The following is a 72,089-nucleotide window of genomic DNA, read 5'->3' on the forward strand; positions in this document are numbered from 1 at the left end:
ACCCTCTGAACCCCAACTTCAGCAATTTTGTTTTTTTTCAAAAACTTTATTTTTTTCTCCTTTTACCAAGAACTTTTGATTTTTGATTTTTTTTCTATATTTTTTCAAAAAATCAAAAAATTGGCCTGCATGTCGTAAAAAGGCAAAAAAAAATTGATTTTTTTCTCATACTGCGTGTCAGGGTCGTACAGCCTGGTATTGAAGAAAAATTACCCCCATATGCTCTAGAGTCAAAACTAGGCAAGTTTTATATGACTATAGGGTTTTTGGGCCTTCTTAGCACGATGGTGAGGTTTGTTTAGGCTCAAAGTGCTCAGAAAAAAAAAAAAAAAAAAAAAGCCTATCCCTAATTGCATAAAAAAAACTTCTTGAAACCCCAGATCTACTTCCAATGCAAAAATTCTCAAAACAAGAACAGATAGCTGCAAATCTGAAGCTCTGATACCATGTGAGAGTTGAGAAATACAACACCACAAGAGCCTAAAGATCTCTGCAAGTTGAATAACCTGTTACACGGAGAAGCAAAGAAGCAAATAATAATAAAAACAATACACAGAAAATATGCTCAAAAGATAAGAGCTCAATATTCACAAAATGTGTAATGTGATTAATAATACAAGGAAAAGAAAATTAACCTCTAATAGGTCAAGAAACCCTAAAAGGGAAAACCTAGGCTTGCACATAATAATTAATAATAGGGAACTTAAAGAATTAAACAAATGTTGTTTAATTAATCAAGTAAAGATCCGATTACACTAACAGTTTGGACATAAGGTAAATGAATGCAGAAGTAGAATGATGTGGAATGGATATATGTGAATACAAATTATGGTAGAAATGTTCAATATTTCAGCGGATCTATCTATGCATGCAACAAATATGGACATAAGGCTATTGAGCATAGATCTAATGTTAGAAAGAATGGAAATGGTCCACAAAAAGTCCTATTTGTTACAATTGCAAAAAATTATAGGATGCATTGCCAGGTATTGCAGAGGAAAGAATGAGAAGACCTTTTCTCTAGAAACAAAGATTGATGTATATGATATAAAGGAGAAGAAGCAGAAGATGGGTGAATAAATATAATCAGAATATAGAAAGCAAGGCAAAGGATGATTTTGTACCTATTGGTGGTGAAAATGCTTCCACCAAAAACTAGATAAAGTGCACTATCAAAGGGGGAGATTTGATTGAAAATCTTAGGACCCCCGTTATGGTTTGCATGTTGGATTGTTTTCAGCATGGGAGACATTATGAAGGACTTTTTGGATCTTTCAAGTCTTTTTGGTTATTTGCGGAGGTATTTGTGTTCCCTATCAATATAAAGTAGAAACCTTTTGGTATCTAATAGTCAACTAAATTCAATGCAAAACCCTAAGTAGTTGAAGGTAGCGGATAAATTATTTTTTTAATTTATTTTGATCACATGTGATCTTGTGAATTCAAGAGCTATAGTGTGCAAAAGAAGATCTCTTATGCAAACCCTAGCGACAATGTGTCCAAACGTATCCTACAATCTCGTGTTATCAGTTTTTCTTGTTGGTTCAAATGGCTACACCCATTGTTGTCGACCTATCCTTGAATCCATGACTCTCGTTCAAGCCTACCCATTTGTAGTGACAGAGAAATACAAGGAAGGGGTATTTTTGAAGGTACTATTAGATATTGTGTACATGGATGATGTTAGGGCTTACATTAATGCACCCCTAATAGAGGTTAGTCATGTGGAATTCAATGATCTATAGATGTAATTGGTAGAAGATGACCTGATGAATTTCAAGCAAAGGTACAAGTGTATTTCGAAGATGGGACTAAATATATGGAAGGAGTTTCTTTATTTCAGCTATGAGGATGCATGGATTCAAATCATCCTAAGTCAGTTCCATGGAGATACTATGTTTCTAAACCACCTGCATAAAATCACAAACGATGCAATTATGGTTCTGATAGGATTGTGTGCCTGAAGCAGTCACCGACTAGGAGGGACCTCAAAGAGATCAATCTGAACCAGTCAGCAAGAGTAAACACAGCATAAACATAGGGACATGATGGAGGCAATGCAGAATAGATTGAATTATATCATAAAAACCGTTTACAACCAACCGGTAACAACCGGGTTACAGAAACCGGCTCACAGGCCTGCTAAAACATGCTCAAAATACAGAATACGCCACAATCGAGACCTAAAATCTTAAGATCTATCTTCTATGCTCAATCTAACTTCTTGATTATATTCTAATGCTCTATTACAATGATTTATACAATTCAAGGGGATCTGATCGACCCAAAAAGGGATCAAAACCCGAAGAACAAGACCTAACATGCAAAACCAACAAGGTCGGCCTCTGCCAAAGAAATTCCTCCATAAAATCCAAAGGATGAAGTGTAGATCATGGGAAAAGGTCAGCCACATGCCAAGGAACATCGGAATCAATGCTTAGGGCTTCATAAGCTACAAAAGGGATCTGGTAGATCACCAATGCAAATAGGTCCAGGCAACCCGTAACAGAAAATTGTCTCAGAAACCGATAGCGATAATTTGTCAGAAAATGATCCAAATGCTCCATGGTTTGGAAATAAGGAAGATGATCAGGTCTTCAAGCATAATCCAACTCCACAAGTTCTGGTGATCCAAATCCGAGACACGGAAAGAAATGTTGAAACTGCAAATAGAAAGAAAAACAGAAAGGAAATATTTTTGGTTGATGCAAGATTGCTATGAACTGGGGATTCTCCTGCATCAGAATACCACTTGAAGTAGTCACCGGCTAGGAGGGACCTCAAAGAGATCAATTCGGACTGGTCAGCAAGAGTAAACACAACAAAAACATGGGGACATGATGGAGGCAATGTAGAACAGATTGAATTATATCATGAAAACTATTTACAACCAATCGATAACAACTAGGTTACAGAAATCGGCTCACAAACCTGCTAAAACATGCTCAAAATATAGAATAGGTCACAACCGGGACCTCAAATCTTAAGATCTATCTTCTATGCTCAATCTAACTTCTTTATTACATTCTAATGCTCTATTTGAAGAAGTCGCCGGTGAGGAGGGACCTCAAGGAGATCATTCTAGATCGGTCAACAAGAGTAAACACAATGGAAATAGGCAAATATGATGGAGGCAATGCAGAACATATAGTTTTATTGCATGAAATTTGATTACATCCAACCGGTAACTTCCAGGTTACAACATACCAGTGCACAGGCCTAGTAGAATAAGTCACAACTGGGACCTTGAACCAAAAGATCTATCTTCTAGGCACAGCCTATCTATCTGATACTCGGATTGATTCTAATTGATTGCATTCTAAAGAATGATTACAAATATATATATATATATATATATATATATATATATATATATATATATATATATATATATATATATATATATATATATATATATATATATATATATCGATCCAAAGGATTCAGTCGGCCCAAAAGGGATCAAAACCCGAAGAACAAGACCTAACGTGCCAAATGAAAGGTCGGCCTCTGCCAAGAGATTCCTCCAGAAAATCCAAAGGATGAAACGTAAAAGGTCAGCCACACACCAAGAAACATCGAGGTCAACGCTCAAGGCTCTACAAGCTTCAGAATGGGGTCCGGTAGATCACCAGAATAGGTCTCAGGAAACCGGTAACATAGAAACAACCGGTAACAAGAAATTATCATGGAAACTGGTAGAGATATCTTGTCAGAAAGTGATCCAAATGAGATGCAGTTTGAAAGAAAGAAAGATGATCAAGTCTTCAAGTAGAATCCAACTCCACAGGATCCGGTGAGCCAAAACCGAGACACACAGAAAGAAAACTGAAACTGCAAACAAAATAGAAAGGAAAAAAATTTTGGTTGATCCAAGATTGTTGTGAACCGTGGATGCTCCTGCATCACTATTATAATGATTTATACGATCCAAGGGGATCCTTTCAACCCAAAAAGGGATCAAATCCCAAATAACAAGACCTAACGTGTAAAACCAACAAGGTTGGTCTCTACTAAAGAAATTCTTCTAGAAAATCAAAAGGATGAAGTGTAGGTCATGGTAAAAGGTCAGCCACATGCCAAGGAACATCGGAATCAATGCTCAAGGCTCTGCAAGCTATGGAAGGGATCTGGTAGATCATCAATGCAAATAGGTCCAGGCAACCGATAATAGAAAATTGTCTTAGAAACCAATAGCGATAACTTGCCAGAAAATGATTCAAATGCTACACAGTTTGGAAATAAGGAAGATGATCAAGTCTTCAACCAAAATCCAACTCCATAGGTTTTGGTGAGCTAAATCCGAGACACACATAAAGAAATACTGAAACTGCAAACAGAAAGCAAAACAAAAAGGAAATATTTTTGGTTGATGCAAGATTGCTATGAATCGGGGATGCTCCTGCATCAGACATCCGGGGTTGTTGAAAAAAAGTGAGTCTCTCACTTTGCTGGGGTCAGAGGAAAACCGAGGTGGTCTACCTCTTCCTAAGAAATCCAAGATGAATCTTCAACTGATCTGTCCTTTCACTTCACAAGATACTCCTTATATTGACTGCTTCAGGTACTACGCCCAATCCTACCGTCCAAAATGTATTCAATCTGATTTGGTTCCTTCTGGGGCAACTATTTCTCCAAGTCTGCAATATTGTTCTCACTGAATTCTAACTCATGATACTGATGAAGATTTGCAATATTAAACACAGGTGAAATACTCAGACTATTCGGTAACTCCACTTCATATGCATTCCCAGAACTGAACTTTATCAAAATCCTGCAAGGTCCAAACTTTCTCATCTTCAATTTGTTATAAGTTCCAATCGGGAATCTTTCTTTTCTCAGATACACCATCACTTCATCACCAACTTCAAATTCCTTATGTCTCCTCTTCTCATATGTTGTCTCCTTATACTTGTTTTTCATGTCCTCCAGATGTTGCTTAACTTGAATATGTAAGTACTTCATGTGATCTGCCAATTCTTCTACTTCCAAACATCTTTGGTCTTCATTGGTAATATCTCTTAATTTTGATATACATCTAGGATGTACTCTCATAACAATCTCAAAAGGTGTTCTTTCGGTACTCCTGTTTACTAAATTATTGTAGGCAAACTTTGCTTGTGCAAGAATCAAATCCCAACTTCCAGTTTTATCTCCAAATAAACACCTCAACAAATTTCCCAAGCTTTGGTTAACTACTTATGTTTGTCCATCAGTCTATGGATGAAAAGTGGAACTGAACTTCAAATCTGTCTTCATCTTCTTCCAAAGTGTTCTCCAAAAATAGCCAACAAACTTAGTGTCTCTGTCTAAAACTATGCTCTTAGGTAATCCATGCAATCTCACTATATCCTTGAAAAATAGGTCTGCTACATGTAATGCATCTAGTGTCTTCTTATAAGGTATGAAATTATCCATCTTTGAGAATCTATCCACTACCAAAAATATAGAATCATTCCCTCTCGGTGTTTTAGGAAACCCAAATATGAAATCCATGCTTATACCCTCCCAAGGCCTTACTGGTACTGTCAAAGGTTTATGCAATCCCACATTCTGACTACTACCCTTTGCAACTTGACAAACCCTACAACTTTGCACATATTTCCTAACATCCTTATGAATCTAGGGCCAAAAGTAATGCTCACTCACCAATACTATTGTTTTGTCAATACCAAAATGTCCGGCTAATCCTTCATTGTGTTTCTCCTTTAACATATTCTCCCTCATACAACTCTTAAGTATGCACAACCTTATTCCTCTAAATAACATCCCATCTTGAATGAAGTAATCCAACCACTTGCTTCTATCTACTGTAACCAGTTCTCTACATGCTCTCCAAGGTTCTGCAAAATCTGGGTCATCATCATACAAGGTCTTCAATCCCTCAAATCCTAATACTGTCACTCTCATCTTTGTGAGAAAATTCCTTCTCCTACTCAATGCATCAGCAACTTTGTTAGATTTCCCACTTCTATGCTTCAACACAAAGGTGTAACTCTGAAAAAATTCTACCCATCTCATTTGCCTCTTATTCAACTTACTCAGACTGTTCAAAAACTGCAAAGCTTGATGATCCATATACAACACAAATTCTTTAGGCAATAGGTAATGTCTCCACTTCTTCAAGGCTTGAACTATGGCATAAAATTCTTGATCATACACTGAATATCTCCTCTAGGAATCATTCAATTTCTTACTGAAATAAGCTACTGCTCTCCCTTCCTAACTCAAGACTGCTCCTATTGTTGTTCCACTTGCATCACAATCCACTTGAAATACTTTATTGAAATCTAGTAAAGCCAACACAGGTTGCTCAGTCACTTTCTGTTTCAATAGTTCAAAACTTTTGTTTTCTCTGGTGATCCACTTTAATTCCTTCTGATCTCCCCTCACGGTCTCAGTCATAGGGTTACAAACTGAACTGAAATTTCTGATGAACTTCCGGTAGAAACTAGCCAATCCATGAAATGATCTTACCTCTCCAATGCTTTCCGTTGTAGGCCACTCAATAATTGCTTTTACTTTCTCAGGGTCAATCTTCAAACCATCCTCAAATATCATAAATCCCAAATAGACTAATTCATCTTTCATGAAAGTACACTTCTTAAGATTTATCAATAACTTTTCTTCTCTCAAAATCTACAAAACTTGTCTCAAATGCAACAAATGCAACTCCTTTGTCTTACTAAAAATCAGAATGTCATCCAAATATACAATAACAAACTTACCCAAGAATTTATTCAATACCTCATTCATCAACCTCATAAAAGTACTCAATGCATTAGTTAACCCAAAAGGCATCACCAACCATTCATATAGTCCTTCATTTGTCTTGAATGTTGTCTTCCACTCATCTCCTTCGCTGATCATTATCTGATGATGTCCACTCTTCAAGTATATCTTTGTAAATTATTTGGCTCCACTCAAATAGTCCATTATGTCATCCATCCTAGGAAAAGGAAACCGGTATTTCACTGTGATCTTGTTTATTACTCTGAAATTGGTACATTCTCCACTTTCCATTCTTCTTAGGTGCTAATATTGTTGGTACTGCACAAGGGCTCATACTTTCTCTGATCAAACCTTTCTTCAACAACTCCTACACTTGTCTATTCATCTCTTCATTCTCTGTCAGTGTCATCTGATGTGCAGCTTTGTTAGGCAAACTAGCTCCGGGAACCAGGTCCATGCAATGACTGATACTTCCCACAAGTGGCAATCCATCAGGCACATTATCTAAAATGATGTCTCCATATTCTGTCAGCAAATCTTTAATCTCTTCCAGTTGTTCTTCTTCATGCTATGGATTGTCAGTCATCTTAGGAACTAAGGCAAAACACACATTCTCATGTCTCAATCTGTCCACGAATTTCCTTCCATCCACCAAACAGATTCTAGCATTCGTACAAAGTCTTCAAAGGTTCCTCCAAGGGAAACAAGGTTTGCTTCATCCCATTGGCCACAATAGTGTATGTATTCTTCCTCCCATCATGTATTGCCTGTCTATCAAACTGCCAAGGTCTACCCAACAAAAGATGACAAATATCCATAGGCATAATATCACACAAGACTTGATCATGATAATTCCCAATTTTCAATTTCACCAAATATTTCTCACTTACTAACAACTTATTTTCATCCTGAATCCATGCTATCTGATAAGGCTTAGGGTGTTTCAATCTTTCCAAATTCAAATTATTCACCATCTCTTCTAAAACAAGATTATCTGAACTACCACTACCAATAACAACTTTATAGCTTTTACTGGATACCGTACATCTGGTCTTGAATAAATTCTTTCTCTGCAAGGGCTCTTCATCTCTCCCAGTATTACACAAAGCTCTCCTCATCATCAATAGTTCTCCATCTTTCGGTTTATTATTTGATCCGATGGGGTTTTCTTCCACCACTGCTTTTCTTCCGATATTCTCTATCTTCTTACACTCGAAAGCATGGTTTCCTTCTCCTCCACACTTATAGCAAGTTCCTCTAAATACCCTCTTATCTTGTCTTCCAAAAGTTTCATTCTTGTAGTCATCTAGTTCTCACCTCTGGTAGAAATTTCTATCATTTTTTCGGTATGAATTGTCTTCTTTTCTCACTTCTTTTTCCTTTTTCCTGATCTATACAGGTTCCTCTACCTCTGGTATATCCTCTTCCTCCTTGAAATCTTCCTCCGAAAAACCCTCCACCTCTACCTCTCTACCTCTACTCATGTCTTTTGTCTAGCTTCTCATCTGCCTTCAGGGCATATTGGTAAGCTTCTTCAACACTCTATAATTTGATCAAACTGATTTCATCTTGTATAGACATCCACAATCCATTCAAATATCTTGCAACTTGTTCAACTTCATCATCAACATGTCTGAATCTGATATTCAACTTGTAAAATGCTTCAATGTATTCCTTCACACTAGATTCCTTTTGTCTCAAATTTTGTAGCTTCCGGAACAGATTTACTTGATAATCAATTGGCATAAATTTTGATTTCAATTAGTAATCATCAAATCCCATGTCTTGATCTTGTCTTTACCTCTTCTCTGTCTATCAACCTGCAAATGTTCCCACCAAGGAGATGCATGACCTTTCAACTGGGTACAAGAATATTTCACCTTCATTTCTTTTGTAGTGTTTTCAAAATCAAAATATTTGTCTGTCTCCGAGATCCAATCCATCAACTCATTTGAATCCAACTTTCCATCATATTCCAGTGAGGTAAAATGAGGTTTAGTATTCACCCTAATCAAAACCCTCAAAAACCTTTCTTCATCTGGATCAACCGCCGGTGGGTTTACTTGTTCTGTCGGGGCTTCTTCTCCTTGATCTTCACTTACATCTTCAATGTGTCGACCTCTTCTTTGTGTTGTCTCCACGGTTTCCAACCAGGCTGCTATCCCTTGCAACATTTCCATAATAGTAGGGTCTATATTACCACGCACTCCACCATTCCTAGTTCCTCTTCATGACATCTTTACACCAGTCCTCCGTAGTTGCAGGTCGGATCCACAGTTCGCCACACTACAACAAAATTCTCAGGACAACACAATCTCCAGAACGAAAGCTCACTTTGATACCAGTTGAAGCAGTCACCAGCTAGGAGGGACCTCAAAGAGATCAATTTGGACCGGTCAACACGAGTAAACACAACGCAAACATAGGGACATGATGGAGGCAATGCAGAATAGATTGAATTATATCATGAAAACTGTTTACAACCAACCGGGTTACAGAAACCGACTCACAGGCCTACTAAAACATGCTCAAAATATAGAATAGATCACAACTGGGACCTCAAATCTTAAGATCTATCTTCTATGCTTAGTCTAACTTCTTGATTACATTCTAATACTCTATTACAATGATTTATACGATCCAATGGGAACCGGTCGGCCCAAAAAGGGATCAAAACCCGAAGAACAAGACCTAACGTGCAAAACCAACAAGGTCAGCCTCCGCCAAAGAAATTCCTCTGGAAAATCCAAAGGATGAAATGTAGATCATGGGAAAAGGTCGGCCACATGCCAAGGAACATCGGAATCAAATCTTAGGGCTTTGGAAGCTACGGAAGGGATCCAATAGATCACCAATGCAAATAGGTCTAGGCAACCAGCAACAAAAAATTGTCTCAGAAAATGGTAGCGATAACTTGCCGTAAAATGATCCAAATGCTCCACAGTTTGGAAATACGGAAGATGATCAGGTCTTCAAGCAAAATCTAACTCCACGGGTTCTGGTGAGCCAAATCTAGGACACACAGAAAGAAAACTTGAAACTACAAACAGAAAGCAAAACAGAAAGGAAATATTTTTGGTTGATGCAAGATTGCTAGGAACCAGGGATGCTCCTACATCAATACCTCTAGTACTCTTCCTATCCTGAAAATGGTGAAGAATTATACGATTACTCAACTAAGCAGTGTGAAGTCTAATAGGAGGGCAATGATTGTTGAGGACATCATTGATCTGGGTGTCCGCTATGTGACCAAAGGTTTGTCATACAAGATATACTATCATGAGGGCTCCGCCACTACCACCATAATATACTCTTCTTTTCAAATGGTGGTTGAAGGAAAGAAGTTGGATCTTTGTGAGATTTTAAGAACAAATCTTGGATAATCTTGAGAGGATGAAGAACACCAATTATCCATTCAGGTATGGGTCACTAATAATCGATTTAGCATGTATATTCATGAATGAGATTTTGGGAGTTAGGACTAAAGTCTAGAACAGGTTCACCCTTATAGTAGTGCAGATAAAATAACTTATTCGAAGTTTCAATAAGGACATGGAGGCATAAAACACCCAATATTCTATGTGATTCAATAATTTTGAGGGAAAGATGAGAGAGAGAGAGAGAGAGAGAGAATCCCTAGTGGATTGGTCTAGAAGTACAAAAATGAAATCACTTTTCTAGTCAGCAAGGACCAATGTTACATAGAGGTTGTAGAGCCAATGCCTACTTAGTTGTTAGAGTTGATATATAAGATATCTAAAGAGTATATTGAGAAGAATATCAAGATATTGTTGCATTTTCCAGTAGACCTATAGATAGAAAGGTTTGGAACTATTTTTGAGATCTTAAATAGGATGATCTAGAAGAAGTCTGAGAAAAGTCACGCTTAGAGAATGAAGAATTTTTATAAGAAGATTAACTTGTCCTTGGTGTTTGAGGCTTTCAATAAACAAGCTCAGAGGAGAATAAGGTTTGCATAAGTCTCCTCTCCGATGAATATTGGTTTCTTTGAAACCCTTGTAAGAGCTACATAGCCCTCTGGTTGATACTAATTATCAACCTCTTGATCTCAATAGTTTGATTAATGTTATCTGTCAGCATGATTCTTTGGAGATGACTATAAGATTGTATAAGGATGCCCCTCTGACAGGAAGGTGACAATAGAGAAGGCCATCATCTGGTACTTAATCACTTTCAACACAAATGTTAATGATTTTGCTGATAAAATACCTGTGGAGTTGTTGGATGTCTTGACCAAAAGAAGAAAGGATGTAGTAATGAAAGAGTCTAACATCTAGACACGTGTATTAGATATGGTATACAATCCCTTATCTCAAGATGACAAGTAAAATATTATCCAAACTCTCAACAAAAGGTTCAGAATAAAAGAGAGAGTCGACATCATCATGGGTGAGGATCTAGATGACTATTAGAGACTAATTAGATAGATAGAAGAGGTAGCAGCAAATGTTGCAAAAGGACTAAATAATATTGTTTCTTCTCTTGTAGAGAAGACAAATATCGATATTAGTCTGGTGGAGATTTGAATGGGTGCTCTCTATGTTGGTAATATTGAATATGGTTCAAACAAGAAGACAAATGATCAGAGAGGTGGTGATACATGTCTAAAAACTAGTCTTGACAATCAAATGGAGATAGACAAGGGTGTGGAGATGTCTGCAGAGAAGATTCTAGAAAAGGAGAAGAATCTGAATAAGGCACAAGTAAAGGAGAAGGAGACAGAGGAAGAAAAGAATGCAATGCCTGGTGGAGAATCTTCTAGACCTTTCAGATATTTTGTATCAAAACTGTTGAAACTATAGTTGCAGTTTGAACTAGTTATAGCTACAGAGGTGCTTTAGGTACCAATGTATCAAGGTCATATTAAACTTAACCACTTGTCTCCCTTGCATATGCTTCATTTGGGTGATATACTTCAGCATTCTATTCGCAAGAAGTTGATTAAGTGGCATATACAAAGCATAGAGCTCATTGATGATGTGGTGAAATTTCTTCATGAAAGACTTCTAGAAGTGGCTTTGGATGAGACACTAAATAGTCCAGAGCAACTGCAAATACTACTTGAAGGTCTAAAGGATCATGCTTCCAAATTGGAAGCCACCTTTTGAAATATTTAATGAAGAAGTTGGAAGAAAAGAGATTAGAAGAGTTAGTAAATAGATCTGTAGGAACACATATCTGGTTGGAAGAAGGAATAAAATATTTTGAGAAAAGTGTAGATGATGCAGTGGCAGTATTCCAATTTAGTCACTTGTGGCTTATATCTACTAGGGATATTAAGGTTTAGATAGATATTATAGAATCATAGATTGTACAGCTATCCAAAATAATAGACTTAAAGAATGATGTGAATGGAAATGGGAGGATTCAAATTAAAAACTTGTACTTGCAGTTGAATCTTTTGACTAATCAAAAGAAGAAAATCAAGAAGCAGTTTGATCATCTAGGAGACGTTGTAGACTTGCAACTCATCAACATGGTGAGACTCCTGAAAGACTCTTAGAAGTTATATTAAGCAATGAAGGTTCCAGATAATAGCAAGGAGGTCTAGAGGATCTTCTTTTGCTGATAGAAAGTCAATGCAACTTGTTGGCCTCTACCAGAGATGATTGGAAGACAACTTAGACTCAACTCAAGTTAATTCACAAGGGCATCATGCTCCCAGCTATGCAAGCTACTTATTTTTTACTGGTAAGACAAAAACATTTTGTTCCTATACACACATATGTGGGTACGTATAATATGGTTGGAGTGCAGTTTTGGTTTTTAGTTTGTTCATACCTTAAGGGTGAGTTGATGTAGATAGGGAGATAATTTTTGTAGAGATGGATAAGTGTTGTAGATTGAGTTTGTATAGTGATGTGGAGACGCCCTTTGTCTTTGACTTTAAAGGGATAGAGATATACTAATGTTTTGGTGGTTGCACAAGTGTTGTCATCAACGACAAAGGGGGAGATTGTTGTAAATATGATTTTGTGTTGTCATTGATGTCAAACTTGTTAACGTTGATGTCACCCAAGGTCCAGAATTATTTGATCAATGGTATTGTATCAGGAGTTTTCTCATGTATTCACAATGACGTATGGAGATTGATGATGATGACTTTAGATGGTATATCTAGTTGACTTATGGTTATTTAGGAGGCAACAGATTTTGGCTAAGTATGACTATTTTGATGAATAGTCTATCAGATAGGATTCGGTATTTTGGATCACATTATGTCACATTGATTCATCTTTTCTTGTGGTTGTGGTATGATATTGGTGGATGCAAAATAATGTTACATATAAGTTTCCATGTTCTTATTTGTTCTGCAGTTGATCAGGTGTTGTCCATGCGGTGACAGTGTACCTATTTGCACGAATGCTTTGCATTCCTTTGTCGTCTAATGTTTTAGTTGTGGTTCTATGATATAGTATTATTCATGTCAAGTGATGCTATGATGTGCATCTACGATTCTTGTGGAGCTTTGCATCACATTTTGAGTATGCTTGACTAGGTTGAATTATTAGTTCTATCTTTCAAAGCTGACTTGAGTTCTTTTGGTTTGTTTGGTAGCGTGTGAAGTTGAAGGTGATAATTTGGGATTAATAGGAAGACATGGCAACATGGTGTAATGCTTCACATGTCGTGTTTCCCTTCTGCATTGCTTTGGAGAAAGCATTTGGGGCTGGTTGTTTATACTCTACACATTACATCTAATTAAGTCGACCTAATTGATGTATCTTTTTTGTACGGATATATATATAAAGGATGAGATCTTTTGGAGGATTGTATGTGTGAAATATGAAGAGTTATATGGTGTTTCAAGCAAGTGGGAAGGTGCACAGTTGCAGATGAGTTGTAAAGAAGTCAATTTTAGATGTTTAGAACAATGAATTGTAATCAGCATTTCAGAGAATGTGCTTCTATTCAGTTCAGCAATAATTATCCTTCATAATCAGACCTATTGTATCTTGCCTTGAAGAAGTGATCTTTAGTGTTTCACAATTCCATTGTATCTTGCCCTAAGGTTGTCAACCTTAGCTTGCAAGTCCAAATCAAAAGCAATGAGCTTCCTTAGCCTAGAGCCTAAAATTTTGTAATCGGTTTTCATGTAGTGAGATAGTTCTCATTATGGTTTTCCCCACATTGTATTTTCCATGTAAAGTCTTGGTGTTATTGTGTGATTGATCTTTTATTTTTTAGTTTTTTACTCCTGCACATGTGATAATTTAAATGAATGGTTAAGTTTTAATATATGCTAATCACCCCCCCCCCCCTCAGCATCCAAAAGTGTTCAACATTTCTACTACCTTTAGAAACAATCATTGGTTTATTTTGAGGCTAAGGGATATCAAAATGAAGATGCTAACAACTTTAGGTTTTTCAAGTTCATTTTGTAACTAGTTACATGCATCATGTCGATCAATATTTGGCAAAAGGTTGGCTTAGGAGTCATAGAGGATGACTCAATGGAGATGAAGTCATCAATGGCTTCATCTAACATATCAAAGTCGTCACTACTAAATAGCTCATGGAAGCCATGGAAATCTTGTAAAAAGATATCCAACATGGTTGAATAACTCTCCAAGAAAGGGTGGTTTTTATTTTTATTTTTTAATCTAGGAAAAGAAAAACTTACTCTAACTATTGCAATGAAATGATGTAATCTAATGAAATAAAGCATGTAAAATGTATATATAATTTAAACACACATAATGAAAGACATAACAATGCATGAAAAACATTTTTTTTTTCTTTTTTACTTTTTTGAAATGAAAAAGAAATGAACATATGAATAAAAAATTATGCAAGCATGTCAGGTTCACCAAAATGTTTAATGGTGAAAAGGGATAGACTAAACTAGCTATCAATTCAACTAGGGCCAAGCCCTCTTTTGTTAAAAATTGGAATACAAACCTCTATAGTGGTAGATGCCTGACTAACTCTTATCCAAAGAGAGTCAAGTAATCCCTATAGGCTCTATTGCTTTGTTGCTTTGAAAGATTGTTTATTTGATTCAAAAATATAACTAAATAGGTCATAAGAATGCATAAATGAACACTTGAACTAATGAAACTATTTAATATAGATATTGAAACTATAAAATAGATACATAAATGAAACAGGAACTGAAAACCCCACCTATGCCTAAAAACAAAATTGATACTTGGTGGACATTGTGGCCAGGCACCCTTGTCCCAACTGGTGAACTTATGAACATTGAGGTTGGATCTGGAACTTTCAGACTCCACTTCCTTCCAGACAAATTTAACCTTGAACTAGAAGGATTGCAGTGCTAGGTACCCTACCCCTAGAGGACATAGGCGCTAGGTGCCCTAGTCTTGAATTTTTCTAAGGAAATTTCTAAATGTTCTCTATTTCTAGGTCTTGAACACTTTTTGTCTTCAGACTTTGTTAGAGACCTGTAGGAACCTAAAACAAATAGAAGATGGTGTTTTGGCTATATAAGGATTTGCCTTAGTCAAGCCCCTGTTTTGGTGATTTCTACCTCCACAAATGGCCAAGTTGAATATGAATACAACAATGTGCTCTTTGAACCTTAAGTGTGTCTAAGATTGTAATGAGCCTAGATGCATAAACAAAAATAAGAGTCCTACTCAAGTGTATTAGAGTAAACCCTAAATGAAATGATCAAATGTGAAACATGAATGAAGTCAAGAATGTATGAAACACATAACATAAAAATAAAACTCAAAGTTGAAGCTTAATTGCAAAAATGTTAGAATGACATGAAACCATACCCAACCCCTTAGGGAGTAGTACAACTCAATCATCACTTAGTGCTCTATGTCATCCTCTAACATCAATTGAAGCTTCCATCAAGATGAATAAATATTTTTGATTAAGTTAAAAACAAGTTTTTAAGGGACCCGAAACCCTGTACAAAGCAGGTTTAATAGGGAGGACATGAAACCCATAACTAAAAAATATCCAAGATTATCCACAAAGTGAAGCAGAACAAAGACGAGACGGAACAAAACCAAGAAAGGGGATCTAAGCAAACAGACTCATCCAGAAAGAAAATTTGTCTAACAAATAAAAACATATGCATGGAAAGTCTACAGGAAGTTCGAAACACAGGTACCCCCAACCTAGAGCAACCAACCAACATTAGGATTTCCCTTTGGATTCCTTCTTTTGGGATCTAAGGGTCATATCAAAAGAAGGCGAAGACCTTTTAGAATGTTTTCTTTTAACCGAAATCCAGCCTTCTTCAACCTTAGAAGCTTCAGCTTGCCAACCCAGTGAATCCAACTCAGGAAACCCAGCATCCAAGGAGAGACCAGCAGACCTCGAAAAACCAGCGGAGCCAAGGCTAGGCACATCTCGAGAAGATGAGACAAACAGTGAGACAGCTCCAACAGAAGTGTTAGAAGTAGAAGCAGACAAAGGGGCAGCACCATCAAACGTACCCACAAGAATCTTATCACATCCAGCAACAGGGGCAGATCCAACAGACAAATTAGAACCACCAGTTGGCTCAGAAGGAATCGAAGCAGGAACACCATTTGAAACATTAGCTGAAGGGACAGCCCTATCAACAGGGACCATTGGGGAAGATCCAACACAATCTACCATAGGCACTTTAGAGCCATTAATGGGAAGAGCCTGCCCAACCGTTTGAGAAGACCTCTTGAATACTATTTAATGTTGAGAAGAGGCACCTTTCCACCATGAAGAGGGCTTCTTCACTTTAACTTTCTGTAAATCCCATTTAGCTGTGATATGCCCAGTCTTGAAGAATGAATAAATGTTGATGTTGATGAATAAATGAGAAGAGGCACCTTTCCACCATGAAGATGAATAAATGTTGATGAAGACTTGATATTGCTAATTATTCCTTGAATTTGTAGATTTGGAACTTCTCATTAGCCAAAGATGTCACATCATAAGGATACCATAAAGTTAAATTCTTAATCTAATTGATATTACAAATGAGGAAGGTAACTTTCTTATATATATTTTTTAAAAATTTAAATTGATAAAAGGTTGACTTAAAATAATCATTTTTTTGCATTGGGGATAAATCTGGAAATTCGAAGACCAACACTTTATCCTCCCAAAATCTTAGCCAATAAGTGTCAGACCATGGAGCCCCATAGTCCTGACAAAATAGGCTTGAATTTTTAGGGTCTTGATATTGGATCTATAATTTATATGAAAATGATGATATTTAAGTGGTGGAAAAGTATTTTCAAATTTTAAATGGGATAGGGCTCGTAGAAATAAAATAAAGGGTAGACTTCAATTTAAGGGCCCAAATAAGAGTGTGATGAGATTTAAAATAAGAAATGACTCATATTCTTGAGTTAAACATAAATTTAATGCTAGGAAAGGTCCTATAATGCATAGAGGGGTAGGAAACACTAAAATGAGCACTAGGAGAGTGTGAAATTGGACTCCATGATTAAAGGAGTACAATTTATGACAATACAGTTATCATTTTTTTTTTCCAGATCGTTTACAAATATTTTGCTCATACAAGCATCAACTTGAGACCATTACATGACACTAATATTTGCTCATATTGAGCAACCACAACCATGACACTAATACTAGTTCATTTCGAGCAACCACACTAGAATCAACCTATGGAAGACCAAGAGTCACAAATTAGAATCCACTTATTAGAAACCACCATTAGCTCATTTCGAGAAACCACACTAGAATCAATCTATGGAAGACCAAGAGTCACAAATTAGAATCCACTTATTAGAAACCACCTAGAAGCCAACTATGGAAGACTAAGAGTCACAACTTAGAATTCCATATTAGATGTCCCTTTGGAATTTGAACTTTGATCTCCACAATGAGAACTCAATGCTTTAATTAATAGAACACAGCCCCTTAGACACAATACAGTTATCATTTTATAAAAAAAGCAAATTATTTTTATTGTGTTTTCAATTAGCTAGCTTCATGATGTGTATATTTCATATATGTGATAGTGGCCTAGCCTCAATTGTATCAATATATCCCTCTCCTAAAGATGTACACTAGAAAAGAGTTGTAAGCACAAGAAGTATTTACAAAGTGATCTAAGTTGTTGGACATTAGGTAAGATGTTTCATAAATAAGACATTAAATTACTGTGAAGATGGTGATTAATGTGGTTAATTATTCTCGTGGTGATGGCTCATACTACAATACAATTACAAAAAATCATGGGTTTGATGTTCCTGAGCTATTTTTCATCTTCATGTCAATTCAAAGACTACAAGCTTTATAATTGGTATAAGGCATAGAAGGTCAAGTTGTGGTTGAAATAGATTGGTGACACAGGGTAATCAATACCAAATGTACAAAAGGTTGATTGACATTGTGGCAAAATATTGTTGGAAGTTTTTGCAAACATTGTGGTCCAAATCATCTTTTGGTATCCTTAGAATAAAGTGTGCTTTGTGAGGTCTAATTCTCCAAATAATTTTAAAATTAATTATATTTTGTATGGCGCATGCATATCGTCATGAGACAACCTCTTTTAGTTTAAATTATTTATATATGTCGACACCTTTTTTTTTTAATGAATTATTTATGGATTCAATTGTGTGAACGTTTTTTCATCAAAAACGCTCAAACAATTGAATCCAGAAACAGATCATTCAATCATATGGATTGTGGAAATCTACTAGCATTAACCTTTTTTTTTTTAAAGGAATAATTCATGATTTTCATTATTTCTTAACAAAAAAATATATTTTATTCAAGATGCTTATAAGAAGCAACCATTATTTGAGATATATTCTTGGCTTAAGAACTTGGATAAATTTCTTAATGAATATTAATATTGCCTCTAAATACAAGAACTTGAAGAATGATTCATTAGATTCATTATTTATGCATATCATTATCCTTTTACAAATGTTTGAATTTTTTATATGTCAGATGAGAATGTCCATACACATTGAAATGCATTCTCATGTTATATTTACACACATCTAACTAGAGGAAAAATGTAATGACAAATTACCATTTCACGTTTAATTTTGTGGCCATCTTTATTTGAATGTCTTAAAAGCAATAACATATCAAGTGGCATACTCTTGTGCTTGATTTTGGCTCTATTTCTATCCACGTCCATTTCACCCATTTGCACCATTTTCCATGTATTCACCATTTATTGATATTGTGCTATCATTCAAAGTTATTTCTATAAAGTTACTTTCTACCTCAAAATTAGCATTTTACCTTGTTATTCATTTCTGAGTGGATTGGGATCGATCTAATTCAATCCCACAATTTATGGAAATGACAAAGATTCAAATTATTGACTTAAAAAAAAAAGACTTTTCAACCCACTTCTACTAACCCTTTTAAGTCAACTTAATACATATTTTAGTAAAATGTTATCATTTGTATTTAATGACATGAGCTTTATTTTGTAGAGGCAAAAAAGAGAACGTCAAGAAGAATTATCTTAATAGATTTTGATTTCTAGAAGAACAAAGAATTAGATTCACAAAATCATCATGTTTGTCATATGCATATCTATGTCTTGTCTAACATGAGTTATCATCATTAATCTAACCATCCAATGGAATTCAACCTAAAAGAAACCCTTCACCTGTCAAGGCAATAGACTCCTATCACAACAAATTCAACAACTAGAAAAATGAGGTGGATAGTGTTTTAAAGGCTACTAGTCTCCATTGCTTAAGATCAATCCCTTAGCACTTAGCTCTAAACCACACAGATTTTTTTAGGTAGCACAAGTTTTGAGACAATCATCAAACCAATCGGATTTCTTCATAGCCAGTTCTAGAGCTAGTATGCCTAGCCCTCGCATTTTATTTTTATCCATTTATCGTGATAGATTGCAACTATCTATGACAGTTCTTCTACATTAATCATGTGTTAATTGATGGCATGTTAATGGGCTTGATCAAGTTAATCCAGATAATAACAGATCATTGGAGGCCACTTGGAAAAAACCAAGGGAAGGTTGGTGTAAAATCAATTTTGATGGTGCCTCTAAGGGCAATCCTGGTCCTTCAGGTATTGGTTGTGGCACAGGATTGGGCAGGCAATATTATTGCCATGGGTGCAAAAAAATTAGAGGATGGTACACATAATGTGGCAAAGGCAATGGTGACCCTTCAAGCGGTTGGGTATGTTGAAAATTCATTTGGAGGGTGATTCATTAATCATCATTAATGCAATCATTTCAGGGGAAGTGCAAGCTTGGCACCTACAGAATTACATCCTTGCGATTCGTAATGAATTGGCAACTTTGCAAAGCTACCAAATTAGTCATGTCTGGCATACGGGAAATCAAGTAGTGGATGTTCTATCTAAATGGGTGTTATTGTTTAATGATATTGGGGAGATGAGAGTCGAGGACTACTATACTCTCACCTTGGATGACTAACAATGTTGGCACGTAGGCAAATGAATGAAGCATTAATGAGATGGCAAGGGAGGATGTTTGATGGGACAGGGGTTTTGAGGCAGCAATAAAAGGGGGTGGTGAGTGTCTTTTTTCCGCAAATTGAAGCTGAGGTGATCGGGTAGAGACGAGGCAATGGAGGCCAATTTCCCTTTGGTGACCTCTCGGCAACAAACGACCTTCTTCGGATTGGTCTTCGCAAAGCGTCTGAAAGGGCTCTTCAAATTTGGGGATGATGAGTTTGTACAGGTGATGGAGATGTTGTTGGGAGAGGTCTTTCTTCAGGCAAAGCATCGCTACAAATCCAACATGGACATTGTGACCATGGTCGTTGCATGGGGATTGGACCTAGCTGAGGCCACAGACACCATCAAATGGGTGATGCGAGCAATTTTGGAAGATGAATGGATGATTGGGTTGGACTCTATCCTGGAGTGGGCAGTCTCGAGGGTAGGGCTTGATGTGAGAGAATTGAGGACCCAAATGCAATGGAGGTGTATGAATTGGTCCCCTTTATTTGATGGCCTATAGAGTGCAATCGGGATGAGAGGCGTGCAGAGGCACTTATCGAGTAGGAGTCGTTGAAGGCCTACATCAAGTAGAGAGAGGCCATGGTGGGTGGTGTGTTGGTGGTAGCTAACGAGAAGGCTAAAGGAAAAGGAATACGAGGCCCGAAGCAAGGGAAGGTGGCGAAGACGAAGAGGCAAAGCATAGAGGTGGTGGTCGCGAGCATGGAGTAATTCACTATTTTTTTTGTCTTCTATTCTTGTTTAATGTTGATAACTCTGCAATGTATGTATCAAGGGCATGGTGGGTGATTTTTTGAGTCTGATGTAATGTGGGTTTTGTTTTTTTGTTCACTAGAGTGATAGGGTGATGATGTTGGGTAGTTACTAGGGTTTGTATGGAAAGTCGGATCTTGTAATTGCTAATTGTATGCAATGTTTTTTGCATGCCATGGTATAGGTGGTCAAAGGTTTAATGGTAGTTGAAGGTTGTGGGGGAGAGAGTGGGGGGCGTTATTGGTTTTTTGATAAGTGACCAGCCAATTTTGGTCAATGGTTTTAAACATTGTAATCTCAATATTAATAAAATATACTATAAAAAAAATCATGTGTTAATTGATTGTATTTAGAAAAGGTACTTGTTTTTCAAAAGAACAATGTCGTATAATCTCTATTCTCTTCAATGAACAAATCCATTAAGTAAGAATTAATTTTGTTTTGCCCTAATTGGTTGCCTAACTACTCAGTACCAGTAGAAGTCATCTTCGGGGCTCCCTTACTTCTTATTTTCAGTTTCTTTTTTTCAACTCCTTGAGTTAAAAAAAAAAAAAGCTTTTCAATACAATATTCATTAAAATGGCCTCACAAGCAACATCCTGACCTTACATTGCTTTGTCCTGTAATTCTCCATTAATTTATTCATCATACAAAAAACAATCTCAACTCCATGAGTTACTTCTGCCCATCCTTTTCATTAGAATATCTGTTAAAATGGCCTCATCACTAAGGTGTTCCAGTGCTTAGTTCAGTCATTCCATCAATTTATTCATCATAAAATAAAAAAATCTTTTGTTTGTCATAGCATATTTTACCTCAAAACTGTAAAGAAAACTTGATTCGATTCATCTATATTAAGTGTCACAATTTCTTGACAAGTGGTCTTAAAATCGATTATATATCAGTACATGCTTATAAATTTGCTATGTATCAATCCCATCATTGAATGTTATTAAGTAAAATTGCATTGAAATTAGCATTGAAACATTATCGTTCGATCCCCATTTGAAGATCAGCACTCGTTTTAACTTTTGTACTGATCTAGGCTATAATATTAATATTACAAATAGTAATTGGTAAAAAAACTTGATTATATTAACAAATGATCATACGATCATTAAATAGAATACAAAGGATCGATGTTTCTAAAAGAAACAATCGATAATGAATGAAAATATAGAAACTTCTAATATGTACAAAATAACATCATATTGACCATTAAACAATAATAAAGAATATTATTCTAATACCCTTCCTTAATGGTCAATCTATCAACAACACCAAGCTACCCCCTGAATTTAGCAAACTTATCTGGATTGAGAGACTTGGTGAGAATGTCTGCAGTCTAATCCGCAGTTGGAACATACTGCAACTGAACTGAACCATCTTCAACAAGCTTCCGAATAAAATGACAATGAGTTTCCACATGCTTGGTTCTTTCATGGAAGACAGGATTCTTGACAAGCTTGAGAACTCCCTGATTATCACAAAACAAGGGAGTTGGACCTGCTTGAGATATTTGCATATCAACAAGCATCCAATGAAGCCAAACTGCCTCACAAGCTACCTTAACCGCTCCTCGATACTCTGCTTCTGTCGAGGAGAGAGGCACTACCTGCTGCTTTTTACTAGTCCGTGTGACTGCACCGGATCCCAAATTAAACACATACCCAGATGTTGATTTCCTGTCATCAACCGAACCTGCCCAATCTGAATCTGTGAAACCACTGAGTCTAGGATCGTGACGCCTAGTGTAAAGAAGTCCATAATCAGGGGTGCCCTTCACATAACGCAACGCACGCTTTGTTGCTACCCAATGATCATCCTTGGGGGTTGTCATGAAACGTGAAATGTAGCTCACTGCAAAACTGAGATCAAGTCTAGTGGAAGTGAGATAGATGATACTACCCACTAGTTGCCTGAATGTTGTTTCATCTATAAGAGGAGAATCAAACTTGGCTGACAACTTCAGTCCTCTCTCCATAGGGATTGTGACGCCTAGTGTAAAGAAGTCCATAATCAGAGGTGCCCTTCACATAACGCAACACACGCTTTGTTGCTACCCAATGATCATCCTTGGGGGTTGTCATGAAGCGTGAAATGTAGCTCACTGCAAAACTAAGATCAAGTCTAGTGGAAGTGAGATAGATGATACTACCCACTAGTTGCCTGAATGTTGTTTCATCTATAGGAGGGGAATCAAACTTGGCTGACAACTTCAGTCCTCTCTCCATAGGCGTGGAAGTAGGTTTACAATCTTGCATTCGAAACCTGTCAAGCAAGTTCCTAACATACTTAAATTGAGAAATAAAAATGCTACCATCAGTCTGCCAAACTTCAACACCTAAACAATAATGAAGAAGCCCCAAATTTTTCATGTCAAAAGCCTTGCACAGGTCTTGTTTGATTTCTACAATCAAATGTGTTGAACTGTCAGTAATGGTCAAGTCATCAACATAGACAACAAGAAAGAGAATGTCATCACCAGAGTGTTTGATATACAAATTTGAGTCAAAAGGACTACGCTAAAAGCCATGAGCAACCAAGTACTAATCAATCTTGATGTACCCCACTCGAGGAGCCTGTTTGAGTCCATAGAGTGTTTTCATGAGTCTACATACTTGATGTTCTTTGTTGGCAACCTTGAAACCAGGAGGTTGCGTCATGTAGAATTCTTCCTGCAACTCACCATTGAGGAAGGCACTCTTAACATCCATCTGACGGACTTTTCATCCAAACTGAGCTGCAATAGCGAGAAGAAGACGAATTGTACTCATCTTGGCAATAGGAGCAAAATTCTCTTCATAATCAATGGATGAGAGAAAACCCAGGTGTTGTTCTTTAGAAGGCTCTGGTATTCTACGTACATTGCCTATTCCCACTCTAGAATCCCTTTTGCTTATGCATATGTTTGAGGCTCATAAATACTATGAATGTTAGTCATGAGAGCAAAATTGATGGTAGACTGTTGTTTGCTCTTGTTTTTGGAAGATCTACCCTCAATGAGCTCAACAGGGCGAAGATCACTAATGGTCTTAGCCCACCATTTAGGCCAGAGAGTAGAAGAACCAACATCATATGGAGGAGGAATAACTAGAACTGGAGGTGAAATTGTAGGTGGAACAGGATCTGAAACAGGTGGAAGATTTGCATCATCTGGATGAAATTCAAGTAGTGCATCATCAAATTCAGAATCTGCATCATCCCTCCCATCAAGTTAACCAAATGGAAGAAGAACACCCAAATCAGAAGCCTTCAAAGGCTAATCCTTAGAATTCTGCTCAAATGAGGAAAGTTGAAATGGTCCTTGTTCTTCATCAAAGACAACATCACGACTGAACATAAGATGATCAATGTCTACATCAATCAGTCGGTAAGCCTTATGGTTGTCACTGTATCTTGTAAACATAAGCTTCTGACTCTTGGAATCCAACTTCGAGCGTTTGGCATTTGGAATCCAAACATATGCTAAAGAGACAAACTTTCAGATGACTGATCCTGGGTTTGCAACTAGTCCAGGCTTCCTGGGGAGTCTTCCCCTTAACAGCATGTGTGGGAGACCAATTAAGGAGATAGATTGCAGTGTATACTACTTCTGCCCAATACTTCTTAGGAACATTTATGTGTTCCAACATAGACCTAGCCATTTCTGTAATAGTGTGGTTGCGATGTTCTACAATGTCGTTTTGTTGGGGGGTGTATGGTGTGGTTAACTGACATTTTATGTCATGTGTATCACAGAAAGTGGAGAAAGCATTATCAGACCTAAGAGTAATAATAAAACAACCAGACTCTTTTTCTACTAAGGCCTTAAATTTCTGAAATACAGGAAACACACATGATTTGTCTAAGAAAGTACACCCACATTTTACGACTGAAATCATCAACAAAAAGCAAGAAATACCTGCACCCAGTAACAAAAGGAGTATTCATTGGACCACATACATCAGCGTGGACCAATTGTAGTACCTTAGAGGCTCACCATGAGTCACCAACTCACCATCCTTGAACATTGTCCTGTGTTGCTTCTCAGCCTGACAAGCTTCACAAACTCGTTGATTCTGAGTTTGAATTTTAGGTAGACCATTTACTAAATCTTCACGAACAAGTTGAGCAAGGTAGTGAACGTTCAAGTGACCATATCGTTGGTGCCATAGACTGGTGATAGAGGAGGATTTAGCTGCAAAAGCATGCTCAAGAGAATCACCTGTATCCACAAGTCTGTAAAGATCATGATCACCGACGCCAACGGCTACAGTAGTGTATGTCACACGATCAACAATCGAACACTCATGTGCACTGAAGATTACATCAAGCTGAGGAGAATGTCGCATGATCTGACTCACTGAGAGTAGGTTTAGTTCCATGCCAGGAACGTAGCATACATTGAGGAATATAAGATTCCTCCCACCAGACTATATCTGAACGTTGCCCTTGTCGACAACAATATACTCTTCACCTCCTCCAAATATGACTGAATCAGTATAGGGAGAGAATTTTGTAAACTAATCACGCTTGTGAGTGAAATGTTGAGAAGCACCAGAATCTATATACCAGGCAGAAGACTTCACATGGTCTGCAGGTCTTTTAGCCATGAAGGCATAAAAGGCAGACTCTTTCTGCTCTGTGTGCTCAACGGCATTGGCTTTAAGCTCAGACCCTCCCTGCTTCCGTTGTTCGGAAGCTATCCGATTGCGACAATCCTTGATCATATGGTCATATTTATGACAGTAGTTGCATTGAACCTTCTTCAAACCATCCTAAGATTGGTTGGAGCCCTTCTGCTGAGATGACTAAGATTTTCCTTTATCCTTGTGAAAAGATTTGGCTACAAAGGCTTTCTCTGAAGAGAACGAAGTAACACCACTACCAAACTGTTGTTTCCGACCATCCTGCTGGAGAAATTTGGTGCATAACTCTGGAAATTTCAAATCAACATTCGTTGAGGTAATGAGAGTTTCTATAACGTGCTTATAGAATTTAGGCAAACTCTTCAAGGTGATGACTACCATATCCTCTTCCTCCATTTTCTAACCAATAGCTTTGAGTTGATTTTGAATGTCCTTAATCTTCATGAGATGCTCCTGTAAGCACATATGTTCATCCATCATGATAGAGAACAACTGGTTCTTTAAGAAAAAGGCTCAACTTTTGTTGGATGTCTCATGCAATTCCTTCAGATGCTTCCAAATTTTTGTTGCTGACTTGCCAAAGGAAATCTGAGGCAACTGATCATCTGTAACAGAGAACTTGAGGGGCATGACGACTCCCCGATTCTACTCATCAAACTTGTCTTGGTCCTGTCTGACTATAGTAGGACGTGACACTTTTCTCAAAACAAGATCATCAAGGCGACGATATTCAAAAATAATCATCATGCACTGCTTCCAAGTGTTATAATTCTTGCCATTAAATCTCTGACTACCTTCCAACATTAAGTTGGTTAACGACGCCATTGTGCACGCTTCCCAATGCACGGAAAAAGAAAAATTTGAAAAGCATGACATTGAGGCAAAATCAGGTAGACTTCAAAAAAGACGAAATATAGCTGGCATGAAATTCAAGGTACGGATTTTGAAAGACAAAAATCTGACAGAGACCCAGAAAAGTGAATAAAAAACCCAAAAGGAATCTGGTGTTTGATTTTTCGAAAGCAACAATAAACCTATCTAGGGTTTTCGTCAAAACCCTAGCTGCAGGCCTGAAAAAAACAAAGCCTCTTTAAAAACCCAGAATAACAAAAATCGCGGCAGGAGCAGAGTGAACAAAATGTCGCAGAAACTAGGGTCACAAATTCCCATCAACAGCAAAACATAGAAGAAAATACGAAAATCGTGTTTCAATTAAACCACGCAAAGAAGGATCAAATCGTGGAAAAAAAAAAACCGCCGAACAAACGCGGAGAGACGGGGACACGACTTTAGAGGCGCGCAGGCACACAGAGAAATCGCGAAATATTTTTGTGAAATGCAGACAAAAGACGCTCAGAAAACTCGGGTTTTGTCGCAAGAATCGCACAAAAAACCAAAGAAATCCGACGCGAATCGGGCACAAAATTGTAGCGATTAAATACGCACGTCGGAAAAACACGAGCTCAGGCCAAAGTGATGTCGCAAAAATCGTGAAATGCAAAAGAATAGCCGTCGACGCGAGCAGAAAAAACACCAAAAAGCAACAAGTTGCGATTTTAAAAATCGCGAAGAGGGGTCACTAAAGGTCACATGCACAGAGGAAAATTTCCACCTGGATAAAAACGTTTTTTCCAGAAATCTAAAAAATTTCTTTTGAAATTTTATAGGAAACCACTCGCCCAGAAAAAATTTTAAAGTTCTTGCTCTAATACCATATTACAAACAGTAATTGGTACAAACAATCGATAATGAATGAAAAAATAGAAACTTCTAATATGTACAAAAATACATCATATTGACCATTAAACAAAAATAAAGAATATTATTCTAATAATTAAGGCCTCTCAAAATCTGTGGATCAAGCTCATAACAATGAGCAGCAATACAAGCGAAAATTACAACAAACAAAAAAGCTTTGCTACATGGTTCTGGAACTGACTGCATAGCATGTTCAATTTCTGACATCTCAGGTCTCTCTACTGCAGTCACTGTCGCAGTATAGGGTAACAAGCCAATGCTTACATCCAGCGACCAAACCACCACTCTCAAAGCAAAAATCAGATGTTCATTAAAAAATTACTGGATAAATAACATCATATGTATACATATCAAGCACTACAAAACACATTTTCATTCATTAATCTTAAATGCTCAAGAGATCATTCATATTAACACCTCAATTCAGTGTTGCAATAGAAAATACTACCCTCTGTGGAATTTATTTACTTCCTCTTGGTTTTAGGCCCAATGTGATATTTGTGTTTATTGCTCAAAATTGATTGTTTGACTAAAAAAATTTATGGCAACCAAAAAAATCTCAAAAACAAATCAAGGATTTAAAGCTAGTATCATTTGAGGAAGGGGAGTGTTAGAACAGGAGGCAAATAAAAATAGTATCCAATCGGGGAAAACACATGGAATCTCTTTTCCTTCCAAATGTACTCAATCTCTCAAATCCAAGGAGTCAAATTAACATAAAAGTATAATTGTACTTGAAAATTATCTCAAGAATATTAAATATGTTTGAATAACTCGGCTTGAGAATACTCTTGCAACTATGATATAGTGGCAAAAGCCTTTTGAGCAATACAGAATGCATGAGTTCTCACAATAATCTGGGTTTACAATAATATGCACACAGCATGAAGAAGTGTTGCATTTATCGTCAAAAACATTATCCACAAGTACAAAAAGTAAACATCTCCAATAAATGTGCTCAATGGCCTTCCTCAACTTAACAAGGTAAATGGGATTAAAAGGTATGAATCTTGCATCACCAAAAACCTAACCACATATAATATACAATCCAAGTGACTGTTCTTTACAATTAGGAAAGAAGGCTATTTCCTCCATAACACCTCACACAAATCCTAGACACTGCTGATTTAAGTAAGGTCATCCTCTTCAACTTCCTTAGCTTTCACTGCATTCTTTGCCCGAAGCAAAAGAGTTGTTTTCCATTGGTCCTGTTCCATAAAATAAACATTAAAATTAGTTCATATAACATGTGATAATTATTGTCAATTCATTTCCTAAGTTGCCGAATCGGGTATGGGAATGGGAATGGGTACATGGGTACGAAACTCTGGTACGCAAGAAATTGTTTTGGGGGTTGGGTGCGTTTTTGTTACGTTTATTGTATGTATGTATATATATGTAGCTAAAAGATAGAATTAAGTTTAAAATGTCATATAATACATATGCTAAACATAACCATTACAAATTTAAATTTTGAAACATAACATACTAATTTAAATTCAGTTCTCAATATCAAAAAGATCAAACTAGAATCTCATGATAGATAAGTTCTGAGTTCACTAATCAGCACTGTAGGTCTTAAGAATATCAAAAAGATCAAACTAGAATCACTAAACATTTCAGAAACATTTTGGCATCTAAAAACGCGAACCGTGGATGTACCCACAGGAGATTCGTTACAGAATCCGATTCCAGTACGTTTCAAACCCGGAATTGCCTGGAAAACCCCACGATTCAGCAACTTAGTTCATTTCAATTGCTTTAGTTCCATGAAAGCTACTGAAACTTATTACGTACAATTCCTTAATCTTTTTATCCACAAAGGGCTTGTAACTTGAGTGATCGGTATCAGTCTAATAAAAAACCAAGTCAATCGTAAATTGAATTAAGTACAATAATTTACGGTGGTTATCAAAGACCTGTCCAATTTAAAGAATATAAATTGTAGCTTAGATGGAGATGTTACTGACCAGTCCCTGTAATTTATATTTGACAATCCCTTTAACTAGCTATTATTAACCATACTTTCCAACCAACCAAGATTCAAAAGTGACTATTCTTTATCTACTTTGTTATTTATTATGTTCAAATAATAAAAGATGCACATTTTTTATTAAGAGTAACAAAAATGCTATTGGATGCAAAGTTTGGGATCTTATTAATGTTGATTTTAAGTAATCAGATTAGCAATATAGAATGGAAAATCAGAATGCAAAGTAAATCATACACATAACACACTTGTACCCTGGGAAAACCTCCCTCTTGGAGGAAAAACCCAGCAACCAAAGATCTAGATTAGACAATAACCAATTGAGTTTACAATGAGCTTCAACACATGAAGCTGTCAGCAAATATGCACAGAACCCTAGGGCAGATAGCAATCATAAACCTATCTGCAATACAACTGTTGCTGTGACAAGGAGGATGGCAGATTGAGGTTGTTGTCTACAAGATTGATCTGCTGTCACAAGGATGATGTTTCGCTGACCCTCAGATGATGTTCGCTGCCCCCTTTAGACCAGTTCGCAGTCCTTCAAGGGAGTTCGCTGTGCCTTGATAAGGTTCGCTGTCCTCTAAATGTAATTCGCTAACCTCTGAGTATAATTCGCTGATCACAGAGAAGATAGGGATTGTATTTCCTGAATGTGTGTCAATGACATTAGCATTATATATATATATATATGAGACTCTAGCCATCAATTTGCTTTAGGTCGGCTAGGAGTCTAATTACAATGCAAGACATAAAGTGGCGCCAAAATCAAATAACCCCACACATTAGGATAGGGCAGGGTTAATCCACACATTACATGAACCGCCTCACATAGGGTACGTTAAACACAAGATGTTTAAGCCTTCTAAAGGCCGGCAGGGCTATACACACGCCAGGTGTGCTAGGTCGGCCCTAGAAAGGGCTCTGACCTAGCTACTTATAACAACAATTACTCCCTACGTGTAACTAGAAGTAATAATTATCAATTTATGACAGTGAAGTAGAAAAGTGACAAATTCCTAACTTATCATTTTCAGCATCTTTAAAATTATAAAAGTATCGTACAATTATTATCTTATATATAAGAATATATATACATGTATATATACAAGAATGTATTCTTGTATCTAAGAATATATATATAGATATATAAAAGAATACCTAAGATATTGTTATACATATAATGAATTACATTTAGAAATATAATATTCTTAATATTTATTATAAGTATTATTAATATATAACTACTAGTTTAATTGATATTCTTGTATATATAATATTTAAAAAGATGCATATTTTTAATTGAGTGGCAAAAACTTATGTCAAAAGCTATTAGTACATATTGGATGAAAAGCTTGGGATCTTATGCTGCTTACACATAGCTTGAAGAAGTAATAATTATCGATTTATAACAACGTACTAGAAAATGAAAGTGTGTCAACATATTATTTTCAACTCCTTTAAAATAAATATAACATAATCTTTACATATTTGTTTTCCATTAAATAAACACTTTTGACTGGAGCTATGAACCAGAAGACAGTTTTGAAAGGACCCCAAAACCTTGTCCATCAAGAAAGGCAACAACAACATGAAACTAGAACCAACAATGGAACAGGCCATAAAACCAAAATAGCTCTTGAGAAACAAACAGAAAAACTACAGCAGAGGTACAACCATAACAACAATCAAGGAGCTTTGAATCCAAACCTCACCAAAGAGCTCTGAAGTGGAGTTAATGCCTGAACCAATTGGGTCATCCTGCCTTTTCTCAAAAAAAAAAAACCAATCACAACCAAAGGACACATGATCACAGCTTCTGGTTTTCTTTATTCCTTATCACAGCTTCTGGTTTTGTTTATTCATTAAAGGGGGGCCCCTTCACATCCACAACAAGACCCACAACAGCAATGCCCAACTCCTTTCAATCAGGCACAACCAAAGGGCACACAATCTTGTTATCCTTAAAGGAAGACCCCTCAGTTTTTCCTGCAGGGCTCACAACTGGTAAGCCTAAATCCTTTCCTTCATGTCTCATCATGGAGTGCACTTCTTCCCCATGATCAGGGGAAGGAATGGTCCTCCTTTTACTAGACACGGAATTTCTCTTTGATATCTTAGCACAAATGGGAGAAGTGCCCAGCTGTATGCCAATGAAAGCAAACCTGCAAGGAGTCAAATTGGATTGTCCGCTCCCATGCACCAAACTTGAATAGTATTTGGCAGCGCCTTATCAATATCAGCTTATACACAAAATCTAGCAAAAAATACATTTCATAGATTTGGTGACATTGTCAATAGCTAAAACCAAAACAGGAGCATTAGCAATACCTCATATGATCTCTTTGTCCCAGTATTCTGAAGGAAGCCCTAGTAACCTAACCCAAATAGAAACCCTGTTAAAGTTTTCCTCAATAGCATCAAAACAAATAGACTATCTTTTCAAAGAAGGATCAGATTTACCAAGGAATCAGAAATCTCCTTGCAAGATTCTATTGCTTTCCTCAAGGGCTTGCAAGTAGAATAAGCAAATTTCATTTGTCATGGCAGCCACCCAAACCTGAGCAGACATGCACCATCTTTTTATAGCCCAGCTACAGACAACATCAATATTAAAGCAAAAGCCCAAGTACCTCCTAATGAGGACATTCCCCATGCAAGCAAAAGCTCTATCAACAACAGCAACAGGCATCCTTAGCATATTTCATGAACCATCCAAGGCAAAGGACGCTTCTGCCTAGTGTTGATGGTGTTTTTACGCACTATGCAGCACAGAATAAAATACTAAGTATTCTATCCTCTATTGAATAAAGACTCCCAAATGCTAAACTGCGTGATCAAGTGGGACGACTCCAAGGTTCTCGAATGTCACGTCTTGACATGCTCTTGGATAGACTCGGTTGTATATGATGTGATATTGCTGGGATCACAAGGTGGACTTATGTTGAATGATTGAATCTGCTTGAACTGTTTGAATGCTTTGAATGTTGCTGGAACGTAGGATTTCACTTGATTTTTAAGAAAAGGAAAAAGGATAAGGGTTGAGAGAGCTATTCTACTCTAAGAATGTAAGAGCAAAGGACAATCTTTGATGAAATTCAAGTAAGTCTTGCTTCAACATGCAACGAAAATCTCCACAAGGCTAGTGCAATCTCCTAAGGATTGTTTTATGATTTTCAAATCATCACTACAAGCATAGACACCATCAAGTTGATGCAAATCAATGAAGGAATGATAATTGAAGTTAAGCTTTAGCTAAATGATTCCAGTTGACCACGCAAGGCACTTTACCATCGGCAAGATGTTAGTAATATGGATATACGAATTTCACCATTGATCATACAAAGTTCTTTCATTCATCTAATTATCAATATCTAACATGAAGATCCAACAAGAAACCATGCAATTGTAGAAGAAACAACACATCCCACCATAACTTCAATGAAAGGGAAGTTTATATACAACTTCGGCAACAATTTCTGCCTTCTCTTCCTATGCTACTCTAGTTGCTAATTGTTCTTGAACTACTGCTATTTTCTGTCTATTCGCTCTTAACTTTACAAATGAAGAAGTGGAGCCTTTTATAGTGCTCTCATTACAATTCAATGGCTCAAATCAATTTGAGATCAATGGCCAAGATCAAAAGATAGAAACCCTAATTAGGGTTTGTTACACCCATTGCAAAACATTTAATGGTTGACCAATGATACAATTACATTTGATGGGACACATGTCCTTTGAAAATTCAACCAATAGATAATAGCGGTAAGTACATCGAACTTTGTGCCCATGTGGTAGTTATCTTTTTTGTAGATGAGTTAGGTTCATTGAATCTAGACGTCTTATCTTAAAATGATATGATTGGATAAATGACGACTGGGTGCCACCTCATCTTGCGCTTTGTAACTCATCACAAGTTGTAGTTGTAGATGAATGAGGCATATCTCTTGATACTCAACATTTCCAAGCTCCTAATGTGATGATGACTTTGCTCAAGTTGATCTTCTAACTTTGATTAACTCTTTTGAAACTCTCTTGTCTTGATCACTTGCATTCTTGAGCTTCCATCTGGCTATATTGACAATGATTCTTGGATTTCAGAAGGAAATTCAAGATTATGAAAATTTCCACCTTGAACGCTTGATGTTGAAAGTTGCTCCTGCCATGCTCTACCTCATGGAGATAATCAATAGAGGCCGGATCAGTCACCAAGGTCAGTCTGATTTTGTATAAAAATGATCAAATGAAGCTTATTTCAGGACCTATAGACAATTTTAGAACAGAGAGAGACAAAATTTACCTTCTTCTATGAATACGCTTTTGATCAGTCACTGAGTTTTGTCAATTCTTGCTGATGTGGAATCAATGATTCTTTTCCAGAATTTAGCAACTCAAGGGGGTCATTTGATGTTTGATAATCTTCAGATCCAACGCCTTGCTCTTCTTCACCTCAATTCAATCCAAAATCACTTTCAGTCGATAGGTGAATTCGATGTAGTTTATAATATTGATGATTGCGTTGATGTCTGATCAGAATTTGGAATTGCTATGTCAAGAACAAGTTCGCTGTAGATGTTGATCAATTCGATGTGTATAGTTATCGACTTTGACTCTTTGAACAACTTCGCTCTATTCCACTCTAAGTCACCTTCGATTGGGAGAGGAATTCGCTGTGTCTCCAATCTGAATCGCTTCTGGTCTGAGATAAATTGGCTGTGATTTGTAAATGCAATAATGAGATTGGAATCGTTAAGCCGGGAGACAATTTCACTGTGTCATATAATCAGTTTGAATGACTTCATCCGTGCCTTGTAACTTGGAAATCGCTGTATCTAAAATGGGAACCGCCTTCATGCTTTCATCAAAACCACATCGCTATCTCTAACCAATTCGCTGATAAGGTTGAATTGCTGATTAAAATGCAGTCTCTTCGCCATGGACAAGGGATGAATTCGCTGTCTTGCAACTCGAATTTGCCATCTCCAGATGAAGTCACTGTGTATATGCAATCAAAATTGCGACTCACTGCTGCATCTTAATATAATCGTCCTATACCCTAAGTCGCTGCCCATGGATATGAAGGTGTCAATATATGAGAATGAATTTGCTGTCTTCAAATGAGATCGCTGTGTGCATAATCAGAATTGCTTTCATTCACAAATTCATCATTGAATGTCGCCTTATTACATGAAACGCTGTTTGAATGATGATTGCATATTGATCGTATCTGAAAGATGAATACACTGGCTGTGGTAGAGGTATTCGCTAGTAATAAAGTGATTTGACCGACAAAATATAGGCAGGTTCGATGACACTAATCAAATTTGCTACTTTTAAGGTGACCTTCCATTGATGCCAAATGTCAATCGCTATGTCAAAAGCACAATTGCTCAATTCTCTTTGTCACATTCACTGTTGATTGTACCTATTCAAAATCAGAATCGCTGTAGAACGCAATATTGACTCAATGTGTTGATCAAATGTAATGATCAACACATAATTATAGCTGTTTCAAAAAAATTGATACTCCATCACAGGTAGTTGGGGATTTTTATTTAATGTGCTTTGGTTGGGATGATAAATGCCTCAGCCACCTTCATTCGATATTTCATGGATATTCATTTCAAATCTTAAATGAAAGTTTTGATGTTCCAAGTCATGGCACTTTGGGGAGGTAAACTTGCTCCTTATATTAAATATGTCACAATCAATTCTCAAAGGCAAAATATCATTTATTAAATGCGTTGCATTTATTATTAGCAGAAGTCCTCAAACTTTGCACTTCAAATCCTTGAACTTAATTGCCTTATAATCATCTTGCAAGCGCTTCACATTTAATGCATTATAATGATTATTTGAATTCTTCATTGAACTTGCAACTCGCATTGATCATATCACAAAACTTCATCATGCAAGCTTAGTGTCATTGAATGCATCGCATGCATTGTGGTTCTTCATTCATAACATCTTGCATCGTAAAATATCGCCATCTTTCATTCTATAATCGATCTTGACTTGATCAAATTTCTCTCTTTCCTTCCTATTTCATCGCAGTGATTGACAAGGGGTGCCGATATCATTGGAAGGAGGTGCTGATGAGAATGGACGAGGATGCTGATGATTGTGGAAGGGGGGTGCGAGAATAATGAAAAGGGGGTGCGAGAATAATGGAAGGAGGGTGTGAAAGCAATGTAAGGGTAGGTTATTCCCATGCCTTAGCCAAATTTTTGATCCTTTAATCTTGTACTTCTTTCAAATAAAAGCAAATAGCTACACGACTCTACAACTATCCTAAAAGGCAGAAAAAAATGGGGGTCCCCATTTGCAATGGGGCAATGTGTGAAAAAATCACAACACCTAGCAAAGAACAAAAGCACATGCATGGCAAAACCACTAGTCACCAATTGAACTAAAGAAATCTCTACCTAGGCATCAATCACAGGCCTAACATCACACTCCATGGCCAAACCATGGCAAGAATCAAAATGCAGGTTCAGATTAGAAGCTTGCAAGGAAAGGACTAGAGGAAGACCCAAAGCCCCTTTGAACACCAGTACCAAGGGCATGCACTACCTCAATAGAGGTGAAACCCTCACCATCATCTCTCTATGTGATCCCCACAGTGATTATAGATCAGAATCATCAGATACTTTAGCCCCCATCGCAACCCATGTAGGGATACCACCACCATTAATCACATCCTCATCCTTTATCTCAACTAAAAGAATAGCAAGGGAAATCATCAGGGAAAGAAAACCCCTACAAAGGCCCAAATCACAGTAACCACTGAAAGCAACATTGAGATTTGCCATCGAGGAGGCAGGCCATTGACCTTCAACCAGACCTCAATAAGAAAATCCAACAAAAATTCATCCTCCAAGTTCCAATAGCCAGCCCAACCATCCTCATCTCCGTTGCCTAGTTTCAGGACTCGGCAAGTTTTTCCAGAGACTCGTGAGTCCTGAGGCTCATCGAGTCAACTCGCCAAGGACTCGCGAGCCACTCCCAAAGAGTCTCTGCCAAAACTTGTCAAGTCCTGGCATGAGACTTGCACTCACGAGTTCGAAATGCCGGACTCTCGCATCGGGTTGGGACATCCAACAACTTTAAAAATTGGGTTTTTCAATTTTTTTTCACTTCTTTTTGCAGTTTCTTGTCCAAAACAGGTCTGCTTAACGAAATAAGGTTGGAAGAAGCAGAGAAGAGGAGCATATGAAATCGAAATAGACACAAGTGATTTTTATCCTCTTATTTTTTGTTTTCTTCAATTGAAAATCAGAAAAATCTTGAAAAACAAGGGGAAATGCTGGCAAAAAAATTTCATTTCCCTTCATAACCTATTTCCTAGTATTTTTAGCTTGTTTTTAATTTTATTTTTTTTCAAATGATTCATTATCATTTCGTAACCACTTACATATATAATAACTAATTTTTCTATATTCGATTTAATTTTTAAATTTATTTATTCAAGGTCTACAAGGGTCTGGAGGGGAGACTCTTTCCTTCATCTCAAACAGTTGATAGGAGAGAAAAACATCCAGGTAAAAAATTTAGTTCAATACTACAAGAAAAAATTAGAAACTTGATTCTTATATTTTTTACTTCTCTTATATTTCTAAATTATTTTTTGTAGATTTATGGTGGGAGAATTATGGTGTTGGCATGCCTAATCTTCAAAAGATGTCATTCATATTTTGTCCCAGCCATGTGGTGCTTCTGGGTGTGACACAATTGGTGCTTATTTGAGAGCATTCACACAATAAGAGAAATAGATTGACCTAGCAATGCCTAAACGATCTTGTCTTCATTCGGTACAACCCTTGCCTTCAAACTAGAAAGGTGGAGGACATTTTACATGAATCAATTGACTTGGATAACATTGATCCACATGGTGAATGGACTGTCAACGAATTTGTTGATGATGATGTCCTCCATACTAAAGAAGATCTTGCAGAATTGGAAAGAGGAGCAACAAAAGAAGCAGAAGTAGTAGAATTGGATGCAATGGAGGACAAAGACAGTTTTGAAGAAATAATTCATTATCATTTAGATACATCATACTATAGCACCTTCTAATTCGAGGCCTGAAAAACTTGGTTACATTAGGAGAAGAAAGAGAAAGATGTAGATTGTATTTGGTTGTTTTTCTCATTTTGACATATCATTGTATGTAAACATTTATAAACTTATGATGCTATTACACATTTGAAAGTTTGAAACTATGAGTAAGCATGATGAAATTTCAAATATTGAGTGTTTGAGGATCATATGACATGTGTAACATTTGAATTATGACAAATTGATAATCAAATTAGGCTCTTATGTTTTCTAAACGCATTAAGTTCTTTTTTTTTTGGTAAAACTATGGTTTAAGAATGATGAAATTTAAACTATTGAGTGTTTGAGGATCATATGACATGTGTAACATTTGAATTATGACAAATTGATAATCAAATTAGGCTCTTTTGTTTTCTAAACGCATTAAGTTCTTTTTTTTTGGGTAAAACTATGGTTTTCTTCTTTGCCGAGTCCTATACCAAGTTTTTTGCGGAGTCTGTGTAGAGACCCAGGTTTGAGTCCTACTTTCCACCGAGTCCAAGCCAAGTCCAAGTCCTAAAACTTTGGTCTGGTTCATCCCTAGCCTCTCTACCTTTGAAGGTCTTCCCACCCACAAAAGATTTGAAACCCCTACTCCCACTCACGTAAAAATTTCCCTTCATCTTTATATATTTCATATTTACTATATTAATTAGACTAGTTTTTTCCTATTTAACTATACTTATCTTATACATTAAGTATATCTGATTTATTGTTTATATATTTAATTACACTTGTCTACAATATAATGTATAAATATAGTTTAATTTAAATTAATATAACAAAAATATAATGAGAAGATAAATCAATATTTATATATTAGATATCTAACATATCCTTAGATATATATGTATATGCATATATATGTGTATATCTAAGAATATCTTAGGTAATATAAATGTTCAAGATATTCTTATACATATATATAGATATGCCAAGTAAATTTATAGTATTTGACTGTGACTATAAATTAGATGATATTCAATATAAATTTGGATAATTTGATAGTTACTATCGGAAACTTTAGCCTCAACATGCAATAAACAAAGTCTCAAAAAACTACATGAACAAGCATAGCATATACTTCCTAACGCATACCATAAATAGCCTTTCACAAACCACTTAATGAGCACAATTTTTCAGCTTGTTAGATAATCAAGTAAACTAATCTTCAAACATGTTGCAATGGCCACAACTGGCCGATACATCAGTCCTATATATTACAATTTTATCTCCCAATAATTTCACAAAATATAAATTTAGGAGAAAAAGAAGGCATTCTACAAATTTATAACAGTGGAACGGATGGCAGGCATACTTTTACGTAAAAAAATCAACCAAATTATAATGGACACCAATTTTTATCTATAGTAATTGGTTGTCCATTTCCCTAAAATATTAAAATATGGAGAGAAGTTTTGTAATAAATAAATTGTACCTTCATCTAAAGGCAAAATAAGTATGAAAGAAAATCAGTAAAAATGTGAATCCTTCCCAAAAAACTTAAACCAGATGAACCAACTCAAGAAACGTAAAAAGACATAAGCATAACAAATATATTGTCACATCAAGCACAATGTCAAAAGTGGTGGCTGAAATGTTAAAGGCACATTACTAGAAAGTCAGTGCAATAAATTTAATTTAAGTGACTATATGTTCAATTTGACAATTTACAGATGTCTCTGGTGTAGCATATGTACAGTTTACCCCAATGCTTGGTCATGGCTACGCACAAAAGAAATTTTTTAAACATTTACAAACTATTTGCTATCTTGATGCATTACATGGATAATTAATAGTTTACAAGTGCAAAAAAATTGAAAATATGTTTTTCCAAAAGACCAAAAAAATGAGGACCTTAAGGACAAAGTGAGTGTGTTAAAGATCTTAGATTTTAGAGTCACTATTAAATATCATGCATCTGGATATCACTGTATAGTGTTTTTGTTAAACAATCTGAGCTGTCTACAACTCTCATAAACTTAATGAGCTTGTGACAAAGCAAAATTGGGCTACTTGTGTTGTAAAGCCACTGAGCAAATAAGAAGTTAAGAACTTGCATATCCAAGACAGAGATGGTACTACTTCTATGATAACTGGAATTGATCAATTCATAATATCATGCATCTGGAAACCACCGTGTTTTTCATTCCATAATCTGAGCTGTCTACAACTTGTCACAAACTTAATGAGCTTGTAACAAAGCGTAATTGCACTACACATGTTGTAAAGCAGCTGATTAACTAGGAAGTTTGGAATTTGCATATCAAAGACAGAGATGATACTACTTCTATGATAACTGGAATTGATCAATTCATAATATCATGCATCTTGATATCACAGTATGGTGTTTTTCACTCCACAATCTGAGCTGTCTACAACTTGCCATTAACTTAATGAGCTAGTGAAAAAGCAAATTGTTCTACTCGTATTGTAAAGCAGCTGATTAACTAGGAAGTTTAGGAACTTGCATATCCAAGACCAAGATAGTACTAGTTCCATGATAATTGGTATTGATCAATTTGGAAATGAGATAAAAATTAGCCACAGGCTCTAGTCTGGGTTGTATGGAACTTGCTACAAAAGCAAACAGGGTGTTATTCCCATCATGCCAGGTCCAAGCTTTATCTAAAGCCAAATACAAAAACTGGATGCAACATGTAGTGACCCTAATGGCTAATGGCTTTTAAATGCTGAGATTACCACCAAATTGTTGAATAAGAGAGTTGTGAATCTCTAACGTTCCAACAAGTTGCACTCTACTTCTTTGATTGTAAGGTATCAAGTCTACTGGCCTGCCCACACAATAAGTCTTTTTAATCTATCTACTGGAGTGATAGTTGCAGGGAAAATCATTTCAACAGCCTGACCTCAAATCCTATACAGGAAATCAGCAAACTAGACTAGTGAATCATAAGGTTCAAAACAATCCATGTAAATAATTTGAACTAGTATTCACCATTTAATTGCAGAATAAATATCACATTCTCAATATGATTCCTTAGGAGGGCATAAGCCTCATGCTATTTAAGACAAGATCAGGTCAAGTGCAAGTGCTGATGCCTTCGACACAGTAGATACCCCAGGTGTGATGTCAAAGTCAAACATAAAGAGTTGAAGAAAACAGATATAGCCCACTCGTTTCTACAAAGCAGCTCAAAATGGCCACAGGGCACCAAATGATATCCAGAACAGACAATCTCATCTGTGGCTCACTTGAAACGGTATAGTGATTTACTTGACCATTTCTTTGAATTGTGCTTAGTTTATGTGAATCATTTTTCATTTCAAAATAAGCCATTTTTGCAGACCAAGAAATGGCTCAGAAATGTGGACTCTACCTCCTGAAAAGGTCATTTACAGAGCTTGCTCATATACAAATACAATAGAAGCAAGTATAGAGAATAAAAAGTCATCAGTAAATAGAATTGATTTGATAGAAAAGACAAACAAGATTGAGTGATCCACCATTGTGTCCGTTAACAATGTGATCTCAAATCCTAGAAAGGAAATCAAAAGAATAATCAGTATCAGAAGGCTCAAACTAATCAACATAAATATATCAAGAGAGTAACAATTTGATCCACTACTCACCATCAAATTGCATATTAGATACCAGATTCTCAAAAAGAGGACTCAAACATAGTGCAACTTAAGAGGCCAAGGGTATGCATTGGTGCCTTTGAGGCAGTCGAGACCCCAACTGTGACATAAAAATTAAAGATATAGACCACAATTATATTACCAGCACTGAAAAAAACAGATATTGCCCACTCATTCAAAAAGAAGATGGCTCAAATATGGCAACAAGACCCAATACGTTATCCAGAACAGGCTGTGTCTCATTTCTAGCCATTTAAAACAGCATCAGCTTTCAGAAAGAGTTTTTGACCATTTCTCTTAAATGTTCCTTGTTTCTGATTATTTTTTATTTCAATAAACCCATTTTTGCAGCCCAATAAGGGCTAAATCTCCTAAACAAAGGTCATTTCAACAAAAAACACTTTGCATTTTGTTATTGCTTCATCTTTCTGGTTTTTGTGACAATGCATGTCCCCTTCCACTGCTAAGAAACAATTACTTGATAGCAAAAAGAAAGAATGAAAGGTCTTTGATTTCAAAGGAGCTTTCCTTTTACCAAATACTTCTTAGAGAAATTGGTAATGGAAAAGTCTCTGCACTCTTTAGTGTGTCAACATTGACTGAAAGCAGGCAAAATCTTTAAGCTTTGAAGTCTCATGAATATTACTCCCAACGCCACTTCTTCTTATCTAATCAAAGGCTGTATAAAGAAGATTGTTCTCTTACCTAAGGTGAGTAAAAGAACATAGCACTCAGTATATACTAATATTTTACTTGTGACAAATAACACACCACTTCCACAGGTATTTGGAAACTAAAGCACATCAACTACCTTTTGAAAAGCGTCTGCCGAAAGCTTCTTCCAATGCACTTTCAATGTAGGTGGCCTTCATCTTTACAGCATTATTCTAATAATTAAATATAATGGTCCTTAGAGTAGCCAGCAACTCTACAAAAATCTGCTTTAACTATATATATTTCTCAAATTTAGATCATAAATTATATCACAAAGATATTATTCGAAGATATTTAGAAGAACAGAAAAAAATACACGTGTTAGGAAAGGTGTCTCAATCTTATTCTTAATGTTAAGATTACAGAAATGTAATTTTCAGGATATAAAACAGAAAATTCGTTTTCTAGGGTACAAAGTTGGGTTTTGGCAAAAAATAAAATTCCAGGTTGTTCAAAATCACTTCCAAGGATGTTTGTTGAGTAAATCTTTTAGAACTCTACAGTTTTTTCAAGGCCTCTCGAATCAAAAGTATGGCCTCCAGAAATTGGACCTTCCACATTGAAAATGTAAGAACATCTAGGACACATAAAACAACTTTAAGAGGGAGTTACACTTATTGACAACTTATGATGTATGTTGTGATGTGTCATAAGGCATCTTTGAGTGAAGATAATGAAGCTAAAATGGAATGCCGAAGTTGGTGAGTGGATTATGATGTGCTATCACAGGAGAAAGGAATGTGTTGTTTTTAACTTGTGAACTCATCTTGGTATTTGGGTGTTGGTTTTCTAAGTAGGTATTTGGGCACCACATTTTTTAGTGGTCTAAGGTCATGGTTTTGCAATTACTATTTGACAGTTTCATGTATTACTTCGATTTATTGGGTGCTTGAGATACAGGTATTTGATAGTGAGTATGTAAGTATTATTATGCTGTTAGAATTACTCCAAACCTCTAGTTGGTGATACTCCTGTAAAAGCTTGCTCTACAAGTGAATTACTGAATAATACATTGGGTTGCTTTCTGCTAACACTAAACCAACAGAGATACTGCTGCCTTATAATTCAACTATTGGGTATAACACTTTCATACAATTTCTACTAGCAAGGATACTGCTTGTCTTACAATATTACCAGCTGGAAATTCTACTTTCTTACAATTCTATCTACGCTCCTCCAGCTTGAAAATAGTTCATATTTCTCACCTACTCCCTCCTACATCTCCCTCTTACAATCCTCCAACATGCTCCTCCAACTCAAATATTTTTCCCTCTAACATGCTCCTCTAGCTTGAACGCTTCTCCTTCTTCACACCTCCTATCTCCTACAAAGCATCTATCCTCTGCTTTTTCCTCCTTACTCTCTTGTATTCCTCCAACCTGCACCACCAGCTTCACCTATGGGACTACCACTATCTACCAATCAACTAAAGCAGGACAACCGCTTCAGCAAGCATACAAACACTAACATGTCACTTGGGAAGATTTGAACATTGGTCTCCAACATGAGAACTAGGTGACCTTACCACTTGACCACAACACAATTGATAGGCTAAATCAACATTGTCATTTTAAAGAGTACCCGTCTTACAATCATGTCCAAAAAAATTATAGGTCAATAAATACAGAGGTACATGAGAGAACAAGCAATTTATATTTACCATGTGAAAAAATAAATTATTATGCCACGAAACATAACTACAATGGCAGCTAGCAGTGTATTGTAACGGCATGAGAATTCACAAAAACCTCTTTAACATAAATTGATGGCCACTTACACATCAAATAATAATTAATTAATTAATGAATTGAAATAAAACATGATTAAGATATAGTTTAAATATTTCAAAATCGTATATCTGTAAATATTATTTATTGATAGTACATTTTTTTTAATTTAGTACAATAAAATCATTTTAAAATTAATAAATAATAAATATTTTGTTATATTATATCTCTCGACTTCTTTTAGATATCTACATTTAAAGTAGCGCTACTAGTCAAATGAAAGGATTGAAAATATATATAATAGAAATTCTTTGAAGAGCTGGCCTCATGAAAACATATCTTTATTGAAAGATAATCATAAATTAATAAATACAAAACATAAAACTATAAATATCCTAGTATCATAATTTATCTTTTCTGTAACTCTCTCTTACCATATCCCATATTTGTGTACTACTACTTTAAATGGTCCCATCAAATGGTCATAGACTACATTAATTCATACCCCAATTGTAAATTTCCTTGTCATACTAGCTACCAAACAACAAGCATAATTACTTCTACCCTACAAGCAATTGCATATCCTATCTAGCAATCCCTTAACTGAGAACATTACACAGTCATCATCAGGCTCATCTTATATATGTTATATTTGTAGTTACATTTCTTCACATGCCAATTATGGGGACCTAATACTGACCATCAGTGCATGAAACAAAGTCTCAATCAGCTTTAACCAAGGTTTCCAGGACACCGGTACTAGTACTGGTATGGGAGACAGGTACTGATACCAGTATGTCTATTTTTGAAAAATAGGAGACACAGGTACTTGGAGACACCACTTTTTTTAATATAATTTATTAATTTTCTAACAGAAACTGAAAATATTAGTATCACAAAACAGAATCACATACATTGTTAATTTCCAAGTTTCCGAGACATCTCCGATACAGGAGATGCATCCCTGAGGGTCGGAGCCACATCTCCCTGCAACTGTAGCTTTAACTTATTCTACCTATCTCTAACTCTTAGTCATACAAACATGTTACCTAGTTACAAATAACGGTGTGTTCCAATTTCCAAATTTAGAAGAGAGTTTTGGTGCACCATCCAATTCCAGAATATTTATTTTTTACAGTGGGATTTTCTATCAACTCACCTCATTGTTTTGGAAAAAATGCTCACAAAGGGATCTGAACTGTCAAAGAATCACACGCAAATAAATATATATATGTATATAAACTGAGAGAGTAATCGGGAAAGAACCTTTTTGGGCAATTTTTGGAGACAAATGGGAAGTAATCAGGAAGAACTCGACAAAAACTCATTAGGAACAATTTTTCAAGAAAAGGGCAACTTTTACAGGGAAAAAATGGGATCTGAGGCAAGTCATGATTTATTCCAATGTAAATTCTAAAGCCAAATATTTCTTCTTTGCTTCCAAAAAAGGAAGGATTTCATAAGAATTTGAATCAAAAAACAAATCCCTAGTTGCTGTCCACAGAGAATTAATTTACTGGTAATAACCACAGAAAAGTAAGATTGGTCAGAAATCCTTGTTTTAGTTATATGTTTAGCATATTATCAAGGCTGAGATATTAGAACAATGTACAAGAGATCATGGCAAATTAGGGGGAAAAAAATAAATATGCATCGATGCATGTTCAGCAGTAGCACTCATGGTGTACTCATCTAATCATGTCAATATATAATTAATCATTCCATATGAGATCCCCCAACCCTCTTCATCTCTATAATCGTTCACAGATTCCATAGAATGCAAGGATGTTACAGTAGAAACTTGTTTTGGTAATCAGTTAAAATGATATTCTATTTACCCTCTCCCAAGCAATAAATTGAAAAAGTATGTCCCCCGATATACAGCAAATGACAATGTTATATTGTCTCTAAATCGTAGATTGAGTGCTTCTGCTACAAATGCATTGAATAGTATAATAAATTACTCAGTACAGATTAGAGCCTCTCTAACAATACAGTTTACAGAATATAATTGAAATCTTTCATAAGCAATTAACTTATGTTTAATTTCTTGATTTATGTCATTCCCTTTCAAAGATAGTCAGTCACCAGGAAATTTCAGTATAGGCGTAAGGACCCCATGCCCATGTCTCCTGCTGGCTATTTTTGCATACAATACAACTGTACCCTGATTTGAAATGATGTACCACCCCCATACACATAGCCCCATGTCTCCAGGTGACGATGGATATTGTGCATGTATACTGAAATGTTTATATATAGTGTACAGCAAAAATTTAAAAAGTTCTAGTAGGCAGACAGATTCTCAGATTGAAAGAATATTGGTCAACATTTCCCCTCCAGTACACACAATCTATTGTATATAAATGCTTTGAAGCATCAGCATGGTTTTTCAATTTCAAACAAATAAAATACCACATAATCAACAATCGATATATTTATTAAAAGTAAGCAAGGTAAAAACATACCAGTCGAGTCATACTGTCAAATTCCTTGACCACATCAGTAAATTTTACTACATCCTCCTCATCAATTGCAACAGCTAAGTCCTGAACATGAAAACAACAACCTTTCAGTTTCAGAACCAATATGCAGCATTGATAATATTTCAGTATTACACTACCTAGAAGGGACTCAAAACACACTGATTTCTTCCCTATGCAAATAAGTTTGATTTCAATGCCCTCTTAAACAAGCCATAAGATAGAATAGGGAAAAAAACTTACAGAGAGGAACTTGCACTCTCGGGTACCTGAAAATGTAGGATCAAGTTCCTGTACATCCATTCATGTCGCAATTAGATGGGTTTTCACATATCTTCTCTTAAATACACAAGCATATGAAAGATTTACATTAATAACAATCAGTATCAATAAATGTGCATTAAAATGGTTGGTTAACATATGCTTCACCTGATATTTCTCTAGTGCATTGTTTATCGCCACAGTGTCACCTTTGCAAATCAGACAGATGCCAGCACATAAAAGATAACCCTTAACACTATACTTCAGAAGATTGTTATTGATTGACTGTCTTGCAACATCTTCAAAAATTTGTATGGCCTTTGGGTACCTGCAATATTGCAAACATAAAAATCAATTTCTGTATATAATCAGAGAGGAGATGCAGCACACTTTAGGTCTTTACAGCTTAACAATTCTTAATATTATAAAAATGAGAGCTGAGAACTTCCTCAATAATAGTTTTAGCTCAATTAGATCCCAAAAGTTTGACTGGTATGCACATTTTCTGACATGATTTTGGGTGTCTATCACTTGATAAACAACATGCATGAAAAGAGTACTGCAGAGCGAGTATCTCCTTTGAGAAAAAGAATTTTTATTATTATAATAATTGTGAACTGATCTCTTAAAAAATTCATATTTGGCATCTTTGGGCTTATAACTAACTCCTAAAGAGCCTCTACGTTACCTAGAGAATAGAATAACTAAAGCTTTGAGATTTCTAAACACATTTTCCAATTCATATATGGTAACAACTGTGATTCATAATATTTTATTTCCAGATACATATATGGCAGGCCAAGTATTTTTCAGCTAAATTACTAGGTTTTCCCCTGCATGCCTTGGTTCTGGTCCTGGTTTGGCCCGGGTACTGGTTCTGGTCTAGGTAAGTCCCTGAATTTGCCCAGGGTACTGCCCAGGCTTAGGATTGTGTTTTTAACATGTGAACTTACATCATAACACAGAATTCACAGTGGATTAAACAACAAGCAATAGACGTCATTAATGAAACTAAATAACAGCTATTTATGGCTGCAGATGAATGATTTTGTTAGTTTAGATTTGTTCATATATCTGGTCTTGACATTGATCACCATTTATTAGAGTAGATAAACATACTATTTGCATTATGTGTGTGTGAATTTGTCTGTGTGTGCATGCGCGTGTGTGTGTATTTTAGTAATTAACTGGTAACATTTATTTGAAAAAAAACCAGCACCAATGGAAGCACCTGATTGACAGTAAACAAACTACCAGCAGATAGCATTTCAATACTTGGTAAACTGCTTACATACATATCACCAAATGCTTTTCTTGAACATACAACAAATATGCAAACTTTGGCAGGCTGTGAAATGAAATGCAAGTTGATACCAAGGAACTGAAACATGTGCAGGATTTATCGATTACCAAAGATGAAAAAACCTGTGGCCCTACTCAGTCTTATTGTGGACAAAGTCAACTCACCAACGTGCAAATACAGCTATTTATTTTGCTAAAAAGTTTGAACCATTGGTGATTGATTGCATGTCCTCATCAAGGATTCCACTGCTTTTGCCAATACCAGGGTTTCTACAAGTCGCTGAACAGAGAACATGGAAATGTGTATGGACATGATTTTTGGGACAGCATAAAAAATACTGAACTTTGGGTTTGACAGGGAGCAGCAGCTTAAATAATTTCAACAAGCTAAAAAGCAGCTAAAATTTTAAAATGTAAGTGCAGTGTGCTTAATCTGCAATGTCGATGCATTCAAGTCTCCAGGTGGGAACACATCCGGATGGAACACTGGTGAATACCATTTCAAGACCTTAGACCAGGAGACAGAACATTTTCAGCCAGTTTTGATATTGTTTCACTCTACAGTAAGATCACTTCAGATGAGACCATTAAGGTCATCAAGAATGACGTGGATAGTGAGACTGGTAAATATGAAGAATCCCACTTAGGATGTGTTTCAATTTTGTAGAGACATTTATGAGCAACGGGATGGTGTATCATGGGCTTTCCTGTTTCCACAAATATGGCAAATTTATTTGTAGAGAAATTTGAAAAGAATGTGACTGAATCCTCTCATTGGAAATTGAAGTGATGGTGGTGTTTCCTAGCAGACACGGATGTGAACTGACCTTGTGGAAGAGATGCTAGAAAAGTATTTGGCACCTTAATGCACAGTTGAATCACATTAAATTCACAACGACAATATAAGAAAACAATTATCTCCCATTTCTTGACATCATTGTTAGCCATAAAATGCATGTTTCACTCTATTCACTAGTTTAGACAAAAAGATAAAGATGTTAAAATTAGAGCCAGTTCCAACCATCATAGCGAACCAGAATCATGAATAGTTTGTTTGCAGGGTTCTTAGAATCTTAAACACTACACAACTAAAGAATAATAAAAAAAAAATCTCAATAAGACCTTCAGGGAAAATATTAAGACAGACAAATAAGGAGAGCCTATAATAAGTTTTAAAATAAAAGGTAAGAGGATTTCCAACACCAACATTGTCAAAAGAAGCAGTATTTCCTAACACTGAAGCTAATATACAGAAACTTGACAGAATTTTGAGAAAGACATTATAGAACATTCCTCAGACCTTACAAAACTACCCTAACTCCAAACTCAAAAAAAATTGTTCATTACGTCTCATGTTCATTTAGTATTCCCTACATCAAAAAATTGTTCATTATATCTCATGTTCATGTAGTATTCCCTACATCAGTGGGACTGAGAGATCTTTAAATGAAAAATCAAGGAATAAAACACACATAATTATCACAGAAGCCAGAAAAATCAGCAATAGTTGAACGAAATAAGAATACCAAGATTCTTGCTTTTAAGTATAGCTGGAAGGAAAGAGGAACTAGGGAAGCTATAGAGATCAAGAAACAACCTAGAAATCTGAATGGCAACAATGCCTTGAAGCTTAGTTATACCTAAAATGTTAAGAACCCTTAATCCACAAACTTGGCCAAATTTTGAATCAGGCGGTACTTGAGTTTTTAATGGTAAGTAATTATTTAATTAACCAATCAAGTAATTGATTTCTTAATTGGCTAATGTAATTCTAAAGGATAATAAAAGTTACCGCAGCCAACATCTCCCCACCCTTTTCTCACCATTTATGGGAAATTAATCAAATCTCTTGGTTAAAATATTGATTTGATGCTTTTCTCTGATGATGGGTTCAATAGTGAGATGCAAAACATCAGACTTAAATTAGGTTATGCAGATTTCTCCTGACAGCCTGATTTCAGAGCTTAGAATATTGGCATTATTTTTCAAACTAATTATAAAGAAGCAATCAGATTTGTAATCTGTTCCCATCAAACGGTGATTTTATAAATCCAGAAATCTCTACATATGAACTGGAAATAATAAATCTGCAAATCAGACCCCACCAAAATAACCAAATATATGTAGCCACTGCCCTGTGGTCATTTGATAGCCCAAGAGTGAAAATATGTGATCCCAAAATTTTTTACAAATGTTTTCTTTCATATTAACTTACTGCTCAAGCTGGGCTTCAAACTGTGCAACTTTAAGTTGACACTGATTAGCTGTACTAGTAACTTCTTCACCTCGATAGAGCTCTGCAGCTCGCTCGAAATATTCCAAAGCCAATTCCAAGTTTTCTTCAGATTCATATATTTCACCAATCTCCTGTAGAAAACAATATTTTTGAATTTCAATAAAAGATCCCTATCTGAAACAAATAGGTACATTTACTCAAAATCTTATCATCATAAAGATAGATATTCACAAAACGACCATTCAGCTCCTGCAATGAATGCCTATATACATCCAACCAAGAAATTTGTAGTCTTGAAAACATATCAAGCATATTATCATAAGAATAAGAATCTTTAAACTAGTTAACAGTCAAGCATTGCCAACCTCAAAAGATTAGGTCATCCCAGACCCAGTTCAAACATTGAATTACCTTGCTGTGTTTTGCAGCCATCGACAATCTTCCTATCTCCATCAAGAGATTAATAGCCAAGCCTAAGCACCTAACAGCTTCTGCACAACATTAATTGGTAGATCAAGACCACTTCCTATCCAACAATGATAAATGACACCTAGCATTCCCACATTCTAATATAACCTGAAGAGAAATTCTACCACACAGCAGAAGATAGAAATTCTAGACTAATAACATGACAAAATAACACAAAAGAGATGAAGGCAGTTGATTGTAGACCAAAGGAAAATATGAAATATAATTCTTCTCTCTGCAATCCATTAAACCTGATATGAGAAATTATACACGGCAACATGTTTTTGATGGAAATGAACGGTAGTTTTCTCAATTACTGAATTCTAAAATTGATACTCTTTAATTAGAAGTAAAATTACACCAGTTTCCCACATATAAGCTACACCATGATGAGCCAAAATATCACTTAGGGGATTTGAACAATATTCAAAGCATAAAAGACAACCTCAACAGCAATGAAAATGTCGTTGTCAATAACTCAATAACAGCAACAAAAAACTGTCACTCAGATGAGATGCATTCCCCTCGAAAATATTTCTCGAGTCAGATTAAAAAAGACGCTCAAATGCATAGACTTCCCCTCCAAGATATTGCATGTGTCAGATTAAAAAACTGTCACTCAAACAACCTACAAGAGCAGCCATGAGATGATTGTCTGTGCTTTATGCAGACATGTACTAATCACTCACATATTCAAAGATCATTGAGACTTTTCTTCCTGTCAGAAAAATGATTGAAGTACTACATTCATCCCAACAATAGAATGGGTAAATCCCAGAAAGCAAACATGAACTCTTCAGTTGCAACAGAACATACATATTAATCTCATATCGATTCCCTACCAAAAATCCTACAAATGAAATCAAGCAAGAAATGGTTATTGGGTAATATTTGACCAACATTAAATCGTAAGCATTTAACAGAAACCATCTTCAGGTAAAACATTACCAGATATATTATTGCATAATGCATACAGAAATCCACTAATGAGAGTTTTTTAAAAATTACCACAAACAAATCAAAATATAGAAAAAGGGTGGGCGTTAGATGGCCATATACTAAGCACTTTCTAAAACCATAGAAATTTGTAGACAATAGTGGCATAATGATTCACTACTTCATGTTCACACCCACGGAGGTCATATGTTGCGGACTCATTACACAACTGACAAAAATGTTGGTTATGTGTTGTATGCTTTACATGTTCTACACCCCATCATACCTGGTGGGGCCCATGGTTTATAGTTATACCCATTGCTTTGTACTACTGCTTAGTGGTTCTCTATGGTGATGAGCCTATTAATACTCAAACAGGGATCAGTGTTAAACACAAACAAGAAATATCTTAACGGGCATATTGTATTGTGAAACATTGAGTTAATACAGTGTTGTTTCCGTTGGTTTTTTCCCTGAAATAGTTTCCTATGGTAAATAATTGTGTTGAATTGTGAGTGTGCCATTATCATTTTTCTATTACATTTAAGAATCTGTAAGCACTACTTCTCTTGCATAGGTTTATCAGTATTATTATTCTTCAAGAAATGCATACAAACAAAATAATATTTTATCAGTGTAAGGGGTGGCAGTTACTTATCAGTATTGAGTAGTTTAATTAGAGTCCAAATCTTGCAGAATTCTACCAGGCCTTTTCCTAGTTGATGGGCCTTGCATTTTAAAGCTATTGACTGTCACTTGAGCTACTTCCTGGTTGTTGCACTGTAAAGCTTTATCTTTTTTGGTTTAGGGAAAGGGTCCTATATTAAACCCTCATTTTCCTTTCCAACAAAAACTCAATGGATCAAAGACTTTAGAAACGAACCTTGGCTGTTAGTCTTTTTATAGCAATTCGCTGCATTCACATATGCTGATGCTGCCTCGTGCTTACTTTCAAGCTGTAACAAGTAGATGCACCATAAACAGGTTAGATACCAACATTTATATGAAACTTTCCACATACCAAACAAACATTATATGCATTTGGCTCGACAGACCTTTAAATGGCAGCTAGCAAGCTTGATATAAGCAGATGCCCCTTTATCCCCTGTACCATACAATCAGCCCTCTGCATTAGGATTTATTCAAGGCCATGCACTTAATACAACTTACAGTTAAAGTAAATTATTCACGAACTGTGTGAGTTATTGTGTTCTTTAAAAACCAATAAAGATAAATGGAAATATCTTCATAAGAATCTGAATTGATGGGTGTTGATACACTAAATATTTAAGAGTTTCTTACAAATTCCCTTCAATTGAATGAAGTGAAGCTCCTAATATTTTAAGCATATGTTACCTTACTTTACAGACTACATGATAATAAGAACATTCAATTTTTTAATGCTAACTTCCACCTATAGAAAGTATTTTATCCCATCTCCTCACTGCTCATTCTCAGATTCAAATTCTCCAAAATGACTTGCATGAATGATTAACAAAAGAGAAAACCTTGTCAAAATAAAAATTGACAGGGCATCTACTTCTTGGCATTTTCTCATCACTAATCTGAGTTTTAGTCGGAAACCAGGTTGACCAGAATATATACTTCACTAAGTCTAGCGATTAGAACTATTTCAATCATATTCAACTAACTTATACTTGGTGAATGCTATTCTGCTAAACATGAAAACCATGATATGATCAACCAAAAGTAAAACACTTTGCTCAGAAACACCTAAAAGAAAATGATAAAAGATTAAAAGGCAATGAGAATGTTTTCATAAATAAGGTTAAATGGAATGTTATCCAACAGATTTTTTCAATACTCTATCTACTTAACTGCCTAAATCCAAATGTGGGATGGCCAACTAACAAGATATTGCTTTCAGTATTCATTTTATCTTCCTATAACTTAATGATCTCCAATTTTCCTCAGCATTTGCCATTTGGAGATCTCATTCCCCCTTCTTGGCTAATGTACTAGTTTCTTGACGACTTATGTGGGTGGTCCGTTCTTGTTTTGACTTCTTATTGTACACTGCTGTACTGTTGATTCCCATTTACCCACTTTTGGTAATCTGTGGACATTAATTCGATTTCTTTCTTACATCCAAACAATGCGTAGAACATGTAATAGGCCTCTTCTCATTCTATATTATAACATGCACAGATTTTCAGACAGAGAATAATTTTTCAGATGCCTGCTTGATTTTAAAGTGCCATACAGGCAGTCATAAAGTAAAGTGCACCTTACAGGATTTTGCAATCTTATATGAGTTGCCAGCCTTCTCATACAGTTCTGCAGCATCATCATATTTAGAACCAAAAATAGTCCATCCTTGGATCTTTTTATCTGCCTTCTTTTCAAATTCATATCCCTTAGCTTCTTGATCTGCCATCTCTTGAATCCTGTAAACAAAAAATAAATATACTTTGAGAATTGTATCTTTAATCAGACAATGCAAAATTACAAATGACTGAAGCCTTCAAGCCATTATCAGATTACAATCTAAAAGGCAAACTCGTAACTATTTGCATCTCCAGACAAACAAGTCTCTGATAAGTAATCACATGAACAAAAAAAATCTCAACCAACCACAGGACGGAAAACATTGAGATGTCAAATTGTAAAATCCCATACAGCAAATGTCAATTAAATACAAATCTTGATTGCAGAGAAAGAGATTATTTGTGTTCATATGTTTCAAAGAATGTGAATTCTAAAGCACTGCCCCATGATGCAGGAGCAACTCAGAGTTTGGGCAATCAGCATCAACCCAAAAAAGTTCTCTTTTGGGTTCATGAATAAGGACTTTGGGCTCCTATAGAACAAATTATCTTGAAGATTTTATTTTCTAACATTTTAATATATTTCTCATGTAATTTGATGTGAAGACCCTCCCTATATTGCAGCAAATGTGTGGTATACAGATAACATGTAAAGATTGATCCATCTGCATCTAATGCTTGCGTTGAAATTCGCTAAACATTAATTATTACATCTAACATTCCACGCCCACACAATATCTTTTATATGCTCAGGATTAATCAATAATCAAAAATTTTAAGCGCAGTTCCAAACCTTCAGAACGAACTTCCTTTGCAAACCCTGAATTTGCGGCTCCACCAGGTAGGAAAAACCCGTCACACTGCTCCTATGATCCGCCAATATTAGATATATTCCATGTTCTGAAAACATCCAAAATCTTTCACCCTTCAAAAAGCCGGCAGAGACTCCCACTGCTTATAAAGATAGATCGCGCCTCGCGTATAGAGATTAATGATAACAATATGCACCCGTGCCACAAATAATATCTCCCTTATGCAATTCGATTCAAACCGCCATTGTTCAGATAATGAGCCGATGATTAATATATTTCCGAGAAGCAATGTTGAGGAATAAGAGTCGCTGAAAGATAATGCACAAAGTAATACTCTCCACAACCCCTCGATTCTTGTCACAATACAGATCCCGCGCCAATATTCCAACTTCACGACTTAATATTCCCTCAAATGAAATCGCACATAATAAATATTCCCTTGCTACGATGGTGTCGATGTCAAATATTGACAATCTTTAATCCTTAATTATTAGTTCTCGCCGTTAGGCCTAGTAGGAGAGAAGTCACAAAATGTGCACCCTAGTAGGGGAGAGGAGTCAGAAAGTGTGCATCTTAACTTTACGTTTTTCGAAAGTATATGTGGATATTTCAAAAAAAATTTAATTTTATACAGTAGTTTATTTGTCAAGTCCCCTACTCAAAAACAAAATTTCAAGTCTATTTTTGTTAAAGTGTCCAAAATGGTCCCAAATTGTCATAAGACCCATAGTTGTGCACTAAGTCATGTTTACTTGTGCGCAGATGTGGCATCACATCATTGGTTATTTTTTAAATTTTACAGGGACTTTTTTGGGGAAAAGCATTGACATGACATTTTTAGGGCACCATTGTTGGTCTCATTTTGTCTATGTACTATAACATGTATTGGTACCCCTCTCACCTATCGGCTCCTCTCCCCTATTCGTGTAATGAATTTTCTTTTTGATAGGGGAGAGGAGCCAATACGTGCACGGGGTCCACAACGTGATATAGTTCATGTGTTGTCTAGGCTTCACAGTTGACTGTCTAACCTGCCAAAACATGTGCACCCCAACCTAAAAATATACACGTAATTAAATCAATAAACTTCCAGATACAAACATAACACATTTTAGTAACAAACGATATCCATTCTATTTAAATATAAAATATTGTGTGTCACATGTAATCGGTCAAACAAGTATAGCTGCCAAAAAATGTCGAGTCTGGCCACGTGCACAAGCCAGTGTGCCAAAAAGTGGCCCCAAATAACAAAAATTAAGTGTCTTTATAAAACCATAAAGAAGGAAAATATGTCAGGTTTATAGACTCTGACACCGACATTATGAACATAAATAACAACTTCATATTGCCACTCACGCACACGTGTACCCAAAAGTGACCCAGCAAATAGCACCTAAACAAACATTTAGGTCCACGTGTGAGCCATGAAACATGACAACTTGACACAGTTGCCAACCCTATGTCCCATCCGTCCAGCTCGAACAATCACCTTGTGGTCTTTCATCACACGATTACTAGTCATGTCACAACTACTCCCACCTGCAACCATGGCAAAAAACATTTAAGGCCACCATATTCCATACAAAATCAATCAAATCAGCCTTAAATGAATTGCCCCTGCAAATTCAATGGACATTCAAATTTCAAATTCAAAACAATACATTAAAAGGGGGAAACCACAAAATGTTTGTATAAAAAAGACAAGGTCTTATCTCATTGCAATCACAGACAAAGACACAACAAGCATTGCAGCAAGAGAAAGACAAGGCAAGCATCAAAGAGGACCAAACAGGCACACCAAGCAGAGAGCTTGAACAAAAGGACAAAGGTATTAATCTTGTTACCCTACATGTTCATAGTCCTTTACATGTTAACGGTCCTCTACTGTCTCATTTTGTCCATTGACTATATTGATTTTGTATGAACTATTACGTTTAGTTTGAAAACAAAAACTATTACAAAGCTTACCAAAAAATCATCGAAAAAACCTTCAATTCTTCTTCACCCAGGAGTCTCGCTAATTGTTTGTTGGTTGGGATGGGCTATGCTCTTCATCATCTTGCACACCTGCACCTCCCTCTGCACCTACGCCTCCCTCCGCCTCTATTCCATGGCCATCAAGGCCCGACTCTTTCTCATGCAGAAACAACTCCAACAATGTCCACCCCAGGGCTGCTTCTGCCCTCCTTGCCTTTCGGTCCTCCCCAAATTTCCATCTAATAAAGGGGAAGATGGTACTAACTCCACCGTCATTGGCCCCATTCTAAAGATCAAAACCAATACCTTGGATTGTCGTGAGGAAAAAACCCTGGAGGCCATCAAGCCATTCCTCCCCCACGCATGCCTTCATCAACCACTCTACCTTGTCTGAGCTCTTCCCAATCTCCAGCCCCCATGCAGCCACCATGCTAATGATATCCATATTCGTACGATACTTGTGACGTGTTTGCATGAAGCAATCCCCAAGAAACGGTTTCACAGCAATCAAAAATTCCTCTTCATTGTACTTGAATATGGATTTCAACCTTTTTTCAAATATGTTGTCGAGAAAAGCCAGTTGTTGCTTCATTGTGTAAAGGGTGAATGTGGCTTCCATTTTTTTTGCAATTGCCCAACAACCACTCATCCACTACATAGAAGAAGAAACCTGCCAAACTATCCATGAAATGCCTTCTTCACTCCATTAAACTCTACCGATAGATATATTTAATGGCAACTTTACTACTTTCACTCATATGGCAGCGTCCAAAATATATCGTATCTCTTCCAACTCAATGCACACTTCCCATTTTGTTTTTCCAAATGCCACCTCATCCCACTACCGGATGGCATTAATTGTCATACGTAGTGTAATCTACAAAGTACTTTGTAATATTTATCATTTATTTGATTATTATTCCCTCACTTGATCTTGTCATTTATGAAGCAATTAACAGTGTCCCTTTGCAATTCTCATGCGTACACAATTAATACCCATGCGAACACACTACTTTCCATTCATGTAACTTGAGAGAGGAGCCAGAACGTGCGCACCCTACCTTCGGGGTCCATGTGGCCACCACCTTTGATCGTTGGCCAGGTAGATAGTTGAGTTGGCTACCCCATATCAAAATAGTGGGTGTATATATGTTATATGCATTTACAAAATACAGTTTATATGCGTATGAAAAATACAAACTACACACACACATGTATGAATATGTTGGCAATTTGGTGGAATTGATTATGTGTTGCATTGATTTTTTTTCATTAATGTCGACACTAGTTGTTTGGATGCTTTACTAGCACCCTTATGGTCCCGATAGGTTGAGTAGTTTCTGGTTGGTTGGGATCTGGCATGTTTGGTAGGCTCCGATATGGTTTGGTTATGGAATTGGCTTATTCATGATACTCATGTTCATATTCAATAAGTAGGTTTTGGTTTGGTGATCAGATGCTATCCTGCTTGCTTGGAAGCTTGGACTGTGGTTCCGGTGAGGGTTTCATCGACAGAGCTTTTGATGAAGATCTTTGATGATATGCATAAGTGGTGTTGGTGCAACTTCTGGTGGAGATTCAGGATGTTGTTGGTGATCATGTTCGAGACTTAGTGGATGGAGATCATTGCTTTAGCGTGTGGACGTATAGTGGGTCCCGATTGATCTAGGTTATGGACCGACTTAATGTAACGTGTGGATTGGACCTCTCGATGTGTTTCTGGGATGTCTTATGTGTTGGATATTATTTGTTTGGTCTAAGGCCGACATGTTTTGTAATTATGTATTTGGTTTATTGTCTGGTGGTCGACCTGATTGTTTATGGTCGAGGGTTTGTATATATATGATGTAAGATCTCATTGTAGATCATGATAGATATAAGGTCAGGGAATGGATATAGATATGTAATGTGCAAAAAATGTAATATCATTCAGGCCGAGGATTTGGTCGATCATTGGAGATCGAATTGGGTTTATGTAAGAGGATTTAGTCCTTTGGTATTGAGCTTAACTGGAACTATACTTAGGCATAGGAGATGCTATCTTTGCAGTTCAAACACTTCTTTCGGATTGTCGTCTGGATTTCTATGTAGTCAGTGAGACTCCTTTTGTGATGAGTGGTGTGCTCTAGGCTGTTGGCCTTCTTGCAAGTGCAAGCCCCTCAATTGTAATTCACATACTTACTACAGAAGTATTATCTAACTGTGAGTAGGCTTCCCACTGTGGTTTTTCCCTTTACTGAGTTTTCCACGTATAAATCTTGGAGTCATGTGGATGGTATTTATTCTATGATTATTGTTCATGCTTAATTGGTTTAAGCATTTCGATATTAATGTTTTGGGTTTCGATATTAAATTTTTAATTGTTAAATGTTCTGGTAATCTGTGACAACTGATTCATCCCCCCCCCCCAGTTGTCTTCTGATTATTTGAACTGTCTAACAATTGGTATTAGAGCTTTGGTCCTCTCTGTAGAAATCTTAACCGCTTGAGGAAGATCCTATGGCGACTAACAGTTCAAGTTCATCTAGTTCATCTAGAGCTATCTTTCGAAGAGATATCCCTAGGCTTGATGGAAAAAATTACACAATATGGAAGATTCAGATGGAGACTCATCTGAGATGTCTTGGCAAGGAGATTTGGGAGATCACATAGAATGGTGTTACACCTCATAATTCGGCATTTGGCAATCCTCCTCCGACAAACATGGATAAGGAGCTTGAGAATGATTGCAGAGTGAGAGAAGCCCTCTTGTGTGCACTTTCTGATCAACAAATAATGGGATTGACTGACAAATCATCTGGAAAGGCTATATGGGATAAGTTGGAGGCTCTTAATGAAGGTGACCCTACAGTGAAGATTGCTAAACTTGATGTTTATTGGGTGAGTTATGAAAAATTGAAGATGGAAGAAGATGAAAGGATTGTTGCATTCATGGAAAGAGTAAATGAGATTGTTATGGGAATTCAATGTTGTGGTGGAACTCTGGGTGAAGATGAAATTGTTTCTAAAGTTTTGAGAGCCCTACCACCGGCTTACAAGATGAAGGCTACTGCTATTAATGAGTTATGAACAATAGCTAATACATCTGTCAACAAAGATACATTGGTTGGGAAATTATCTACTTTTGAGTTTGAAGAATTTGGACATTCTGGAGCTGTGAAGACTGAACCTGCTTTTCATGCATCTGCATCAACAACCGGTAAGCAAGATTGGAAAGCTTTGTATGTAAAAGAATTGGATGATATGAAGAGAGAAGATGAAGAATTTGAGCAACTTGAAGCCCTATTTGCTAGAAGAGTGCCCAAAGGACCGATAGGAAGTAAGTATGAAGGAAAAGCACCTTTTAAATATTTTGCATATAATAAGATTGGACATTTTGCATCTAGATGTCCTGAAAGGAATTCAAGATTTGAAGAAAGAGTTAGAAGATATTTTAAGCCTAACCTTGGATATCAGAACAAGTATAAGTACAAGAAAAACAGAGACAAATCATGCTACGTAGCAGATGAGGAAGGCATTATCGATTTTGATGATGAATCGGCAAAAGACTCTGCTAGTGGTTCCGGCAATGGGAAGGAATTGGTGTTCCTGGTTATCGAGGAAGATGTTTTAGCACTAGAAGAGAATGTACCTGAAAAGAAGGCAGTTGCTGCTAAAATTGAAGACAAGGATGAATGGGTAATTGACAGTGGTTGTTCGCATCATATGACTGGAGATAAAGGGAAGCTTCTATCTTTGCAAGAATTTGATGGCACTCTGGTTAGATTTGGAGATGACGAAGCATGTATGATCAAAGGAAAAGGAACTATATCATTGGATGGTAAAAACAATACTAACAATGTTTATTATGTTGAAGGTTTAAGGCATAATCTTTTGAGTGTAGGACAATTGATGGATAAGGGATTTCAATTACAGTTCAAGGATGGAAAATGCAAAATCATTAACAGATATGGTTTGGAGATTGCAACCAGTATATAGACAAAAGGTAATATATTTCATTTGAATTCCGATGAGAAGACATGTTTGATTGCACAAATTGATGAGAGTTGACTATGGCATAAAAGGTTGTGTCATGTGAATTTTGATTGCATTGTGAAGATCAGTTCAACTAAGACAGTTAGAGATATACCTAAGATTGTGAAGCCCTATAATCTGGTATGTAAAGAATGCTAAATGGGTAAACAGGTCAGAACCTCTTTTAGAGTATACAAGATAAATCTAACGATGTTCTTGATCTTATTCATACTGATTTGTGTGGCCCTGCTAGAGTTAAAAGTTTTCAAGGTGATAGATATTTCATGCTAATCATTAATGATTATTCTAGAATAATGTGGGTTACTTTTCTAAAGGAAAAATCTGAAGCATTTAAAAAGTTTAAAATCTTTAAGGCTAAAGTGAAAACTAAGACAGGATTGAAGATTAAATGTTTGAGGTCAGATCATGGTGGAGAATTCACATCCGGTGAATTTAATAACTTTTGTGAGAAGCGTGGTATAAGAAGACAATTTTCTGCTCCCCAGACACCTCAACAAAATGGAGTTGTGGAAAAGAAGAACAAAACTATCTTGGATGCTACTAGAACAATGATGATGGAAGCTAGTCTACCTCATATCTACTGGAGAAAAGTAGTGAGCACAACGGTTTATACATTCAATAGAGTACATATCAAAGGAGAAACCAGTAAGACACCTTATGAATTATGGCTTGGCAATACACCTACAGTTAAGTATTTCAGAATCTTTGGTAGTATATGTTATATCAGGAGAGATGATATCATTGGAAAATTTGATCCTAGATATGATGAAGGCATATTTCTTGGTTATTCTATGAAAGCAAGGCATATAGATGTTATAACAAGAGATTGCAGAGAATTGTGGAAAGTGCTAATGTCAAAGTGGATGAGCTGAATAGAGGTCAAATCAGAGTTTATGAGAAGGAACCGGCGATGGAAATGATTATATTTGAATCGTTAGCACCTTTACCGAAACAAAGTGTTGAACTAGTTACCCCGACAGTATCAGAAAATTCTACAATAACTAAAGAATCGGGAAGAGGAACAGAGAGTCGGAAGACTCCTAGGTATGTGAGATTGAATTGTTCGGAAGATCAGATCATTGGGGATAAGAATAATGGAGTAATGACAAGAAGAAGACTGACGACTAATGAGGTATGTTTAATTTCTCAAGTTGAACCGATATCATTAATCGAGGCATGTAAAGATGAATATTGGTTGAAAGCTATGGAAGAAGAATTAGATCAGATAGAGAAAAATAACACGTGGACTTTGGTTCCTCGGCCTTAAAATATGAATGTTATTGGAACTAAATAAGTTTTTAGTAATAAAATGAATGAGGATGGTCAAGTTGTAAGAAATAAGGCTAGATTGGTTTGTAAAGGATATTCTCAGAAGGAAGGAATTGATTATGGAGAGGCTTTCACACCTTTAGCTAGGATTGAAGTTGTAAGATTATTTCTTGCCTATACTGCCCACAAAAACAACAAGGTTTATCATATGGATGTTAAGTGTGCATTTTTGAATGAGGATCTTGATGAGGAAGTTTATATTGAGAAACTTGATGGTTTTTCACTATTAGATGATACAAACATAGTTTGCAGGTTAAGGAAACCTTTATATGGATTGAAACAAGCCCCTAGAGCTTGGTATGCAAGGTTGGATAAATATCTTTTGAAGCTTTGTTTTACCAAGTGTAATGCTGACAGTAATTTATATTATAAGATCACTGATGATGATATATTGATTATTGAGGTCTTTGTTGATGACATTATTTTTGGAGGTGAAGATAAGTTGTGTAAGGAATTTGCTAACAATATGAAGAATGAATTTGACATGTCTATGATTGGGGAGATGAAATTTTTCTTAGGTTTGCAGATTACTCAAACTGATAAAGGTATTTTCATCTGTCAAACTAAGTATGCTAGAGAGTTATTGAAGAAATCTGGTTTGGAAAACTCTAAACCGATTGGTACTCCTATGGTTACAAGTGAGAAATTGACAAGAAAATATGTTTCTGCACCGGTAAATCCTACAAGATACAAATCTATGATTGGAGGTCTTCTTTATTTGACTCAAACTAGGCTTGACATAATGAATATTGTTTGTATTGCATCTAGATTTAAGAGTGGTCCTAAAGAAAATCATGAGAGTGTAATGAAGAGGATTTTTCAGGTATTTGCAAGGTACATCAGAATATGGTTTGTGGTACCCTAAGGATGATGACTTTACTTTATGTGCATATACAAATGCAGATTGGGCTGGAGATGTTGATGACCGAAAGAGTACTTTTGGTGGAGCTTTCTTTCTTGGAAAGAAACTTGTTTCATGGATCAACAAAAAACAATCGTGTACTTCTTTATATATTGCTGAAGTTGAGTATGTTGTTGCTGCTACTAATTGTACACAAGTTATATGGAAGAAGCAAATGTTGAAGGATATAAAGGTGGATTGTAATGAACCGGTAGTTATTCACAGTGATAACTTTGTTGCTATTGATATATCAAAGAATCTGGTATTTCATTCTAAGACAAAGCACATATCTATCAAGTACAACTTTTTGAAGGAAAATGTGGAAGCAAATGAAGTTAGACTGGTTTATGTGAACACTAAAGAGTATATTGCAGATATCTTCACTAAACCTTTGCCTAAGGAATCATTTGAGTACTTCAGAGATAGATTGGGAGTTTCTACCCCTTTGGTAGAGACTCGAGTGATGCAGTTTGGCATCATTTTGGTATGCATTATCAGACATATTTTTCATTCTGGCACTGATGTGGGGATGCTACTGCTCAGGGGGAGTAGTCAGCTTTGTGATTCAATAGTTTATATTTTTGCCTTGATATATTTATCAAATTTTTGGCATTGATGTCAAAGGGAGAGAGATATTGACATGAAAAAGAAAAACTTAAGGAGTTGTATACATTAGGGGGATAGATATATGTATAAATCAGATCTTTATAGAGATATCATTCACAGGGGGAGTTTGGTCTTTGTTTCAGAACTTCATTACTACATATGTATGTGGGAGATTGTTGGTTGTCTTCCATTGGGGGAGACTTGTTTGGCATTTCTTGGTACTTAGATGTTTTTTTACATCTAGTGTTGCCATCAATGCCAAAGGGGGAGATTGTTGGCAATTTGGTGGAATTGATTATGTGTTACATTGATGTCAACACTAGTTTTTTGGATGCTTTACTGACATCCTTCTGGTCCCAGTAGGTTGAGTAGTTTCTGGTTGGTTTGGATCTTACGTGATTTGGTAGGCTCCGGTATGGTTTGGTTATGGAATTGGCTTATTCATGATACTCATGTTCATATTCAGTAAGTTGGTTTTGGTCTGGTGATTAGATGCTATCCTGCTTGCTTGGAATCTTAGCTTGTGGTTTCGGCGAGGGTTTCACCGATAGAGATTTTGATGAAGATATTTGATGATATGCATACGTGGTGTTGGTGCAGCTTCTGGTGGTGATTCAGGATGTTGTTGGTGATCATGTTCGAGACTTGGTAGATGTAGATCATTGCTTTAGCGTGTGGACCTATATTGGGTCTCTATTGATCTAGGTTATGGATTGGCTTAATGTAACGTGTGGATTGGACCTCTAGATGTGTTTCTGTGATTTCTTATGTGTTGGATATTATTTGTTTGGTCTAAGGCCGACATGTTTTGTAATTATGTATTTGGTTTATTGTTTGGTGGTCGACCTGATTGTTTATGGTCGAGGGTTTGTATATATATGATGTAAGATCTCATTGTAGATCATGATAGATATAAGGTCAGGGAATGGATATGGATATGTAATGTGTGAATAATGTAATATCATTCAGGAAAAGGATTTGTTCAATCATTGGAGATCGAATTGGGTTCATGTAAGGGATTCAGTCCTCCGATATTGAGCTTAATCAAAACTGTACTCAGGCATAAGAGATGCTATCTTTGCAGTTCAAACACTTCTTCTAGATTGTAGTCTAGATTTCTATGTAGTCAATGAGACTCCTTTTGTGATGAGCAGTGTGCTCTAGGCTATTGGTCTTCCTGCAAGTGCAGGCCCCTCAATTGTAATTCATATACTTACTACAGAAGTATTATCTGGTTAGGGTTTTAAGCAGATTTGAAGCAAATATAAAGTAACAATTATATGCAGATTTAAATACAAAAGATAAAGAAATAAAACAGGACACAGATAACATAGAGATTTAATGTGGTTCACCCAGAATGGGTTACGTCCACCATACACAACGTCCAATCTTTCTTATTATCCAGCAAAAATAGTACATCAACCTTACAATGCCTTAAGCATCCCAACCACTTATAACATGCATTTTTAGGGCAACAAACAAAGTCGGTCTTTTTAGGATTTTATTACAATGTCAGTTTTCATCAACGAAAAATGACCAAAAAAAAAAAATTCTCGAGGGCTCCTGCCCCCGAACCCCTGCTTTTCTGGGGGGCTACCACCCCCAAACCCCTGCCCAGGGCCCGACGAGGATACGTGCTAAGTGTACAGTACTTTGCTAATCAGTCGCCACATTTTAACAATCTCCCACTTAGACACTGATCAGGCTCCACACCGAACAATCTCCCACTTGGAGACTGATACTACACGACACCACTGTACATGCAATATCCGTTGGATAAAACACTAGGACTCGACTGGTATAAATTCCACAATTATCAATCAAGAAGACCAACAGAAACTGATGTGGAACTGCCTTCATGAACATATCGGCAGGATTCTCACTTATGTGAATCTTCTCAGGTCGTAACTGACCTACCTCCAAAACAGTCCGGATGAAGTGGTACCTGAGTTGAATGTGCTTTGTCCTTGAATGAAAAGTAGAGTTCTTCACAAGATGAATGGCACTCTGGCTGTCAGTATACAATGGGCTATCCTCTTGTGTCTGACCCAATTCCTCCAGAAAACATTGTAACCAAATCATCTCCTTGCTGGCTTCTGTAGCAGCAACATACTCAGCTTCAATGGTTGAAAGTGCAACAACCTTTTGCAGCCTAGAAATCCAACTGACTGCAGTTCCCCCTATAGTAATAACATATCCTATAGTACTCCTATGTGAATCAATATCACCTGCTAGATCAGAGTCAACAAATCCACTTAGAGCAACATTATAATGCTTTCGTAGTAGTTCCTTTCAAATACCGAAGAATCCATTTCATAGCATTCCAATGTTCCATACTCAGATTACTCATAAACCTGCTCACAACTCCCACTGCATGTGCAATATCTGGCCTTGTACATACCATTGCATACATCAGACTGCCAATAGCTGATGAATACGAGATGTTAGATATTTTATTAACCTCTTCCTGTGCCTTTGGGCACATCTCCTTAGTCAATTTGAAATGACTAGCCAAAGGTGTACTAACTACTTTTGCATCCTATATGTTAAATCTTTTCAACACCTTCTTTATATACTCACTTTGGGACAAATTCAAGGTTCTATTTTTCTTGTCCCGTGTAATCCTCATACCGAGAATTTGCTTGGCTGCACCCAAATCCTTCATAGCAAATGACCTGGCTAATTTCTGTTTAAGATCATTTATATGTTGCATGTTAGACCCAGCAACAAGCATGTCATCAACATAAAGCAACAGGATAATATAACTGCCATTATCAAATCTCTTAAAATATACACAATGATCAGAATGACATCTATGATAATCGTGTTTAGCCATGAAACTATCAAATTTTAAATAGCATTGTCAGGGTGCTTGCTTTAGGCCATACAGACTTTTCTTCAACTTGTACACCAAGTTCTCCTTACCTTTGACCTCATATCCCTGTGGTTGCAACATGTAAATTTCCTCTTCTAAATCTCCATGGAAAAAAGTTGTTTTGACATCTAATTGTTCAAGATGTAAATCATCTGCAGCCACAAGACTAAGTACAGTTCTAATTGAAGTCATTTTTACAACTAGAGAAAATATTTCATCATAATTTATACCCTTTTTCTGTGCAAAACCTTTTACCACAAGTCTAGCCTTATATCTTTTCTGACCTCCTTCCTCCTCTTTTAGCCGATAAACCCATTTGTTAGGCAAGGCTCTTTTTTTTGTAGGTAAAGGGACTAAGTCCCAAGTCTTATTTTTCATCAAGGAGTCCATCTCCTCTTTCATGCCTAGCTTCCACTGTTGTTTGGCATCTACCTACATTGCTTCTTCATATTCTTTTGGTTCACCAGAATCCGTTAATAAAATAGAATACAAAGAAGGAGAAAATCTTTCAGGGGGTCTACTTATCCTCATAGAATGTCTAACACTTACAAGAGTTTGTGGGACAATCTGTTGTTGCTGAGCATCAGGTACCTGTGGCATTTCATTTTCAGGAATCTCATCCAACACCACATATTCTTGTTTGTCTGGTTTATGCTTCTTTTCCTACATCTGTTCTTTATACATAACCTTCTCATTGAATATAACATCTCCGCTTCTAATTATTTTCTTATTTTCAAAATCCCATAACCGATAGCCATATTCATCTATCCCATATCCAATGAAGGTACATTTCTGAGATTTAGCATCAAGCTTGGTTCTGTTTTCTTTATCAACATGGACAAAAGCTTCGCAACTAAAAGTTTTTAGAAAAGAATAATTTACCTTTTTACCAGTCCATGCCTCCTCTGGAATACCACCATCCAAAGGGGTTGAAGGTCCTCTATTTATCAAATAAACAACAGTATGTACATCATCTGCCCAAAAATGTAAGGGCAATCCAACATGCAATCTCATGCTTCTCGCACGTTCCATGATAATCCTATTCATTCTCTCTGACACACCATTTTTCTGTAGAGTTCCTGGAACTGTCTTTTGCTTTCGAATCCCATTTAAGGAGCAATAATCTTTAAATGCTTTGTTGCAATACTCACCTCCATTATTCGATCTGAGACACTTCAACTTTTTTCCTTCTCATTCTCAACCAAAGCTTTCCATTTTTTAAAAGTTTCAAAAACATCTGATTTTTGTTTTAGGAAATATACCCATGTTTTTTTGGTTGAGTCATCAATAAAAATAACATAATAACAAGAGCCACCAAGAGATGATACCTGAGCGGGTCCCCATACATCTGAATGTACAAGCTCTAACTTCTCACTCTTCTTCTCTTTCCCAACCTTGAGAAATCTGACTCTTTTCTGTTTACCATAAACACAGTTTTCACAGAACTCTAAATCAATCTTCTTTAGTCCTGGCAATAGATTTTTGGAGTGAAGGGTTTTCATCCCTTTCTCACTCATGTGCCCAAGCCTATGGTGCCACATTATCGAATCTATTTTTGCAACATTTATTGTTGTTGTCCCTGCAGTAACTTTATCTGTAGCAGCTAGGGTAGAGTAAGTGTTACCTGTACACAGATATAATGTGCCTACCTTTGCACCTTTAGCTATTACTAATGATCCTTTAGCGACCTTCCACATACTATCTGAGAGGGTAACTATGCAACCTTCACTACCTAGTTGCCCTGCAAAAATTAAATTTCTTCTTAAATTAGGAACATGTCTTACCTCCTGCAGAAACTAGTCATTTCCATTCTGCAACTTGATCTTTATCTTTCCTTTTCCAACAATTTGACAGGGCTCATCGTCACCCAAATATACCTATCCAAAATCACCTTGAACATAATTTAGAAAATATTTTCTATGGGGTGTAGCATGAAATGAAGCCCCAAAATCTATTACCCAGGAATCATTAACATTATCCAAACATAAGATTAAAACATCTTGTAAAGTATTACTTGCAATATTAGCTTCCTTACTATCATTTTCATTTTTGTCTCCTTCTTTGTTTTTTCGAGACCAACAGTCTTTCTTTAGATGACCGGGCTTTCCGCAGTACCAACAATCTTTCTTTCCTCTAGATTGAGAGCATCCTTTCTTTGACTTCTCTCGTGACTTCTCATTCCCAAGGCCTTTTCCTCTTTCCTTTGATCTTCCTCTGTTCTCCACATTCAAAACACTACCCGATGATATTGGAGTCTCACCTGTGCTTTTCCTTCGCATTTCCTCGCTTAGGATAATACCAACAATATCATCAAATACCAAAGTATTTTTACCAGAGACAGAGTTACTTACAGCCATAACCAAGCTATTCCAGCTTTTTGGCAAAGAACATAAAATCAAGAGAGCCCTAACCTCTTCTGCAAAAGTAATTTTTATCAAAGACAATTGACTGGTAATTGTATTAAATTCATTTAAGTGCTCTGCTACAGATCCTCCCTCACTCATTTTCAAATTAAACAAACGCTTCATAAGAAATACCTTATTCGAAGCCGAGGGTTTCTCATACAACTTAGCCAATGTCGCCATCAAATCTACAGTCGTTTTTGCTTCTGTTATATTGAATGCTACAGATGGTGCAAGGCACAATCGAATGGATCCCAGTGCCTTTCTATCTAAAATGTCTCACTCTTCATCTGACATTGTGGTTAGTTTCATTGCCTTTCCTTCCAATGGCCGCCACAAATCTTTTTGATACAGGTAATCCTCCATCTGCATTTTTCATAACTGATAATTCTGGTTGTTAAACTTTTCGACCTTGAATTTGGAATCCTCCATTGCTCCCACTCAAATCTGAAAGTCCTGCCAATTTACAGAAAACCTCGCTCTAATACCAATTGTTAGGGTTTTAAGCATATCCTAAGCAAATATGAACTAACAATTATATGCAAATTTAAATACAAAAGATAAAGAAATAAAACAGGAGATAGATAACACAGAGATTTAACGTGGTTCACCCAAAATGGGTTACGTCCACCATACATAGCCATCCAATCTTTCTTATTATCCAGCAAAAACAATACATCAACCCTACAATGCCTTAAGCATCTCAGCCACTTATAACATGCGTTTTTAGGGCAACAAACAAAGTTGGCCTTTTTAGGGTTTTATTACAATGTCGGTTTTCATCAACGAAAAAATGGGAAAAAAAAAATTTCTTGGGGGCTCCCGCCCCCAAACCCCCGCTTTTCTTAGGGGTTGCCACCCCCAAACCCCTGCCCGGGGCCCAGCCTGGCTTCGAACTCCAGCAAGGATATGTGGTGAGTGTACAGTACTTTGCTGATCAGTCACCACATTTTAACATATCTGACTGTGGGTAGGCTTCCCACCGTGGTTTTTCCCTTTATCGGGTTTTCCACGTATAAATCTTGGTGTCATGTGGATGGTATTTATTCTATGATTATTGTTTATGCTTAATTGGTTTAACTGTTATTACGGTATTTGGTTTAAGCAATATGGTATTAATGTTTTGCGTTCTGGTACTAAAGTTTTAATTGCTAAATGTTCTGGTAATCTATGACAACTAATTCACCTCCCCCTCTTAGTTGTCTTCTAGTTATTTGAACTATTTAACAGAATACACATCCCCGCGCACACACACACACACATGAATACATATATGAACATGTGTACATATAAGAACTTATTTGCATACATGTATGTGCATACATAAGTACATACTTGTCTTCACATTTAAGTGTATCTACATATATGTATTTTGGGTATATGTATTTATATGTATATATGTATATTTACATAAATGTATGTCTTATTTACTCATCTGTATATACAGATTCACATATAATGTATAGTGCCTTAAAATCTAAAATTCACAATCCCTATAGCACTAATTCTTAAAGCATTCACCAAGGAATTTGAAACATTTGATCAAACACTGAATCAATCTTGTAATTCAAACTCTCAAGCTCTTCAATTGTTTGTTCAAACTCTCAAGCTCTTCAATTGACTCCTACAAATAGTGACAATGAAAGCCTCCACCGAGGACTTTGAAACCCTTAAACCCTTACTTTTGAATAGTGACATACAAACATTGCATAAAACTGAGACTCAAAACACACCTACGTTTATATGCACATCTATATATACATAAATGTATGTACATGCAGATTCACATATATGCTTTCACCTTCTCAAGATCCATCTTCAATCCATTTGCATATATCACAAATCCCAAATAGACTTACTCTTCTTTCATGAAAGTACACTTATTAAGGTTTATCAACATTTTTTCTTCTCTCAACCTCTACAAAACTTGTCTTAAATGCAACAAATGCTCCTCTTTTGTCTTACTGAAAATCAGAATGTCATCCAAATATACAATAACAAACTAACCCAAGAATTTCTTCAATACCTCATTCATGAATCTCATGAAAGTAATTGGTGCATTAGTCAACCCAAAAGGCTAAGGCATCTACGATCCCTTTAACACTAATTATTAAACCATTCACTAAGTAAATTGAAACATTTAATGAAACACCGATTCAATCTTGTAATTCAAATTCTCAACCTCTTCAATTGACTCCTACAAACAGTGACGATGAAACCCTCAACCAAGGAATTTCAAACCCTTAAACCCAACATTTGTAACAATGACATGCAAATTGTGCATAAAACCGTGATTCAAAACACACCTACATGTATATACACTAAAACTCTTCAATTGAATCCCTTAAAGTGGTTTACAATGAGACCCTTCAGGTCAATTCACACAGTGAAACAAACAATGAACCAAAAGACATTTTATTTTGTATATACAAATATGGAAATGAATATGTTTCAAATGATGAAATACATTTGCATATAAAATCATGTACATGTATGTATATGTAGACATTGAAAAATGTCTTTTTCATCATGTACTAATTATTCATCCTAATTAATTAAGTAATTCTTTAATTATTTAATTAAGCTAATTATTCTTCTAAACTGACTCAATCATCATTCCTCGTCTTATTAATTATTGAATTTCTATTCTCTAATTAATTAATCAGTTAACCCCTTTCTCATATATTAATTAAATATTAATTATTTAATTAATTACGATTAATTCCTTAATTAAATAATCTTTATTATTTAATTAATCCTATTTCTAATGTTTAAATAATTTCATTTAAATTATTTAAATTAATTAATTTAATTCCTCCAAATTCCCCAAATTCAAATTTTAATTAATTTCATCTAATTCCAAATCATCAAATTCATATTTCACCAAATCTTAATTTTAGTTAATTTCATGTGCATTTCAGCATTCGAATGTCCAAATTCAATCCAAATTGAAAATGAAAATCAAATTCAACTTCAAAATCCTACAACACATGTTGAAATTGTAACTAATTGATCAAATCGGTTGACTAATTAGTTAACTCAATTAGCTCTTCAATCACCCCTTTTCACTCCAAATCATCTTTTTCTGACTAGTCAATCAATTCAATCTTCTAATTCATAAATTCAGTCAACTAGCTAGTCTATTCAGTCCACTCAATCAATCTTGTTAACAGACCAATCTATTGAGTTAACAAATCAATCAAGATGAGTTCACTGATCAATCTAAATCAGTTGACTATCAATCAGGATTTGAGTTCAAAATCCCTCCCCATCTATGTTGAAAATATATATAAACATCATCAATTTATCAATTCAAGCTAGATCACACTCTTCAAAGCAATTGCCAATTTTTGTAGGAATTTTAGTGTAATACCTGAGAGCCACCCACGCAATTTCGGAGAAGAACAATGGAAGCACAAATCGGAAATAGGGAGTTTGAATTCGTTTAAAGCTTCCATTTCTTTCATATTTGATATACTATTGTGTTACGTTTGATTATACTTGATTAGTTAAATATTTGTGATCATCTTTACCCCCTAACTAGGTTTATAATTTTATGATATTCAAGCATGAGCACATTTGGTGAACCCAACGTGAACCTACAACGATTGATCTATCTTTTCTTATTTTGTAATTTGAAGGAAGACTGTATAGAACAAAAGAAAAAATGGAATGCACAATTGCTTACACAAAAGTTCACAATTGCACATATTAATGCGTAATTGAT

General features: G+C 36.1%; 2 protein-coding genes across 2 annotated transcripts; both read right to left on the reverse strand.

Moving 5' to 3' along the window:
* Nucleotides 1–22,273: 22,273 nt before the first annotated feature.
* On the reverse strand, nt 22,274–22,768 carry LOC131856748 (secreted RxLR effector protein 161-like). The gene is made up of 2 exons (XM_059208658.1): nt 22,496–22,768; nt 22,274–22,405 (listed from the first exon to the last, which is right to left on the reverse strand). Exons 1-2 carry the CDS (start codon nt 22,766–22,768, stop codon nt 22,274–22,276), a joined length of 405 nt encoding a protein of 134 aa, XP_059064641.1.
* Nucleotides 22,769–28,028: 5,260 nt separating this feature from the next.
* LOC131039084 (alpha-soluble NSF attachment protein 2) lies at nt 28,029–54,684 on the reverse strand. The gene is made up of 10 exons (XM_057971732.2): nt 54,216–54,684; nt 53,388–53,542; nt 52,190–52,239; nt 52,018–52,090; nt 50,142–50,221; nt 49,710–49,861; nt 46,361–46,520; nt 46,175–46,222; nt 45,917–45,997; nt 28,029–28,525 (listed from the first exon to the last, which is right to left on the reverse strand). Exons 2-10 carry the CDS (start codon nt 53,530–53,532, stop codon nt 28,445–28,447), a joined length of 870 nt encoding a protein of 289 aa, XP_057827715.2. The 5' UTR covers nt 53,533–53,542; nt 54,216–54,684; the 3' UTR covers nt 28,029–28,444.
* Nucleotides 54,685–72,089: the final 17,405 nt, after the last annotated feature.

Source organism: Cryptomeria japonica, chromosome 7 (genome assembly GCF_030272615.1).
Source record: "Cryptomeria japonica chromosome 7, Sugi_1.0, whole genome shotgun sequence".
Taxonomy (NCBI): Eukaryota; Viridiplantae; Streptophyta; class Pinopsida; order Cupressales; family Cupressaceae; genus Cryptomeria; species Cryptomeria japonica.

Bases quoted from the DNA above. Each gene is read 5' to 3' on its own strand.
- LOC131039084 (XM_057971732.2), bottom strand. From the start codon at position 53,532: ATGGCAGATCAAGAAGCTAAGGGATATGAATTTGAAAAGAAGGCAGAT. The intron at 45,998-46,174 runs GTAAGTTTTTTT...TTTCATGTTCAG, and splicing joins GAGAGTGCAAGTTCCTCTCT to GACTTAGCTGTTGCAATTGA. The intron at 28,526-45,916 runs GTATGTTTTTAC...TTTATGGAACAG, and splicing joins TTGACAGTATGACTCGACTG to GACCAATGGAAAACAACTCT.
- LOC131856748 (XM_059208658.1), bottom strand. From the start codon at position 22,768: ATGACAACCCCCAAGGATGATCATTGGGTAGCAACAAAGCGTGCGTTG. The intron at 22,406-22,495 runs GTAGCTTGTGAG...TGTGATAATCAG, and splicing joins AGTATCGAGGAGCGGTTAAG to GGAGTTCTCAAGCTTGTCAA.